This window comes from Doryrhamphus excisus, linkage group LG8 (assembly GCF_037039965.1).
Source record: "Doryrhamphus excisus strain RoL-2023G ecotype Guam linkage group LG8, RoL_Dexc_Guam_v1.1, whole genome shotgun sequence".
In the NCBI taxonomy this organism is placed as follows: domain Eukaryota; kingdom Metazoa; phylum Chordata; class Actinopteri; order Syngnathiformes; family Syngnathidae; genus Doryrhamphus; species Doryrhamphus excisus.
The window spans coordinates 12146707-12218795 of NC_136364.1; the positions used below are offsets into that span (position 1 = coordinate 12146707).

At 40.6% G+C, this 72089-nt stretch overlaps 3 protein-coding genes and 2 long non-coding RNA genes across 9 annotated transcripts in view; 3 read left to right on the forward strand and 2 right to left on the reverse strand.

Moving 5' to 3' along the window:
• Nucleotides 1-1171: 1171 nt before the first annotated feature.
• Nucleotides 1172-4895, reverse strand: rbm7 (RNA binding motif protein 7). The gene is made up of 5 exons (XM_058080684.2): nucleotides 4673-4895; nucleotides 4300-4462; nucleotides 3432-3498; nucleotides 3259-3352; nucleotides 1172-1862 (listed from the first exon to the last, which is right to left on the reverse strand). The coding sequence occupies exons 1-5, from the start codon at nucleotides 4763-4765 to the stop codon at nucleotides 1569-1571; spliced, it is 711 nt and encodes a 236-aa protein (XP_057936667.2). The 5' UTR covers nucleotides 4766-4895; the 3' UTR covers nucleotides 1172-1568.
• Nucleotides 4896-6811: 1916 nt separating this feature from the next.
• Nucleotides 6812-32652, reverse strand: LOC131135058 (uncharacterized). Of its 3 annotated transcripts, XR_013627913.1 has the most exons (5): nucleotides 32530-32652; nucleotides 31818-31942; nucleotides 31653-31738; nucleotides 9416-9546; nucleotides 6812-6924 (listed from the first exon to the last, which is right to left on the reverse strand). It is a non-coding gene; the product is annotated as an uncharacterized LOC131135058 (long non-coding RNA). The 3 variants fall into 3 exon arrangements; XR_013627912.1 differs by lacking the exons at nucleotides 6812-6924; nucleotides 9416-9546 and adding an exon at nucleotides 24194-24411; XR_013627911.1 differs by lacking the exons at nucleotides 6812-6924; nucleotides 9416-9546 and having other exon boundaries at nucleotides 31372-31738.
• A 4109-nt stretch (nucleotides 32653-36761) lies between these two features.
• clmpb (CXADR like membrane protein b) overlaps nucleotides 36762-72089 on the forward strand; it is a 122471-nt gene continuing 87143 nt past the window's right edge. Inside the window, exons 1-3 of one of the 3 annotated variants that reach the window (XM_058079244.2) lie at nucleotides 36763-36798; nucleotides 37478-37585; nucleotides 65103-65172. Coding sequence is in view for 1 of the 3 variants with exons in the window: in XM_058079243.2 (XP_057935226.1) it covers nucleotides 72048-72081 (34 nt within the window). In the remaining 2 variants the exon portion in view is untranslated. Of the gene's footprint in view, nucleotides 36799-37477; nucleotides 37586-65102; nucleotides 65173-71683; nucleotides 72082-72089 lie in introns of those variants that run through there. The other 2 variants (XM_058079245.2, XM_058079243.2) reach the window with 2 other exon arrangements.
• Nucleotides 56749-59149, forward strand: LOC144899627 (uncharacterized). The gene is made up of 3 exons (XR_013627914.1): nucleotides 56749-56812; nucleotides 57804-57852; nucleotides 58443-59149. It is a non-coding gene; the product is annotated as an uncharacterized LOC144899627 (long non-coding RNA).
• On the forward strand, nucleotides 59215-62833 carry LOC144899628 (uncharacterized). Its single transcript, XM_078792577.1, has 4 exons — nucleotides 59215-59534; nucleotides 59728-59883; nucleotides 60748-60840; nucleotides 61735-62833. Exons 1-4 carry the CDS (start codon nucleotides 59394-59396, stop codon nucleotides 62041-62043), a joined length of 699 nt encoding a protein of 232 aa, XP_078648703.1. The 5' UTR covers nucleotides 59215-59393; the 3' UTR covers nucleotides 62044-62833.

Sequence of the window (72089 nt, forward strand, 5' to 3'; positions counted from 1 at the left end):
TAGCATTGTTAACCGAAATGAAGGGTCGGGACAAAAAATGCTATGAAAATGTCATGTATTGTAATATACGTATAGTGAGTGGACACTCCATTGGTCAAGCTAATGATAGCCACTGCAAATTACAACAAACATTAAATCTATGTACTGTAACTGATTGTTTAAGCCTTACATTGTGAATTACTTTTACGGCATGTGAAATGGTGTCATGAGAGGTGTCATGAAATTTTGGCTGTGTGCATGCAGTGCGGGGTGGGGTGGTGGGGGTATTCGGGTCATTGGGGGTAGGGTTGAGGGTGTGCGTGGAAGTGGATCCAGCAGCTACCGAGTGAGCAGGCTGTCTAATCTGGCTGCTCCAGAGCAGGAGACGCCAGGCAGATCAAGCAATTAAGAGTAATGCCACCACATGCACAAGAAGAGAACCTTCCTTCTGACACCCTGCAGGGGATAGAATTGATCAAGAACTGGCTCAAGCTTGTGTGCACTTCTGAAAGCATACAGGAATACCCCCCCCCCCAAAACAAACACAAATTCTCATAATACATAAAAACTGATGTAGTTCTGAAAGTACCAGATACCCACCGCTAATGCAGTTTAATTGTTCCGATTGGTGTTTTTAATCACTTCCGGAAGGCTACAGATTATGACCTCATAGAGTTGGACATTAGGGGTTTGGATCATCACTTTGTTGTAAGTGATCCCTCACAAAGACACCTGGGCAGGGATGCTGAGGGAATGGGGGCAACATGAGATGCTGTGTGGATCAAAGTCATTCCTATTCTGGGACTCCTCCCAGAATAGGAAGATGGTGCAGCGGTGGGGGGGCTTAACTGCATCCATGTTTGGGTAACAAGAAACACCTTCGCATAATTGCATCGCGTCAAAGTGAAAAGAGTGGGTGACAAATCCACGTCAAGCCTTGAAAACATCCTAAATAGAAAGGTCACATGTAGGAGCTGATCATGTGGCGGGGATATTATATTACCGTGGTAATTGGGCTTCATTGAAAGGATATGCGTGGCGCCACCTGTAGATTACTTCCTAACCCGCAGCACAAGCGTATTAGTTACACAGCGGGCCATTTATAGGTGCACACGAGGACATGTGTCGCACGCTTCCCGGACTGCTGTACAATGGTGTGACGTTTGCGCTGTGATGAAAGAGGATGCAAGTGTTAAAGCAAGAGATCATTTATGTTCATGATGATCAGTTAAAACATTCCCAGTTGGCCATACAAAAATCAAGATTTTTTTTTTTAAAAAAGAGGAACGTTTGTGGGAAAAAAAGTGGTGCTGGTAGATTTTTTTTTTGCTAATTACCTGAACATTGTATAGCTGCTCTGAGCACCGTTTACATATTTCATATTATATAATATAAAAGCAGACAAAAAGGCTCAAGCCATGTCTTTTTTTCTGTTCTTGGCTTGCTTAAGTACAAATTTAAAAACAATGTAAATACAAACTTTAAAAAAAATTAAGACACTAAACCTTAGGTGAGGTGGAAAGCGACCTGAGAGTATGCTATAAAATGCCCACACAATGATGAGTCTTTTAAAGATGCTTTTCCCAGCATCAGTACCGTCTCCACCTACTATCTTGGTAACCACGGTTACCGTCCCTGTCATCGTGATGCCTGCCGCCACCGTGACGGTTGCCGCTCCTCCAGGCATTCTGCTGCTGGTAGTTGCTCCTGTGCTGCTGATGGTGGTGGCCCATGTCATCCGGGTAGCGCTGGTTTCCTCTGCAGCCGTCTGCTTGGGATGAGAAGTTCCGGTAAGAGTTGCCGTCCTGCTGCCTGAAGTTGCCGCCGCACCCTGCGGATGGATGCCTCTGCTTGGAGAAGTCGTCATCCATCATGCTGTTCATCTTGGAATTGAAATAAGATATTTGTGTTGTGTTGTAATAATGTTTCATGCATATTTAAAATGGTTTCCTGCAATGCAAAATTGACTTTACCGGTGTAAAATTATCGTGCGTCTGCGCCTATTTATGTTTACAAAGTGTGACAATAATCAATCATCGCGCTCACTTGTGTGCTCCACTTAAGAGGCGCTCAAATTCTCTCCTGAATTTGTAACTTTCTGTGACTACCTCAATAGGAAAAACCTCTGACTCTTCCCCTGGCGAGATGAGTGAGCCCGCCCGGTGTATCCGCCCATCACTACCACAGAAATAGAAAGACGTAGAAAGCTCATATCCGGACACAACAAACAGAGCGCGGTGTCGCCGCCGTGCAGTGCTTCGGTGCACACACCGCCATCTTGTGTTGCATAACTTGGCAGCTCAGCATGCGCAATGTATAGGCATATAAGTAGCCCTGTGAAACCGAGTTTGCCTATATTCTGCCAAATTGGTTCTCAATTAAGTGCTGATGATACTCATTCATGTTCATATTGTCCCATTACTTCCCTTGACAATTTTTAAACATCTCCTTTTTTATACTGGAGACGAAATAGATATGCCTTTCAAATGAAAGACTGCCCAACCCCCCCGCCGGAAAGTTTCAGCGGCAGTGCTACACAAGATGGCGGACTTGTGGCGACATAAACGTACGGCTCATGGGTTTTCTACGTAATGTAGTTCTGTGATCACTACACGACAAAGGGGAGCTGTAAGTTTGGATTATTTTGTTTTTCTTTAGCAAAATAGCTAACCTAGCATGACATTTCTGTTAAAACGTGTGCATTGAATGTAGCCTGACATACCTGTGCTAGAGTTACTAACATCTGTGTACTCCTGTCCAACCCCTTAATGTTTAGTCAATGGATGTGACACTGTATGGCATCTACATGTACTACAGTGCAAAGTAACCGCATACATGTAAAAAGTGGATAAAGATCACAATATTGCTTGGTGGAGACACCCAATCTGTCAGAGACAGGTGTGGGCAAACGCAAGGTGTCACTACACCACTAATGCGGTTCTGTGGCGTGACATGCATGGCATATATACATAAATGGAGCGTTGTTGCCAGTTTTGGGAGGTTTTGTCCGAAGGCATAGGCGGAATAGGTGCTTCCCATTACATGCATTCTTTGCCCGCTTTTTCCTTTTACCTGTTTTTATATATTGACAATACACAGAAGAGAGAAAGAGATATATATTCATGTCTCACATAAGGATTGCAGTTGATGGGCAAAAATCCCCCAAATCCTTTATAACTACAGAAACACAAAATGGTGCATTCCTTCCAATACACTATTGTATAACCTCTGGCACTTCAAATTGTTTAAAAATAATATAATATCGGACAATGGGGTTACCATGGAATGCTTCTGCATGTTGTCTGAGGACGAAAATGACCTTTGCATTAAGGCTGGAGGAGTGTATGGAGGAGAGGTGAACTGGGGTGGCATCCTGGAAGAGGAAAAACAGTCATATCCAGCACAAGAAAGATGATATTAATAAACAAGCTGTGGTGAATGAATGATCTCACCTCAGGCCGTGGGGATTAGGGATAGTCGTCTGATTTAAGTTCCCGGCACTCTTGCTATGGCTGCTACCTGAGATGAGGAAAAAATAAATCAAACACAGACTTGCATTAATAACCATGACAATACTAGTTTGATTCCTGTATTTCTTCAAATACATGCCGTGCCTGTTTTAAAGTGACCACTTGAAAAATATTCAATACCAATTGTACACTGGGAAAATAAAAATAACTGCTAACTACTCAGAGTGTCACAAGACAATATTTGAGGAAAAATAAAAGCACTAATTCACAGTTCCAGCACTAATCCAACCCAATTCCTACCTGAATTTGGATACCTGGCGATAGGGGTACAATTCCCATACCAGACCTCAGTCTGCTTTAATATACAACCACGCCAGAACATCAGGAAATGTAGCTACAAGAATATCAGCAAACATAGCTGCACACACAAGCCTGACCTGTTCACAGCTTTGCGGTCAGAACAAAAAATATCTTCTGTATAGCAACCCAGGCGTTTTGTGTACAATGCTGGGTGAAAGTGTAACAGCTATAAAGTCATACAATTATGTATAAAAAGGTTCATTTATCCTGTACTTTCAACGTTAAACTGTAGTCTCTAGTGACCTGTCATTGTGATGCGTTCAAGGCACAGCTGAGAAATAGTTCCGTTCCTTCATCAGCCTCTTAATAAGTCTCACCTGTCAAGTAGATAGCGTTCCTAATAAGTGTACACTATTACAACTTTTCAACAAAATTGGAGAGAACAGTTGTATGCTTAGCAAAAGCGCACTTAGCAACTGTGTTTAGTGGGTCAATTTAGCTAAATTAAAGTATCAAATTCAAATATTAACAGCTAGTTTAGATGTCTTACCCGATTGGAACTGCACATGTATTGATCTCCCGAACAAAGACGTCCCGTCGAGCAGCTGCATGGCATAAGGAACCGATACTTCGTGTTTGTACACGGCAAAACCGAAAGTCCTCTGTTTGCCATCCACATCTTTGGGGATTTTTGTTTTGATCAAGGGTCCTGCCTGTTGAGAGAATCTGGTTAAAGATTGACGACTGCTAATTGCTTGTTAGCATTGTACAAATAGAACACACGTTGCCACTGAGTCTCACAGCTTAACGTGAAAAAATTTTACTGCTTGGGAGCGATTATTATATCTTTAGATACACTCCCATAATACGTGCGGCTAGCACTTGCTACTGCCGTAATATGCTAGCTTGAGCGATAACGTCACCTGCAAGAACAGTTCGAATAAAAGCTCCTCTGTCACTCTTGCATCCAAGTTTCGAATAAAAAGCGTTCGATCAAGTTCCTCTTTGTTCCCCATTATATTATTTTGTCACGTCCAGCCTCTCTCTTCCTTGGCGATGCTAACACTAGCTTTCCACAGACTCTGATAAAAAAACAAAGCTAGGCCCGTGACGTCATGGCTAAATGTCGTATTGCTTCAATAGAAACGAAACAAGAGAGCGGGGTCTGTGTTGCTTTACGGGAGCATCCGTTTTGTCATAGCGCCACCCAGTGTTTCGGAGTAGAAATTGTTTTATTGGGAAAACACGGCACATTCAAGACACTTCACTATTTATGGAAAATTCTGTAAAAATGAACATTTTTGAAACAGCTGTTGAATTCCAAGAGGGGAGGATACATATTTTTACATTATAGAGTAATTATTTATTCATTATAACATTTGATGCAGAAGGACCAAGAGCTATAAGCATTGTACAATCCAATCCAATATTATACAGAAATAAATGCAATATTTAATATATAACATTATTACATCATGAATAATAATGGCACAGGCAACACACTGTGTGGATGTTTTGCCAAATTTTCACTTTTTGTACAGCCATTCAGGAGTAGAAGCATTACAAAAAAATGCAGTCTGCATATTAGTTAAATCTACTCATGTATTAACTACTTTAAAAACATTTAGCAAGCCCACTATTCCTTTTCCTCCTCCTTATCATTTTTCATTTCCAATTACTGAGATGGCCTGGCTGGGGCTCACTGACAAGGCCCCCCCTTTAAACACGGTGGCTGATTTTTGTCAGGCTCAAGTGCCTGGAACCAAGTGCTCCCGGTGTTTATGACGTGGCTTACAGCGGGGGTCAGCTAAGCGGCATGAGAGGCTTAGCTTCTTCCACCATAATTAGATGGGCTTTGGTGTCTTCGCTCCATATTCTTTTAATCCTTTCAAACTGTAATGATTTTTCCCATTCTTCATGCCTGGAGGACTGCTGCGATTTGGCCGTGATGAAGCTCGAGTAAGAAAGATATGGGTTGCATATTGCAAATATTTGAACATTTTAAGCTTAACCGATGAATTATCCCACTAAATTGCAATAAAAAGCATCTTAAATGTTTTTTTTTTTCCTGTAAAACTACGGTGCTGACAAAGTGTTTCAACTGTGGTACATGGATGCAATGCAGTCTGTTGTAAAACCCACAGGAAGCACATGGTGAGGAAGTGCTTCAATTTGTTGGTGGTCTCCCCAGCCTATAAAACTCCCTGATGTAATTTCCTCTCCTTTTTTAATCCTAATTTGTGGGACATGATTAATTTTCAAAATATATGATGATAACGTGATATAAATGATAACATTCAGGGTGGAAAACTAGACAAGATTTCTTGTTTGGAGAACCGGAAGCCAATCAGACTGTGAACTATGGCATAGCGACTATGAATGATAATACAGTAATTATTGGAAGCGCACATTAAGTGCTTTAGGCACTTTGCAATGCAACCTACCTTGGTGGTCACAGTATCAGCATCAACGAGCGACTTTTGGCATTTATTTCCTCATCAGAGTTGAACAGCTGCTTGCTTTTTGTTGATGTCCAAGCAGAAGATGTAATTCTACATTTGATCAATTTTACTAAAGATTTGTCAGATCGAACTGATTGTCTGCAGCCTCTTCACCGAGCGTTTCTATTGACGCTCATTGCTTTTGGCTGAGCTACAACTTTTCAAGTACCGGCGATCATCTGCTTCAAAACATACACGACCGCTCAAAAGTTTGGGATCATTTGCAAATTTCTTTGTTTTCCAAAGAAAAAACGATTTTCATGCATTTCACGAACATTTTTATCCATTTCACAACCAATTAAAATAATTTTTCAAAGAAGGATGTACATTTTTGCATAGAGGCCTACTATCAACAACTGTCAGTCCTCTGCATCAATCTCCTGGTATGGCTGCTAATCCAAGTTCATCATTTTATAAGGCTAATAGATGATTAGAAAAACCATCTAAAAATCTAAACCAAAACTAAAATCTCTTACCATGCTGTTAACTACTCCCTTCGGAGAACAGCACAAACTGGGTCTAACAAGAACAGAAAAACGCTGCACAACTGTGCAAGAGAGTGTGTAGTTTAAGACAAAAATGCCTCACAGCTGCACTAAATAGTAGCCATCAAACACCAGTGTCAGTATCAACAGTGAAGCGGCGACTTCAGGATGCTGGACTTCATAGCAGGACTGCCAAGAAAAAGCCATATCTCAGACTGGACAAAAACATTTCCAAGTCATCCCAAACTTTGGAGCGGTAGTGTACCTCATACATTAATGAGATCCGTGTTAACAATTTAGCGGCATGGGCAGCATATATTTAGCAAGTAAAGGTGCACATTTACGTGTATATTGTATCATGCATTTATTCAGTAATTAAATATAAGCAAGCAGCAAAGGCAAAGTGTCCGCAGAGGAGGTGAAGTGAGTGAGCTCCACTTCCATTTGTATTTTCTAAAACATTTTTAAGTAATTACATATCCATCAATTTTCTATGCCGCTTATCCTCATTAGGGTCAAAGGTATGTATGTAGGAGCCTATCCCAGCTGTCTTCAGGCGAGAGGCGGGGTACACCCTGGACTGGTGGCCAGCCAATCACAGGGCACATATAGACAAACAACCATTCACACTCACATTCATACCTATGGACATTTTTGAGTCGCCAATTAACCTAGTATATTTTTGCAATGGGGGAGGAAAACCTACACACGGGGGAGAACATGCAAACTCTACACAGAGATGCTCAAGCGGAGAATGGAACCCAGGACTTCCCGATCTCCTGACCTACATGCTAACCACTTGACCACCTTGCATTTTTATTCCTTATATAATTCATTTATTTATGCACTAATACACTTACCATATGTGGTATAAGAATCGATAATGTCTGAAAGGAGCAATGCACATTTTAATTGCTAGCTCCTAAGACAGTGTATGAATATTATTAAAAAACAGTAGATGGCAGCATTGGTCCACTGCTAATTCTGATAGCATGTGAGGGTCTTGGACTGTTTGGAGATGCTCAGCTCTGGGAAGAAAAGCCATGATCTCTTCTCCTTTTCTCATATGTAGAAATATAAACATAAAATACGGGCAAAGCCAGAAATGTTTCATTGGGGTGGCCAAGATGTGACCATGGATCACATGAGGAGGGGGGGTTCATACCTGAAATGTAGCTGTCTGTCAATACCAATGAATTAGAAGCCCTGTCAGCAGGAAAGAGTGTGCAAAATGTGCCAAATCCTAACTGCCTCTGCCAGGTGACTGATCCCCGTCGCCGAGGTGCATCACTAGGTTTTGAGGACAGGGGGGGCTTAGCCCCCTGGAAATGCACAGGATATGAATGAATGTAATAGACATTCAAAAAAATCCAAAACATCAATAAATCCAAAAAACTAATAAGGAACCGGGATATAACTTTCCCACTTTTGGACAGATACTTGTAGAGATACTTAATTGTTTTAAGCCACCATTAAATTTACACAATCTACACTGCAAAACCGCTGCTCAAGCTCTGCAACCATTCTGTCCAGTGGACAGTGATCAATGATATAATAATCATTATTATATTATTAATTAGCCTATTATTATTACTATCATACTATCATCATTATTTTTCTTCTGATTATTACTAGGCTATTAGTAGGCTAGTATTAGCCTATTATATGAAATTTGTCAGATTTGTTTGTGTAAAAAAATTAAAAAAGTCAATCAAAAAAATTTATTAAAAATATCAAATTATTTAGGGGGTTTTAAGAACATTTTAGGGGGATGAATCCCCCCTAGAATGTTGTTTTCTCACGTTAAAATTGTCATGTGCAACTTTTTCATTTTAAACTGGACCTATTATTAAAAAAAAAAATCAATAAAAAATATCAAATTGTTTAGGGGAGCTTAAGAACATTTTAGGGGGGCTGAAGACCCCCTAAAATAGGCCTTACGTCAATGAAGGGGACATTTTCCACTTTTCTGACCTATAATGCATGCAAATTTCCCTACTGAGGGACGAATACAGGCATATCTTATAAATGTAGTTAGAATGTTGTTATCTTGTGTTCAAATTTTTAAATGTTTTAAAATATTTTGCAGCATCCCCAATACTGAGGAAGATTCCACACTACTTAACTGTGAGTCTTTGCAAGGTTGCAGAATCTTCTTGTCTCGATATCGCTCTAATTTGAGATGGATGACAAGCTTTGTTTTTTCATGATGGAGCTGTCGCTTCACACCATCGTACTGCCTCCTCCACAAGGTGTTGGTCCAACAACGTAATGTATGCTCTCCACGCTCAAATAAGATTCAACTGCAAGAGCAGCATAAGAAATGTGCCCTCACCATATTGACAATCTGATAAAGGCCCTATTATTGCGTTCAATCTGCGGAAAATAGTAGTGGTCAAGCAGAATAACATTGCACTAATTGATAGCATTCGCACAAAGAAAAAAAGCCCAAGCTAGATCAGGAACATCATTAAACCACGAGCGAATCTATTTCTGTTTACAGGAGCTCGTATACTGTATGATTCCATTTGGGTCCATTGCTTTAATTACCAGTGGATGAAAACATGATCAAATTGGGGCAATGCTTAAGGGCTAGTTGGTGCACATTCAAAGAGAAAAGGCCGATGTATTGTAAATAGGTTACACACACACACACACATTGAACAATTACAGTTCTGACCTCTGGCCTGGAGTTGATCCTGTGAAATGATTGAATGGTGGCAAGAGAGACACTTCCTTCTCCTTGACCGACACCCACCCTTGCTCTTGGCTTGCACATGCAACAACTCTGATGCCGGCCTTCCTTGATTCCTGTCCATGGCATGAGGTCAGATGAATATTTGTTAGGGTTGGCATCACTCAGACTTGGAAGTTGTTCTGGCTGACTTATTCATTCCTGGATATGTGCAGGAACTATGTGCATATGCCAATACGACAACGTGCATAATTGTGAGGCGAGCGCTGATTTTTCTGCATATTTTCAAACACCAAGCTGCATTAACCATATTTAAGCATATCTGGTGATGTTTATTTGTGTCATGATGGATGGTGTGGCCCAAGGATATCAACCCACTATGCAGGTGTCAAGGTGTGCAGCTCCTCTGAGACAGTTCCTTTCCTGAGGCTAAACAACTGGTCTTCCAAAGAGATGCGGTAATCTTGACAGTAGCCACGTATACATGGACCCAAATATTGCAATTGCATTCGGATTATTTGCTCAAACGGACAGAATGTAACCTTTGTGTCATGTTTCGGCTGGTACGTTGTTGCGTTGTGACCCCAGGATGCAGAGATGAGGACCCAGATACAGATAAAACTTGTTTTAATGGATAGCACAATGTAGAAAGACGACGAGCATGTACAATCATCTCAATGACAATGATCCAACAACCAAAGGAGTGCGCACCTGAACTAAATAGGCATCACTGAAAATGGGAAACAAGTGCGGGAGATAATGCAAGCAACGGAAAACAGAACAGAGAACACAGGAAGTGATTACAAAATAAGGGCATGAACCAGGAACTAAAGCAGGAAAAGAAAATTAGTGAACTGTCACGGGGGCTGTAACTGTTTTGATATGGTTTGACTAATAATCAGTGTTGGGCATGTTACTAAAAAAGTAATTAGTTACAGTTACTAGTTACTTCTCAAAAAAAGTAACTGAGTTACTAACTGATTTACTTTTTTTACGGAGACATGTACATTTTACCTTTGACATCAACGAGGTTAAAATAGTGTCTGTACTTCCATTTGGAAAACGCTGTTTGGACGTGATTTAAACACCCGCCCACCCAAGTTCTGTGATTGGCTGAAGACGCAATCTTAGCCAATCCTCATTGCTTATGTGCTCTAAACACCCGCCTATTTAAATTCTCTGATTGGCTGAAGACGCAATCTTACTAACCCTTAGCCAACCCTCGTTGCTTATGTGCTCTAAACACCTGCCCACTGCAGTTCTCTGATTGGCTGAAGACGCAATCTTACTAAACCTTAGCCAATCCTCATTACTTATGTGGTTATCTCCCCCCTCCCTTGTCACTCTGCAACACTCTCATTGCGCTGCAGATTAGTTATGAATTCGGCGATATATTTTTAGGCGGCTTCAGTAACGTGCAGTAACGGGTGTTGAAAATGGTAACAGCGTTATGCTGAGTAAGTAAGTAATTAGTTAGATTACCCGTTACTGAAAAAAGTAACGGTGTTAGTAACGCCGTTATTTTAAACGCCGTTATTCCCATCACTGTGATCACATCACAGTGATACAGCGAGATAATCAAACCACAATATTGCTAGGGATGATTGTAATTGGATTTAAATGATGTTTATGGGAGAAATTGATTCAGTTAACATCTGTTTTGGTCGGACATTCTGGAACAAATTAATGACACTTCCTAAGGTTCCACTGTGTTACACTGGGCTTGACATCCTTGACACAGTTTGGACAGAAAGTGCTTGTTATCGGGTTCTCCACATTGAAGATTTGGACAGTTAATGTGTGACTAGCTCTTACAGACATGAGTAGATCACTGGCAGCACGCCACAGCGATCTCTGCAGGCAGGGATCACGCCATATCCTTGTTATCTCGATATCCGGGCCGCATGTTTTGCAGCGATGTTGACGTGTGCTGACTTTGTATTCCTTTCCAGCTCTGCTCGCACGTTTTGCATCAACACATAAGGAGAAATCTGCCGTGTGCTGCAGTGCTGAGTATAAGACCCAGTTTTTTTTGTCTTCCAGCATACAAAGTGTGGAGAGGTATAAGCACAGCAATAAAAGAAGTGTCCCTACACCACTTCCGATATTACCTCAACCCTGTCAAGTGCCTCCAAAAGCTCGGTGTCAGCACATTTCAGATGACCACATAAGGATCAAGACATGGAGGTTGTTTTATGGGAATAGAAGGGAAATGACTGTCCCTGAGAAACAATTAAGAAATGGTTCCCCGTACCACAATGCACCATTGCAAATCTTCAATCTCTTATGAATGTTCCTGCTCAAAATCTTTTTCATTATCGACTGCCCTCTTTCTTTTGGCCGTTTCTTAAACAGCCCAAACACCTCCAGAGAAGATAATGAGCTCTGTCAAAACACACTGCCTTGCCTTTTTTTCCACAGCTAGAAAGAAAGTAAGCCCCCCCCCCAATCCTCACACACACACACGCTTCGTTATAATCAACAGTGGAGTGTCCCATATTCCTGCTGCTGAGCAGGAACAGGCCCGCAGAGACAGCCAATGCTGCAGCTCATAACCTATAACTCGGAGCTCAACTCTAGAAGAAGAAGAACGTGCTTGCTTTTGAAGCTTCTCATCACTATGGTAATCAGCAACATCACAGGATGTTGTGCCAATTCCTCCAGATGCAAATATTTGCTTCATATGCAAAGTTGCCAGTTTAGAACCCTCACTTCTCTGACCACCACAATGAAAAAAAAAACCACACTATTCTGTACACCATTAAAATTGATGAATTTTAATGCAAATTTGTATTCAAAACAGCGTCGATTCAAATACAGGTCGTCAGGTTATGAACAAGTTTCCGAGACTGGGATGTAAAATGAGTTTTAGTGTAATTTAGAATTGATGCCGAGATTCGCTATTAAGGCACTCACACTTCTCTTCTCCTCTCAGTGCTCCTTGTAGCAGCACACAGAATCCATGAATGCAACTGATGCCAGTGAGGCTGTGCGAATGGTGAACCTCTCTCCCTGAAAATCTGCATCTAGTCGACAGTCCGGCGTGTTAACCGGACGCAAAGCTCCTAACTCTTGGTTCCACGGGACTGGCTGAACCAGATGGGTTACACGAGCATTCATCATGATCTGGGGTGCTCTTTCCTTCAATGGAACAGTGGAGCTTCAGGTTGTGCAGGGGCGTCAAATGGCAGATCTCTCTGTAGCGGTGCTGCATGGGGCTTTGCTTATGACTTAAGGCCCTCGTCTGTGTTGTAATGAGTGTGATTTCCAACAGAACAAGACTGCAGTTCACATTGCTGGCCTGACAAAGGACTTTATACGGCACACAGAAATAAATTTTGTCGAATCCATCAAATCTATAAACAGTCCAGAATTTTGTGGTCTGATGTCGAGAAATATGGCGTACGGTGAACTGGAGGGGCCTAAAAAAAGCACCTCAGAGTAACTTATAAACACATTTGTCCAGTTTGCGTGTATTGTTCCATTGCACCGTGGCTAGGGTCCCGCTTTATTTAACTTGATGTTTATAAATGAGTGGAATTTAACAAGTTAACCATTACCTATTGAAAGCTTTAAGTCTCGTCTTGAAACCCAATTTTATTCTCTGGCCTATAACTCGGCGTGAGTCGTATGGTCCAGTGTCTTTTAGTTATTTCTTTTTGTTTTGATTGGTTTTATTTTTTATACTTTTATTGCTTTGCTTCTTGTTTTTAATCTTTATTGATTAAAGTAGTCTTTCTTATTATTATTTGATCTTTTAATTCTTGATTCAATTCAATTTGTAATTTTATTTATTTTATTTTTACTTTTTATTTTACTAGTCTGTGCAGCACTTTGGAAACTCTGTTTATAAAATATGCTATATAAATATCTGAAATAATAAAAAAAAAATATATATATATTAAAAATATAAAAATATTATATTCTCATTTTAAACTATGTCAAAAAAAAATAAAATAAAAAATCTATCATGATTCACCATACTACCCTTGTCTTGTTGAACGCAGCACTCAAACACCTTCATGCTGTTGCAGTGGCATAAAAATGGACCATATTCAATCCAATGAAGGTTGCGCAACAGGTTTATATGGCATAGGATACGGGTACACGTGATCTTCTCCTTTTCATCCCCGAGAACCACACTCCTATACGCTACAGTTGGCTGCCCCGCCAAATTAAAGCACCACCGAATCGTCCAAAAATAGCGCTTGTATCAACACGGTCTATACCAGCTGCTTCACGCTGCACCCGGGGACATCATATTTCATCAATCTTTCCACCATTTATTGGCAGGATGTCTACATAAATTTGACTGACGGATGTTGAAGCCCGATGAAATATTCATTTTATATTCTCTGTCTAGTGATGGAGAAGTGGAGGAGGAGGGTGGGGGGGGGGGGCAGGGTTCATGTCCCCATGGCTAACAAAAAGTTGAGGTTCATATATTATCCAGGAGATAGTGTCGATGGAATACTGAGCAGAAGGGAGCGTATTGATGTCATTGACGTATAACCCACAGTTGGCACGGAATACAGTGAGGACAAATGGCAAGAAAGTCACATTGAAGCAGAGTTATCCAAAATAAAAGTGTTTGAGCAAAACATGCATATATATATCTGTATACATATAACAAATGTAACAACCAGCCATTACATTTTCATACCGATCATATTTCACAATGATATTGTTAATAAAAACATTGCACTCTTAACCGCGACTTACGCGCCGGAGTGAGAAAAGGTGATAAATTAGCAAATTCCCACCCTGTTTTCCCTCAAAGTGACAGCGCCATAACTGCACTTGGATGATTCACCAAGGTTACTTTGTGCTTTGATGCTTTCTATTTAAAATATGTCAGAAAGTAAGTAAATTATGGACATCAGCCCGTGCGGCATGCCCAAGGTACAAGTGAAAACGCTGTTGCTTGTAATTATGCAAGCGGATATACATAGCAATTGGAGCGGCGGTGGCGGTGGCGGCGGCGTTCCATAAATCATATCTGTGTACAAAGCATGTGGCTCTAATAACACATGCTTCCGTTTTATGCATTCTGCTCCTCGACTTTCTGCAGCAGTATATGCAAAATGAAAAGGTGATTGATTGTTTAGTATATTGTGATTTATAAAGAGTGGCCACTAAGTCATAGAGTGCAAGATGAGTGTATATCATCAGGCGGGGAAGGCAAACAAAACATACCAATGGCAGGGAGTGATTGAAATTCAGCAGATTCAACGACAAGCTGCAGATTTTAATGATGAAAGGCTAATCCCAAATCAATTCTTTATTCATCAGGCGGGTCAAGAGAGTGTCAAGCGCAGCGTTTGATGGAAATACAGTGGCCCGCTAGAGCAAAAGTAGAAGGATAAGAAGTTTTTATAATGATGTATGACTTCATTAATAGACCATATCTGAACAGGCTAAAGCTTCCCCCCCCCTAAACTATCACATCCTCTTCTTTCATTGTTTTAATTCCATTATGATGATGGACAGAGATAAGCACGCTGCCCGTCCAGGAGACCGCCAACAAGCAGATCAATATTGCCATTTACCCCACAGCAGCCCAGCGACTGGACACACAACAGGAGCACCTAATCACCATTTAGTGATCGATACTCTTTCAATTAAAATGACCTTCAAAAGCATCATATAGTTGTGAAAACCTGTTTTCATATTTTCTACAGGACAATAAGACAAATTCATCTTCTTTCTCTTTCTGCTTTTCCATTCAGGGTTTAGTCTCCATCCAACCCTGTCATCTGTCACTCTCATACCAACTACCGTCATGTCCTCCATTACTCTGACTTTATCTCCAATGCATCTAACATGTTATGTTCCTCTGATGGATTCATTCCTGATCCTATCAATCCTGGTCACTCCCAATGAGAACCTCAGCATCCTCATCTCTGCTACCTCCAGTTCTACTTTCTGGTTTTTCCTCACTGGCACTGTCTCTAGACCAAACAACATGGCTGGTCTCAGGACAAATTATAATAGGACAAATTCATCAAAAACCTTGATTGTGATCGATGCATGGATTTTATCCGGGTACTCCAGTTTCCTCCCACATTCCAAAAACATGCTAGGTTAATTGGCGACTCCAATTTGTCCATAGGTATGAATGTGAGTGTGAATGGTTGTTTGTCTATATGTGCCCTGTGATTGGCTGGCCACCAGTCCAGGGTGTACCCCACCTCTCGCCCGAAGACAGCTGGGGTAGGCTCCAGCACCTCCGCGACCCTCGTGAGGATAAGCGGTACAAAATGAATGAATGAATGAATGTTTGTGACGTTTTTGCTTGATGGCAGCCATGTCTTTCAACCAATCTTGTTCAGATTTTACACACATGCTTGTCAGACCTCAAATTTGGTGATGATTTGGCGAAACACTCTAAACACACAGTGGGTGTTTCGCATTGAGCAATGTGAAAATTCTGAAGTTAAAGATTTCATTTCATTAAAACTGCACATCCGTGTCCTTTTATTGTGGCTAGTCACACCAGTGCACATTTTTCTATACATAAGTTTGCACTAATTTCTTATGAAAGCAGACTCTTCCATATTTTTGTCTTTGGTTTAATCCTATAAATATCCTCTGACTTTTCCACCCTGCAGGGCGAATTTCACATTATTTTATTATTCACTTCAGTTTTACTAATGAGGGCCTATTTTATACTATGCCCAAAGGCATACTTGTTAGGATAGTTTCATTTCATCACTTGGTTAAATAGTAATTAGGTTTTTTTTTGTACATGTTGATGTCTATCTGACAGAATTCTTTTTTTTTTTTGCAAAGTGTCTTCTTAATGGTCCCAGGAGGAGTAATTTTGCTTTGAGTTATCTGTTGTGTTTGGATATGGCTGTGTATAATGACCACAGCAAAGTTGATATCATGTTACGATATCGTCCCTGCATTATAAGACGTTTGTGGAATGTGGGATTTTACAATTGCACCCTGCTGCTGTTGCTTTTACCATCATCAGTTCATTCCATCCATTCATTGAACCCCTCTGTCCCCTCTGCCCCTCTGAACCCCCTCCACCTAATAATAATGCTAATAATAATGTGTGCATGCACGTACACTATGCCCATGAAGCTAACTCAACTGGAACCCTAACTTCTAATCTGATCACCCCAAGCAGAAAGTGGAATAATCTCATCAGCAGTGTTCAAAAACTTATTTTGAAAATAAAATACAACACATTTTTCGCCTAGATGTCCCCTTGGATAAAAATGTTTGGACTCCCCTACCCATTAAAAAAATAATATATATTTTGCAGGAAAATATGTACCGTAACTTCTAGAGTAAAAACTGCTACTTTTTCCCTAAACTTTGAACTCTGCAAGTTACAGAGGTGCAGCCTAATTTCTTGTGACATATCCTTTAAGTGGACTTAAAACAAGCTTGTCAACTGAATATCGCAGGAGGTAATTCCTGTTACAGTTTAACTGACGGTGTCATCTTACAAAGAATGCTAAAATCATCACACAGCCTCTTAAGACTTAAAACCTAGCTAAGAAATGTACAAGGCAAGTGCCAATATGAGTTAAAAATGAAAAACAAACAATGAAAAATTCTCAGGTGCGACTTTTTCATTTTAAATGGGACCTATTATGCTTTGTCCACTTTTTTTTTTTTTACCTCCAAATGTAGTTAGAATATTATATTCTCATTTTAAACAATGCCAAAGTTTCAGACAATGAGGATTGCACATTTGGAAGTGGACCCTGAAAGAAGTTTGGGCGGACTTCCTTATATGGTTCATAGTTAGGAAGCACTTTGGGTGTGTGACCAATCACAGTGGAGTGGGCGTGCCCGGAGGCAGGCCATGAGGGGAGTAAATTAATAATAATAATAATAATAATAATAATAATAATAATAATAATAATAATAATAATAATACATTTTATTTGTATATCACTTTTCAGAGTACTCAAAGACACTTTACAGTGAAGAAATAAGAAATAAATAGAAATAGAGTTGAGTAAAAATCAGAGTAAAAGATGCATTCAAAAAACATCCATACATTAATTCAGAGCTAAAAACAAGGCTAAAAACAAGGCTAAAAGCGGGGCGGGCAGACCGTTTTGGCACGTTATTGTGTGTAGCTGCTCTATAGTAGACCACAACTCAATACAAAGGGTCTAAAAATGAGCATAATAGGTCCCCTTTAAACTCATATTGGTACTCGTCTTTAAATTTAAGTTGTTGTGAAATGATTTCAGCCTTCTATCTGGGATGACGCCGCTTAAACACCAATGCATCATATATTCATGTTATTCATGAACTCGATTACCTATAATAATAACAATATATTATAATTGACATTGCCGCTATAAATAATGGCCCATGTGGAACCACATTCATATAATATTTAATAAGGAGAGCCATTAAGGGGTCCGCTGTGGACCACATTTATTAGAAGTACTGAGATGGACCACTGACAGCCCAGATCTTAATGAGTGACTTGGCGGCAACTGTGGGTAATTGTCACTTTATCAGCAACATGCCCGCCGTGTTGTCCATGTCATTAGCTAGGCATCCTCTCACAGTGGGGAGGCATCATTATCATCATCCTCTACCTTTATTCCCATTCATTATACATCTCCGATAAGAGGCGGGAATACGGGACTATCTCTGCAAGTTGAATGTGCTTTGAATTTCCCGTGTGTATCTACAGCACACAGAGATAGACCTGATATATACACAAGTGTTACAATTTAGTCCATTGGTTTGGATGAATTAATGATGCTCCGTTCCTCCCTGAGCTGGGTTGCTAATACAGCAGTGAACAAGTTAAAAGCGGCCTTACAGAGGTATTTTTAAAGCCGTTCGCTCTCTCTCGCTCGAGCTTCTACTCCCCCGTTGCACTGCATGCTCCGTAGCGGAGCGGCAAGAAGGAAGCAACCCCCTTTTGCTTTCCACTGTGAAGGCACGCTGGAAAGTTTTGCTCCAACAACAAGACCTCCCCAAGGAGCTTTCTCCAGGGAGGGAGGAGAAGGGAGGAACACTGTCGTGTTACCTGAAATGGTCGCAGAGCCCCAAGCAAACATCTTACAGCAAAGCAACAGCAGCGCTAACCAATGACACATGAATAAAAAGAGAAATGTAAATGTGTGGGAGCATGCATATGCACGTGCTTACCCACGCATGGCCACACAAACATAAATGCTCAAGCCCAGGGATAAAGGTATTTTGCAAACACAAAAACTAAAAAATGTTTGGAGTATTTGCACATGACTGCATATTTGCTCCAAAGTACGACCAAAGTACAGTAAGGGCCGACTGCTGCATTTTGTCTGCACCTTAAGAAAGACTTAATCAACCCCACCTTGACAAATTAAGTACAAATGAAAGCACCTGATCGTGCACAAACACATCTCTAAATGAGATGAGAACGTCAATCTGACTCATTAAGAACTCCCTCTGTGTGTTGCGGAAGTGAGAGAGAAAGAGTGTGGTTCTCTCTTCGTCATACCTCTCTACCTGGCATAAATCATCTTTATCCAATTATGTATAAAGTCTGCAGCCTAGATTATAAGATCTTTTTTCTGTGGGTAAAATTCATTCTTAAAGACGTATCGCACAATGAATGGGAGCGAGATTTCATTTGAGCATCACCAGGGCATATCCTTTTAATTAATGGGGCTTGCTTGAGTAAGAGATTGGTGCAGCTATTTAAAATGTTAAATGGTTTTTCTGATTTTTTTTCCCCCCCACTCTCTCATTTTGCACACTCGCAGCACCGCTGACATGCACACTCATTATCTTTGTGTGTGTGTGTGTGTGTGTGTGCTGTCATTCTGTGTGACGTGTGATTAATTCGGCCTGTGCTGAAAGCAGGGATTGAAGTGTGAATGTAATATGTGGGCACGGCCGAGACGAGACTGAAGTGTGATGATAAACTGATGCCTAATGTCATCTGCTGTATAATCTGTCATATGTCCATATTTGAACTTTGTGGCGACGCCAAATCGCAGGCCACAACATTAGGTACACCTGTCCAGTCTAATGAGACCCAGGCCAAGCTGCCTTAGCAACGATAATAATGCACAGTGGTTGACTGGTTGAATTTTCCATTAGCGCGTACGTGTCTGTAAAATGGTTGTAATACTTTTAGTTCAGATGTGCCCCCATGTCAATCTTTTTTTTTTTTAATAAAGACAGCAAGGAAGCAAATTCAATGAAAAAAACAAAATAAACCAAAAGGAGATATACTGTGTATATTTAGGATGAATAATTTCCCATCCTTCACATAGAAACTCATAAAGTCAACGGAAAGGCGCAATGAAGCCTTCCTGGCAGCTTTACTCCTTTTGCCAAATTTATAGGTACACCCAGATAACGCCATGGCAGTATAACAACAACATCCCTGCAATAAATTAACCTTTTATTGGAACACTCAGGGCCTGTGTAATCTGTTTTGGGAGGTGTTGATTTATGACATTGGTCATTTTGGGGTCTTTGGTTCCTCTGATTAATGCCAGATGTGCTCAGGTATTCGTTTTTACCCATTTTAGGGACAAAAAACCCCATCCATCCATCTTCTTCTGCTCGTCTGAGGTCGGGTTGCAGGGGCATCAGCCTAAGCAGGGGAAGCCCAGACTTCCCTCTCCCCAGCTATCCAACTTTATCCAAGGCATTCTCAGGACAATTGAGAGATATTGTCTCTGGTTCCTCTCAATGCGGAGGAGCGACTGTTCTACTCAAGAGTTTCTCCTGGTTTACTTTGCTTCTCACCTCATCTCAATGGGAGAGTCGAGTCCCCCAACAGTGTCAACAAGTCATTGTGGCTGCTTGTACACGAAATCTTGTCCTTTCGGTCACTATACCCAAAGCTCATCACCAATGGTAGGAACGCAGATGGACAGGTGAATTGACAACAATGGACCGATGCTGAGTCCGCCGCAACAATCTGGCTGTCCACCACACGTTTCATCTGACCCAGAAATGACACCCTTTTCCAGGTGAGAATCATTGACTTGAATTTAGGGGTGCTGATTCTCATCCCAGCTGAGCATGGACTCTGACTTTGGATATGACTTTGGGCATTGGATATCTTGTCAGGATGCCTCCAGCCGACTGATAGGACGCCTCAGGGAAGACCCAGGACATCGAGAAGACTCTGTCCGACGAGACAGAACCAACAAGGGAGAGGGACGAGGGGACCCCATGACCCGACCTTGTCTAGGGGCGATGTGAGGAAGATGACAGATTTTTCTCCCATTTGGTGTTCATGAATACGCATTACTGTTATACATTAAAAACATTAAAAAGTGATGTTTGCCTTTAGCCATTATTGCATCCTTACACAAGGTGCTTTTATAAGCGCAAGTCCATCAGCCATCCTGCACTGAAAAAAAATGATGCTTTGGATCAACTTTAAAAAATTACTGTATTTTGTTACACCTAAATTTATTAGTTTTTCTCAAATTAAATTCATGATGTGGTTGAACCCATAAATTTTGATTTTTCAAATTCTTAAAACAAAGAAAAAACTGCATTCATACAAAGTAAAGATATAATTAATAACAAACACTGTAAAATGTTTATCCTTTGTTACAACTTAATTTTTCAAAACTAATTTTGACTATTACCTATAAGTATAGATTTTACTTTGTTATAAACTAATTGAATTGCTGTAATTGTAATGCATTTTTTTTAGTTTTCTCAAATTAAATTTCTGATTCAGTATAAAGTATAATTTTAATTATACCTTCATGAGACATGTTTGAAGGTCAAAAATGTATTTCCAGTAAATCAAAATTTATGGTTCCAACCACATCATAAATTAAATTTGAGAAAAAGTAATAAATTTAGGTGTAACAAATTACAGTAATTTTTTAAAGTTGATCCAAAGTATCATTTTTTTCAGTGTATATATATATGTATACATACACACACACATATTTAGTCCAAAGCCAAAGTGTTACTTAATGTAGGTCAATATTATTTTTTTTGCCTTTTACAACTTAAAATATCACCACAGACAAAATCTAAATTCCCTATGAGTGTCAACTAATGTGGCAAAGTGTTTCAGGAAGGAGTATTTTAGAACGGACCCACAGGAATTGGCCTTACAGTGAACCCTGAACATTACGATCTGCAATGATAGCGTCATAAAAAAACAGCAACATCTAGAGTGTAAAGCCATTTCCATAGCAGTGTCTCATATAGAAACCAAATGCTAAAATGACCATTAATGTGATTTAAACGTGGCAAACAAAAAAACAACCGTAGAGAGAATGAGACACGGGCACACCGCATGTAGTTTACCCTCACGACCCATTCCCAGCGTGCACCACATTGCCCACTCTGCACCTCCTCACCCCTCCCTCAAAGCCAATGGTCCCTTGGGCTACCATTTGTGAAATCATCTTTGCCCTCACAGCTCTGCTCAGCTGTCACATCGCATCTCCCACACGCAGACAGTCAACGATAACAGTGTTAGGGCCCCCCCCCCCATATTCTGCACAGCCAATCTCTGCCTCCCATTGTGCACACATGCAACCTCATTCCACTCTTTGCATATTGTACCATGAAATATTGTACACTTCAACAATGACACATCTCCCTGACGGTTACCATCTTCTATGTTTTTAGTATTGCAGTATATTCTGCACAGGTCGTAAATATTGCACATTATCACTTACTCTTTATATTTCTGCAAAAATCTTACTATACCGTATTTTCTGGACTATAAGTCGCTCCGGAGTATAAGTCGCAAAAGGCCAAAAATGCATTATTAGGACCCGTTTGTGTTACAAGGTCTTAGGTGTGAATCGGGAGCAAGTTTGTTAAATTTAGTGTTATCATTCTCACACATATTGGGTCAGTGGAAGTTAAATGGTTGACGGTTGAAGGAACTTTCGTAGGATCTGAAAAAAGAATTGTTGCTCTTCATGAAGATATTGGGCCAAGACCATACTCCTCTTTAACAGGACAGATTCCACTCAGAACAGGCCTCCTCAACTGATCATATCGGCCATCTAATACCCTCCCGGCATTCACTATGGCCACCCCACCCCAGGATAAGTACATTTCATATACTGTATGTTTCGACATTAGTGTCATTCAGCCTAAATGTGAAATCCCATTTCACTAGTGAGTCATAAATAATTTTCTATCCAATTTTGCCGACAAAAAGGCATAAAGCAAAGAGAAGCTCTGAAACATTTAATCATAAACCTTGGGGATCTGTCTTTTAATGGAAGGTAAAATTTAGGGCAGCAAAAGAGAAGAATGAGCCTAGCTAGGGGAAAGAAGAGTGTTTCATAAGAGCTGGCCAAATGCATTGTGAGTGCAGTGCAGGGACAAGAGGCCTGGTGGGATAAGGCAAAGTGGAAGATGACGGATAGCGGGGATGGAAAGAAGAACAATAGATAAGACAAGGAGGAAAAAAATATTGAGCCTAGAAACTTTAAAAACTCTCCACTTTGTCCGATTGGCGCACCAATTTCACGAGGACTTTATCTGACAAGCAAATCTCCAGGTGAGAAACAGAAGAAGAATGCCTTTTGGCGGTAGAAATCCCCCCATTATGGCAGCACAGCGACAACACAAGATGACAGTGGGATGGAGAGACTTCAAACACAAGCTGAGGGCTGGAGTCTGTCAAATCAATAACACCTCAGTGTGCATCTCTGCCATCTCCACTCCAATGAGCGCGTGCATGAAAGACCTCTTGCAGACAGCACAAGAAACTTTAGCCAAAGTTATGTGAGCAGAGATGACACACACACACACACACCTGGACACACACTTCAGTAAGTAGCGGCACCTGAGATCCAATATAAGTTCTGCTTTTACAGAAATAATAATGCTCAGTTTGAGTGACACTGGGTTACTAGCCAGTATAGTTATTATTGTTTGCATTGGAGAACTGCAGTGCATCATACTGACAAATAAACAGTTATTATTACCTCCATGCAAGGGTGAGCGGTATCATTATTATGGCTGTTGCTCTGTGGGACAATAGACATTTCAAAACACCTGCATTGTCCATCCATCCATCCATTTTCTACCGCTTATCTTCACGAGGGTCGCAGGTATGGCGGAGCCTATGCCAGCTGACTTCGGGCGAGAGGCGGGGTACAAACCTGGACTGGTCGCACCTACATTTTTTTTGACTAAATAAAATTACATTTTAAAAAGTTAGTTTGTCCAGTCATATATTTATTTTTTTGTATTTTTCTTAAAATGAATGTTAAAATCTGGTCTTGTCTCAGTTTGGAACCAAACTCATGCATGGTCTCATCTCATGAGTTAGGTCAACAACATCCATCTAGTGGGTCTGCAAGGATGATCTACACTGCATGTCACTAACCCTTTTCAAAGAAAAAAATCTTTTTCAAGGATGTAAACAAATAAGACGCTCACCATAAACCTTATAAAGAACACAAGTCTAATAGGATAGTTTTAATCTAAGACAATCATGATCAGATCTTCATGATCGGAGCTCCAGGACAGCCAGGAGCTCCATCTTATTTATTACGTAAAGTAATAAGTATATGTATAATACACATTTTAAAACACTATGCAAGTAAATACTATGCAAGTATAGTCAACCTATTCAAATGATCCTTAAATGCCCAAATGTGTGTGTGTGTGTGTGTATATATATATATATATATATATATATATATATATTTTAAAACTGATTTCAGGTGGATGGGGGAATGGATGAATGGCTACTTTAAACTTGCGACTGGGAAACGTTGGTTCTTTATTCCATACTGGCTTGGACTTCTTCCACTGATTGGACATTTAATGGTCGTAATGTCTCCTAGTAGTATGCCCAGTTGCTTCCCTGCCATCTAGCATGGCTCTCTGCTTTTCTTTGTTTTAATTGTAAGATTTCATGGTGCCTTTTGCCAGGTCAAGATAAAGCTCAGCTGGCGCCTGCTGCTCCCTCCTTTGTTGACTTTGTTGTATGAGTCTCATTAAAAAGACTATAACAGTTTTTCAGCCTCACGCCTCTGCATCTGGAGTACAGACACACACAGCACAAAATAAATACACTAAATACCATAATAAAAATATGCTGGTATTTCGAATAAGGTCACAATGGGGTTGTTGCTGTCCATACAAATGTAACCACAGCAAATAAGTACCAGGACCTAGTGGAGGCATTGAAGCGTAGCACGGATTTTGGCCTCTGTTGCTGATACAAATATTTGCTGACAGCCCTTTCCCAAAAAACCCTTGTCACAGATTGTTCCGGACGTATTTTTGTACCACGTCAGGGGAATGTCCACTACCCTTCAATCACAGGGATTCAACCTACGAAATACAAACCTGCACATGTTCAGGTGTCAAGTAAGTTTTTTTTCAACACTCGTCTGCCCTGCTGCGAAAAGGAAATGGGAATAAAAGTTAAACAAGGGCATAGCATCACTTGTTCACTCGTTATTGAACTTAGCCAAGCAGACAAATAAAAAAGGACAGGAGAACACAACTGGTCAGTTCTGCAATTTCACGCCAGGGTGCTTTGCATTATTGTGGTGTAGGCCAAGATTCGGGATTATTGTTCCTTATTTAGTGTACCGCATTGTTGCTCATCAAAGCATTCTTTGCAACACTGGTCGTGATATGAGCTACAGTTGCAGAAACACAAGTCGGGCAGGTTTTTACTGATGGCGAGTTGTAAACAATATGGTAAAGATGCTGACTGTGCCGGATCTACTGGGACACCTGTCACATTCGCAGCCCCCTCGGGTCCTGCCCCACGGTGAGGACAAGAGAGAAATGAGGCCAACAAGGACACTTGTCAAACTCGCCGGCAGGCTGCCCAACATTTTACTGCAGCCCTGAAAGTGATCAATATTGGACAGACTTCATGGACAACCACACACATGAACACAAACACACCTTTAATTCCTTGCTTAGCTTAACTCACTGATTCGCACGTTCATGCCAGGAAGAAAAATGTCCCGCATCAGCATTATGCCCCCGGACTGTGTTTGCCATTAAGCTTTTGATTGCATTATGGGACATAAGCATGATTGATGCCAGTGGGCGGAGGGAATGTGAATGCTGCCGACAGTGCAAGTCCTCTGATAACAGCTCCATTTTCATATTGACCATTTTGATCATTGCATGAAACACTAATCCGATTTACAGTGAAATATGCAGTATATCTGTGAATATACAGTATATACAAACAATAGTACAGTCATCCCTCGCTACATCGCACTTTCAACATCGCTCCCTTGATCTATTGCATTTTTTCAAAAATGAATGAATTAATAATTACTTTTTTGTGGTTGACTATGGCCTATGATTAGTCAGAAGATATGGAAAAACAAGTCATATGTAGTAATGGTAAATTGATTACAGTCCCGCGCAAAAGTTTGGGATGACTTGGAAATTTTTTGGGCCAGTCTGAGATATGGCTTTTTCTTGGCAGTCCTGCCATGAAGTCTGAAGTCCTGAAGTCTTCACTGTTGATACTGACACTGGTGTTTGACGGGACCTGTGAGGCGTCTTTGTCTTAAACTACTACACACTCTCAGATATTTGTCTTCTTGCACAGTTGTGCATTGTTTTTCTGTCCTTGTTAGACCCAGTTTGTGCTGCTCTCTGAAGGGAGTAGTTAACAGCATGGTAAGCATGGTAAGAGATTTTAGTTTTTTAGATGGGGTTTCTAATAATCTATTAGCCTTATAAAATGATACTTGGATTAGCAGCCATACCAGGAGATTGATGCAGAGGACTGACAGTTGGTGATAGTAGGTCTCTATGCAAAAATGTACATCCTTCTTTGAAAATCATCTGATTCATTTTAATTGTTTGTGAAATGGATAAAAATGTTTGTGAAATGGAAAAAAATGTTTGTGAAATGCATGAAAATTTATTTTTCTTTGGAAAACAAAAAAATTTGCAAGTGATCCCAAACTTTTGAGCGTTAGTGTACATTACCTTAACTTGCTGCCAGTCCAACGTGACACAGTGAACAAAGTTCTCCATCAATTCAAATTGCCAGTAGAAGCATTAAACTAGAGATGACTGTAGTTACAGTGTCTAGGATATGAACTTCAAATACGAAGTATGAAGTACATTACATAAGCACCATCGGTATTCATGAGGAAGGGCATCAGGAATATAAAGGGCTCAAGCCAAAAATCAGTATGTGGCGACTCCGTACGAAAAAAGCCAAAAGAAACCAAAAACATTTTAGTTTGAATCTGAACAAGTGAACCCACATACTTGCATAGTGTGTCCCAGTTTTTGTCGAGTCTTGATTAGCTCTTTTTCCAGCCATAAAAGATATATATACTTCTGAGCTTCTAAGCAAGTGCCAAAACGACTAGGGCTATGAGTGTGCAATATTATTAAATATTGTTAAAATGTTCATGAAATAATTTACAGTGACACATGAAGAAAATGATAGATTAAGACAACATTTGCCCTTACTGGCAGTGACATCGAGGTGCTCTAGGATATGGCATAAAAACGTCCCTCAGTTACCATCCAGTAAAATCATTAATTCATATCCTGTTCATCTGAGTCATTTACTTTTATAATAGGGCATTTGCCCTTTAAATTATGCCTGGATGCTGTGTAGGAGCGTGATTTTATATTATCATTACCTAGGCACGCTCCTGTGGGCAAGGTTACAGGGTGACCGTGACAGATGACTCGGTTGCCATCTTATATTTTAAAGGATGCTTCCTTGTCCAGATTAAAGCGGAAACATGCCCGTTGGTTAGCTGTACTTTTTTTTTTTAGCTGTACTTTCTTTGTCACGACAGCCCTGTCAAATCACCCATTGCGGTCATTTAATGCCTGAACTTGACCCGACAGATCAAGGGTTTTGTTCTCACAGCTATTTTGTTCTTAGTTATTTATCTGCTACTCAGTTAAGAAGAGAAAATTGCAATACTCTCCAGTGCATAAAGAAAGAAATAATTGCTCCTATGGATGGTATCACGGATGACAACTGCAGGATGGTCAATGCTAAACACTGGTTCCTTAAGTGTTCTTCTACACTAATGAGCCAGACACAGAGTACATTCTCCAATTGAATCTAATCCAAAGTGGATACCCTTGCTGAGAAGCTTGCCTGCTTTAGTTTTCCATCACTGCCACCACTACTTGACGACGTGAGGTTTTAAAATAGCTGGATATGCTTGTGCCAAGGCTTCAGGGAACCAGTGTGCCCATGAATAATTCATGGTCTGATAATCAGAGTAAGACAGGTTGTCAGTCACTGCATTTTTCACATTTTTTTCCGTGTGAAGACGGAGAACTGCAAGAATGGGGAACTCCGCATCACTTTTGACTGATACCTTCACCCTAACCTCCACTGTTCTTAAAAACATCCTACTTACTGTAACCCAGACTCTCTCCAGGCATACCAGCCGGAAATCGCACCCAATCACTATGGAAAAGACTCTCAATATCGGTTCTATCATGCTGTATTCCGTGCAAGCAGATGACGGCTGGCACTTCTGCTGACAAGCAGAGACAACCCCACCCTCCCTGAAAGGCCTTGTTCTGACAACATTCTCAAAACATAAGTTTTGAGCTCCTAACTCCAATGCGACTTGGAGGGTGGTAGTGAGACGGGACGGTGAGAGACGGGGACCAGCTCTTCATCATCTGTACTTTGATATTCATGAGAGAGTGGATAAAAGAGTAAATAACCGTGGAAAGTAATCGGTTGGAAAGAGTCTAGAAGGTCAGCAGTCCTTCTTCAGGGTTCACGTCAAAGAGTTTTTCCCTCTTTAGGGCTCCTCTGCTAAGGTCAATATTTGCAAGACAAGTGCTTCATTCATCAGATACCCTCCATTCTAGTGACTATCAAAGCCGTCAGGCTGATGGTACAGGCTCTCAATGACGATACAGGAAAGCACCATTCCCAAAAAGGGATTTGTAATGGTGGCCATTCACAAGTGCATTTAACCTGTGAGAAATGCTGGTCCTTTTCGCACTTGTATGAGAGCTAAACAGGAAGAGTCACCCTTTCCCCCGAGGGAGTAGTGGTGCAAATGGATAGTGCAATAGTTGCAATGTGCTCTGGAACTGCCTGGTGGCCGAATGAAATGGAGACTTTCTGTTAAGGGAAACCACTGATCTTCTACTTATCCCACTGACGCCTCACTAAATGTAAAGGGGCAGGAATCCTATCTGAGAGAGGCATGAAGCGTAACAGTGTGTGATCTGTGTGCCTACCAGCCCAACATGAGTGTCTACTCTAATTATGGGCTTTGCTTCACTTGGCTATCTAGAATGTGTTGGGTTGCTGGACTTTACGCCTTTCTTTTTGGCAGCGGCGGCCTCGTGAAACTGGCTCAATTAAAGCATCCACTGGCTACGCTGACATGCACAGCAATAACCCAACCGCTGACCTTAATCAAAATTCTAAATCACATATGCAAAGTCACAGACTAGGATGGCCAAGTTCTCAGGCAAATAGAGCACTGGGTGATGGATAAATTAGCCAAGGACAGGTAATGGAGGTTATTAGTTGTCTTGTTCAGGGTCATGGGGAAGCTGGAGTCAAACTTATTTGAAAACCATTCGCAGGGCTGACTCAGAAGCTGTGTCCCCACTTACCTGACCTGAACCACTACTCATTACTTCTTCATGAATTTCTAAGTAACTGTTGTAAATGTATGCGCCTTAGTCATTAGTTCATTCAGTTCATTAGTTCCTAAATTTTAAGGATGACAATATACCCCCAAGGAAACCCCCGATCCTCTGCAGCCTCCCATGTCCCAAGATCCTTGCACATTTTTGAGGCCTGCTTAATAACTTTCAGAATATCGACTCCGCTGATGCTAAATGGAATGCTTACTGAGATTGTCATTATGTTTTTTGTTGACTTCTGGGGATGGACCATGCAAGCTCCAAGTGTTCCTACTACTTTCCACCAGTCGGGATTACAGCATTAAACTTTCTGGGACCTTAAATCCTTAAAATTTTAGTTAAGTCTATCATGTAGCAACCTAGCATCACATCATAAGGGTACCAGCATATACAGACAAGGGTTGACTCAACTGTCAAATGTGACTGTGAAGGTGTCCCCAACATTAGGACACTTATAAAGACAGATAACCATTCAACCTATCATTTACAGCAATGGACAGTTTGGAGCCTTGAGTTAATCAGGTGATCGAGCAGATGTGTTTGGTGCAACTTTGGTCGAAGGGGAACAATGTTGCAATGTTCTGAGGTTGGACATCTAATTGGTCAGACACAACTGCTTCTATGGTCCATGGCTTGGATGATCTATCCACAGTATCAAACTGTCTCATCTTGTTTTAATTCAAGCAGAGCATGTACTGATGAATATTGATTTGTTTGCTCTGAAGTATTATCTGGTAATTAATGTCCGGGACATGCAGTCTCCAGAAAAAAAGAGGAAACTAGACACACTAATAGAACAGATACAGTGGAACCTTGGTGAGTGTACTGCTCGGTTTATATCAAAAATAAATGCAAAAATGTTGTCTCAGTTCATATACGCTGTCTTTGTTATCATGTCATGTAATGTATGAGTCTGCGTGAGTCTAACTGTCTTCGTAATGTATCTTTATAAAAAAAAAAAAAGGCCTGTTAGCTTGCTCTCAACTAGAAACCGGAACAGGAAGTCATTGTCTCCCAACTCTGTTGCCCGTGTATGACATCATCAGTGGTTGACTGTAGTTCTTTGCTTTTTTTATTGATCATGCAAAATAACCCAAAGTGTCAAAATGTTGATAGGGGAGGTGACACACACTAAAGAAACCACTCATAGCACTCACGTCTTCATTCAAGGTAAAAGTGACGTTCAATGTTCATGTAGCCCAGTGATTCAGTTAGAGTACGATTCAGTTAGAGTACGATGAATGATGCTAACTGAGGTTCCACTATACTCTAATTATAAATGTTGTGTAGTCTCTCCTACTCTGCTCCTTATCCTAATTCTAATTCATCACCTGTCTACTGCCCACCACCTCAACCTTTGCCTTTTGTCTCATGGGTGACGTTATCGGGATGAACTTATTTCCATATAGTTTTAAATCCCATGCGGCATTTTAGCGGATTAGTTCTCCCGGCAGAATGTGCATCTCGTCTCAAAATCATTCAGAGCTCCTCAAACGCTAGGGCTACTTACATCCAAATCAATACTGTAAAGCGTCCAAAGGAATAATTAGTTAATGGTCAAATGGATCGAGGGGGATTTCTCAAAGTGCTATGTTGGTGAAATTCGCAACACACACACACACTTTATTTCACCAACATAATCTGCCAAGGTCTCATCAAATGTTGTGAAACCTTTAGTCATTCACAGGACAAAGGGGGGGTCAGAATATAATTAATTTGAGGGTATTCAAGCAAACAACATATTGGTCTGGCTCCATTGTAAATGTGTAACTTAGCCGGGAACTGCAAGTAAACAAGAAAATAACTACCACTGTAAGGGAGGTTCAAATCAATGTTAATAGACTTCGGGAAATGTTGACAGGGTTAATCTTTAGGTTGCAAAGATTATTATTGCACAAATGTGATTTGCTACACATTACTGGTTATCTGATGACAGACATAATTACTGCCGTCATCATCGCTCAGAAAGGTCAAATTGACTGAATGCGTGGTGTTAAGTCATTTGTTGCTCGCAGTTGTCAGTGCCATAAAAAGAATGTCATGTGGATTGTTAAACAATTATAAATGACTTTTCTTTATAAATATAATATTCTTTATACATACTGTACACACTGACATTGTGTAGCGGCTTGTCGGATATTAAAAAATATAAATCCGGTACAACGAGAGCTTAGCATGACATTCAACACTAAACTGAAAGTTATAAACAGGAGAGTTCCTGTAGCCTGGCCTACATTGAGACACTGATCTGCACCTGAAGTTTTGGTTTGTGTCCTATCACTTGTCATGAGGGAGGGGGGGGGGGGGGGGGGGTTGGTGTCATAATATGACAAAGAACAGTACATCCTGATAGTATTTATAGCATGTTTCAGTGCGTCAGTGAATCACTGTGCAAGGCAGAGAAGGCAAGAGGACATATAGTGCCACTGCAAACTACAACCATTATAAGAAACATGCAGTATTGTTAAATTCATGTCTCTGACAGAGTCAAAGTATTTGGCATGTCAACGGGGGCCAATGAAGTATGCTTCGTGGGGTACTTTCATTACTACTTATCTTTGATACCAGCTTTATCCCTGTCTTCACAAATTGTTGCCATCATTATGTCAGTGACAAAAATAAATGACCATACTTTCCTCTCCACAGGCACATCTTGGAGGACTCCTCCCTGACAGATGTCCAGGGATTACCCCGTCCCGACGGAGAAAAGCAAAGGCTCTGTTTTTGTTTTGGAGTTTGCATTACTCACTGGAAAATGTCAGGTATTTTTAGACGAACAGAACGTGAATCAACACACTTGAGGTCCCGTGTTCTGACAGCAGGTGACGCCTCGCTCATGCCTCCCCCCAGGTCTTTCTGCTGCAGTCTGGCACGACTCGATCCATTCGACCCCCTTGGGGTTTATTCTATTGGAATGGGAATCTGTGGAAAAGCAGTCCATCATTAAACTTTTCTTGTCAAATACAATCATTGGTCATTTATTTTCCCATTTTTCATGAGCTGAACTCTAAGATTAAGAAGGCCAATCTCAAATTGTATTCTCATAAATCTGCATTAGTGAGCATTCATATTCAACAGGCTGATTAGACAGCATGATTTTTACACAGGTGTGCTCTAGGTTGGCCACAACAAAAGGCCATTTTTGTGTATGTGCATTTTAACTATACTGGGTGTCACAGCAGATATTGACTGGTTTTCAATGCCCTCCAATACAGTTGCAGCGCATGTTAGAGTGGCCTTTTATTGTGGCCAACCTATTGCAATGCAATGCAATTATCATCCTGTGTAATCAGCATCTTGAGATGCCACATCGATGAGGATGAAGAATTATGAATACTCACTAAAACAGATTTAGACAGATTTGTGAACACATTTTGTGTGTGTGAAAAATGGGAGCAAAAACTAAAGTGTTTATAAGTGTTTTTGAGTGTATATTGGATATTTTATTATAGCATATAGCATAATTATGGCCCATATTGCAGTACTACTACTGTCAATAACCGTATTACCTTGAAGCATTGATCTTTTGAAACCCTGCAGCAAACATCATCTTTACAGATGCCACGTCTGCTCTGCAGGCGGTGTGCGTTGCGGGAATGATGACACACGGTAGTCACCTGTAAGGAATTTGAGGTGTGGTGTTTACTTATTCAAGCATTATGGAGAATCTAATATAGAGGAGTGTTTTTTGTGTTTAATTGCATTGTGTACAAAAATACTTACATACTGCATGGACATCTCATTGCACATTATTTGTTTGTTTTTTTTTCAAAATTATTTAACAAATAGAATTCATTATTCAATGTTATTTTTTTCTCCATGCTATTTTCCCTCCAGCCGCCCTAGAAGCTCTTCTGCCTGCCAGTTTATTGTATTCCCACAGTGACGATGTGCCATCTGGCTTACCTGATGTATTGATACAGATTAGCTCTGGAGTGGTATGCATTAGGTGGCGAGAGAAAATGTAGTTAAGCCCTTCTCCCACGTGAGAATCCATCTCCACCCGCAGCTTCCTTTTGCAAAGTATTTATGTTGGCCTCATGCACACCTATTAACCTTTTGTTTCACTCAATTGCATTTGCGAGTGATTCTCTTGCAAAGGTAAAGCCAGAGATAAATTCACCATGTGGGCTGGGTTAATTGTCTATCGATGAAGATGTAGCAGCAAGTGTTTGAGTGTGCAGAGCTGTAAAAAAGGGATGTTGGAGAATGTGGGATAATGGATGTTCCACACAATCCATGAGACGTTCACGTAAATCATTTTGGAGATACTGTTGTAGATAGGTGGAAGCTAATGTACTGTGGGAGATGGCTGTGGTGACGAAGCAGGAGGTGCTTGAGCATAGGACTCCACTGGCCTGTTGTTAATGTGCTGTGAAGACAAGCAAAAGGCATAATTTACCTTCCTTATTTGTAATTAAGGAACCCATCTATTGGGACCGCAAAACAAACCACATCCATTCTGATAAGCAGCCAAATGAGACTCTCTTCTTGAACCTCATAGGTCAGAAGGCTAAACACCCAACTCCTACAAGGGAGCAGCCACAACCAACGAGAATCATCTGTCCTATATTTGGTCCTGACAGAGAGATGAGAATATCCTCAATGAACCAACACCTTAGGGTCAATATTACCAGCATATTTGTCCTTGAAATGACAGTGGCGGGACATTTCATTGTCTAAGATGTATCCCTTTTTCTCCACGCTCTGACACCAGCTGCTCTCTCTTGCAACCCACCGGCTCCTTCCTGCAGTTTCTTTGAGGCGACTAATTACAATAAATACACCTGCGGGATTCAGCTTTTGGGTTTGACATGTTGGGCAATAGAGAGAAGTGATTAACTGCTGTGATTCATTGTTTGCTTCAAGTCAGTCACTATCTCACTGACCACTTTGATTATATTTTTCATTCATAAAAAATCACTTTTTATATACAGTCGTCTCTCAGTTAATTGGTTCCAGACCTGACCACGATAAATGCAACGTAGGTGATTAATTGAATTTTTTTTCCAAGTATGTTTTTTTTTTATTTGTAAACATTATTAGAGCCCTGTAAAAAAGAAATAACACCCCTATAGTCACCTTTATACACCTATAATTCATTGTTTACAACACATTGAGCAACGAGGCCAGCTAATTAGCAGCGAGCTAATCAACTTGTCTCAAATTTATTTCTTGACAAGACGAAAACCTTCCACTTCCACACTGAATGGGAGGAAAACATGCCACGGCTGATTTCATGCAATGTTAAGGTATGGTAATGTAAAGTCTAAATATTTTGACTAATAATAGACCGTAGCCTGCCACAAAACTGCAATGTGTCGAAAGAGTGATAGCCAAACCTGTAGTCTGATATCATGCTCCAATTAACCAGTCTCCTATAGTTGTTTGTGTTTGGGCTACCAAAGCAAATAGCCACCAGGGGTTCTATTGAAGACGGGGTCCAGAAAATGCATTAACAGCTGTGGCTGCAGGCAAGCTTCTTATGTGTTTTTTTTTTATTAGATTCACAAGATGGCAGTAGCTACATTCATAATAAGTGGTCAGCATCTAGCAGCTATATCAACCTCTGTGTGCACTTTAAAGTGTTTATTGCAATTACCTGCTGTTGGGGTGGAACTCGTGCATGTCACACTTGCCGCACTGTTGTTTACATTGAATTAAATGAACTGAATCAATGCCGGTTGAGCAGTTTGCTCCTTACCGCTATTCCAACAGTGGTTCTGTTGCTGCTGTGTTGTGTAATACAAAGAAAGCTGCCATCTCACACAAAATTATACTAAAATGTTGATAATAATTCCAAGATTTACGCAATCAAATACGATACCCTAAAGTCGAATGGCCTTCTGCAATCGGAGGCTGAGTACAACCAATTTTACACTCTTGTATGCAAGGTTGTGTGTTTAAAAGCCCCAATATGACTGGTTCCAATGACTGACACCAGCCTGCGGACACAGCATTTTACTGTGTTTTTGTCCTTTAAAAAAAAAAAAATCAATGCTGCCTCCTGCAACATTAAGATGATGGCTACCTTGAAGAAAGGAAGCATCATCTGATGAAGGCCTGGCAACGCTTTAGCAGAGATCAATACATGCGGTGAAAACACTAATACAGTATATTTTCCGGTGTTATCCTCTGTTAAAAAGCGTACCTTTTCATTATTGGTACATATGGACTGGACATATGCCAATTTAAGCAGTACTAGCTTTCCCAAATAAAGTGAGAGGATGTTTGATTGCTCAAAGAAAGCACTACAGTCTCCATTTTCCCACACAGTCCATCTACACTTTACTACTCCTGTAACATTGAAGGAATTTGATTTGGCCGGTCCATCGTCATTCAGAGAGCTCTCTGAGATTTATAGGGACAGAGGAGAAGGCCTGGGTAAGTAATTGGCAGCGAGAGAGAGAAAAGAGGAGGTAAACAACATACTGTAGGTAGAAGGTATGCTGTAGTGGTTTAGTTCACTTGATATCGCCGCTTCTTTTTAAGATCAAGCAGCCAAAGTCAATACCGACGCTGTAGTCCAATCAATTGTACTCTGATACGGTGAAGGGCAATGTCAGTTTGATTGGCATTTCATTTATAACCGAGAGGCATGAGCCTGCAGGCACAATGCAAATAGGCCCTCCTGCACAGGCGTTTATTGACTTGCATAAATATATACCAGGACTACTAACTGCCTTCCATGCTCTCCCAGCATCTTGAGATAAATGGGCTGCATTTATGTACATTACTACCTTGAAGCTACTCAAAACAGGTTGTCTCTGATGATGCAGCAAGAAGCAAGCATGTGACCAAACCATTCTCCAATTTGATAGCACCAGAAGTACTGAGTAATACACCTGACGAACAAACATCACATATATACACGTGAATTCGATGATTTACTTACTTATGTCCAGTTTCCAAAAGCTACAGGTGATTCGGCAGCAAAAGAGAGAGAGGCTAAGATACAAAAAAAAAGCCATGCTGTGGAAGCCATGTTTCCTCACTTAATTCACATAGAACAATCCATCTGACAATATTGTGTTCAATAGTCAAAATGGCTGCCAGGTACATGCTGTAACTGATTAGCTTGTGTGGCTAGCACAGTTACAGAGGTAGCAACAGATGGCTAAGCAATCTATGACATATACAATTACGTATGTCTATATTGGATGATTTAATGATATGTGTCCAGTAGCTAAAGCTAAAGCTAAAAGTAATCAGCTTACTGTTGTAATGTGGTGTCTGAAGGCCGAAAAAATTTAAGGAGGCAGACTTACAGTTCACCCAGGCTTCACACATTTATCAACCAAGTAAAATTCAAACTTATGAAAAACACTAAAACCATAAAAATTGAATTGATAGTGTCAAAATATTACTTGAATCACCCGCCCCCCCCAAAAAACCCAGCCACACATCACTCTGCCCTCCTCAAAGAAGCCCCAGCAACTCCTTAATAGATTTCTCAATCTGCCCAGAATGTCCCACTATAGCCCATAGGTTGGTCTTCCAAACACATCTAATAATTTAACTCTTCACAAACTGGATTTCAACAATGTCATTTTATGTGACCCCAATGCTGCTACAACTCTTCATAAAACATTCACGCATAAACATATTTCCCTCCCCTAACCCAAGATTAAATCCTCATGAAACCTACCACCCCTCCCTCATCCCCAGTACATGGTATGGTCTGATGATGACATCACCAAACCAATAAAACTCAGTGACCCCTTGGCGGCTCCTCCCCAAACATTCCTGCAGGTGACTCCATTGGTAAATGTCCACAGGTAAGATGAATTCTCTACACCTGTTCCTAATAAATGAATTGAGCCAGTACTATTATAAATGACGTAAATTTCAATAAACAATGAAATCATGAATATAATAATATAATAAGGGACAAGTGATGAGTTCTAATTAATTCACTTTGTCACACTAACCTATTAAGCTAGTTAGCAGCAGGAAAGAACCGGTGTGGCAACGGATTATTGGTGGATAGAATGGACATGTGACCTGAAGAAAACAGGAAGAGCTCTCAGGATCGGATTTCTGCCTAACAATTCTACAACTATGCTAAAGCTAAAGCTAGTTCAGACACCCTTTAATGGGTTGGTAAGACTAATACTATGATAGATGAATCCAGCAGCAAATTACAGTATTTAACAGGAGAACACTTGAAGTACCTTAAAGTTTCAGAAATGTACCTTGTTTTAGCAATGTAATTTTAGCAGCGACACCAAATTACTACCTGCCGTCGAGTAGGTGTGTAGATAGCATCAGCTTGTGTGTATGCAAATAGCTCACAATTACCTGTAATCATGAAGAGTGAGATTTTGATTACAGCAACCGGTTTACCATTACAGTGTTTGGATGCAGGACTCCTGCTTCGAGAATCAGCATTTCTGAAATAAATTAACCTGGAGTATGTCGTAGTCACTTTATATTCTCCAAGTGTTTTCCTTGCAGTGCCCGAGGACATTATCTGCCTGCCCGGTTAGAAGTATCCATCTGTGTATGCAGTATCCCATCTGTGATGAAACAATCATTTACTTTCCTCCTTGACCGCTAATCAAGGTAGGTGGCCACCTGCATTGTGGCTTTGTCTGACAATGAAATGATGCAACCTTAAACACATGAAGAAAAATCTGTTTTTGAATCAGTCAAGAATGAATATATTGTTCCACAAGATTTTGCAGATAAAAACTGCTTTGTGTGGGGAGTGATAGATGCTAATCTTTGTCCAATAGTACAGGCATTTATTGTATTTATGGAGATTCTTCTGCTTCTGTATTAGGAGTTATGCTGAGATGACAAAAATGTTTTAAGGGCAGTTCTTTGAATGTCAGCAGCGTGCCAACATGGAGAGGGCACACTTAATCAAATTTTCGTCCTAAAGTCATAGTTCCACAGACTGAGCATTATGACCTTTTCTTAAATTGAACTGACTAATCCAGCCGCGCTGCTGCATCATTCAGCACTTTCAGACAAGACAACTCGTGCACTGCAGGAGGAAGCGGCCTGGCTATACATTATTGACGAGTCCCAAACACAGCATTGTCTTATACTTTTAAGTTCCTCCCGGCTTTAGGTCCCATTTAACAATCATAACAAGCGATCCAAGCAAGCACCCCTGTTCCTTTGCTGCTTCATCCATACTCCATCGATGGACAGTAGACAATGCAAATATGATTAATTTGCTGGGACGTCATTAGAATGCACAAGTGTACCTAATGTTGTGGCCAGTGAGTTCAGGATGCTTCGCAAAGTCATCAAACAATTCACTTTTTGCTACATAAGTAGCCGCTACTAGGAATGGACAACTTTTGTTATACACTACCGCTCAAAAGTTTGGGATCACTTGCAAATGTATTTTTCAACTTTAAGGTCTAAAAAAACACATTTTCATGCATTTCACAAACATTTTTTTCCATTTCACAAGCATTTTTATCCATGTCAAACAATTAAAATTAATCAGATGATTTTCAAAGCACGAGCTACATTTTTGCATAGAGGCCTACTATCAACAACTGTGGTCCTCTGCATCAATCTCCTAGTATGGCTGCTAATCCAAGTTCATCATTTTATAAGGCTAATAGATTATTAGAAAAGCCATCTAAAAATCTAAACTAAAACAAAACTAAAATCTCTTACCATGCTGTTAACTACTCCCTTCAGAGAGCAGCATAAACCGGGTCTAACAAGGACAGAAAAATGATGCACAACTGTGCAAGAAGACAAATATCTTCGTCACCTGGCAGCTGCACTAAATAGTACCCATCAAACACCAGTGTCAATATCAACAGTCAAGCAGCGACTTCAGGACTTCTGACTTATGGCAAGATTGCCAAGAAAAAGCCATATCTCAGACTGGCCAAAAAAATTTCCAAGTGATCCCAAACTTTTGAGCGGTAGTGTACGCAGTATAGGGATCTTACCTCTAAGTTAGTTTATCTTTAATCAGCATAATGAAGATGAAAGTTGCATCATGTGTAGCTTGAGATGTCGATTCACCACTTAATCTTTGCCGCAGGGAACAGTGAATCAGGAACGGAGCTTAATTTCAGGTGATTGATGTCATATGACATCTACAAAATGATGTTTCTGCCATGGACCCAAGCTACCATTACGATCGACCGGTAGCTTGTGATCTGGGTCATGGGCACACTTGCTTTAACCTATGAACCAGCAACATGATTTTATTTGTTTATGCTTTCATGGTTCACCACGTTTGTTGCATTTTTCTGCATTTTTACTTCATTGCAAAATATGTTGAGAAGGTTGCCTGAAAAGTAAAACAGGAACTTTATTCTTGTGCATTCTGGGTCTTAATCAGTAAAAAATGGTAAAATTCAATTTTGTTTTTGGAGGTGATTTTAATGATGCATAGCAATCTTACAAAGTTGAAGTTAATAGGGCCACAAGTACCCACAGCATATTGTATGTACAGTAAATTTTACAGTTAAGACAAATAAATTGAGGTTAGCATTATCCTCTGAATGTCACTTAGCATCGTTTGCCATTCATTGCTGTTCGTTTCCCATAATGAACCGCAGCTCCCCAGTACCTGCAGCACTCTTGTAGCCCCAGAATATCATGCAACCTTTAACTAAAGTATATCCAGGTTTCTTCCAACTACCAGCTACTTCATTAAGTACTGCGGTAGAAAAAAAATTAATGCGAAGTCTACATTAATGATAAAAACAAACCTACCTTAAGAGTTCAGTGTTGATGTTGAGGCGCATCTGTTCATAGTTCTATCCCTGTTGGGAACCCATGTCCTGCCTGAGAAAAAGTAACGAGATGTTGTCATGCAAGCTTGTATTTTCCTCTCACCAGTACACCACAGATAAACTCACGAAATCAACAGTGCGTCGTCTGACATGTTTGTACACCTGCACGTGACCAACTAGCAACCAGCCAGTGTGTAGTCCTGAAAGTGGATTCTGTTTGTCGGGAAGTGAAGTTCTAAGCCCTGTGGAGGGACCAGACCGGAGCCTTGTGGCGGTTCCACAAAAGGGGAGCTTTATTTTTAGCGGTCGAACAACAGGAAGGAGAAAAGGAGGCCAATTCTACCTGGCAAGATATGCAAGAGTGATGACATCGGCTCAGTGGAGTGTAAACCGAGCATGGTGAGGGGTTGTTATGGTTTGATACGTTGTATGCCATCAGGGAGGCGGGGCGGAGGCGGTTTAAGAGTATATAGTATGTGAAGGAAGGAGGCACTGAAGGACGCAGGAAGCTCAGTTTGCAGTTCGGATATGGGCATTCCATATTGTTGTGAAGCATTGTTAATTGTGAAAAGGAGGAACATAAAATGTCCATTGACAGTTTGAAGTACACAGTTCATGTTTAGTCCACATGTTCTACCTCGAAGATCACATTTTAATATTTCTAAACACAGGTGACTCCCTCAGATAAACCAATCAGAGTAAAGTAGTATAGTCAACAAAAGCCAGCGGTAAACAGCAAAGATTTACATTTATATGCCTCGCATCCTGCATTACGCCATCATGTCTCACCATTATGTTTGAATGTGTAATAAGAATATGACCTTTTCCTGACTTGGCACTCGCATGCACAAGATTGTTGTGCGGAATACTTGCATATCAAAGAACATTAATATACAATAGGCAGCCTGTTCAAAGCTGGTGGCGAGTGTATGGGGACTACATTGTGCATGAGCTGAGTTTACATGTACAGCATGTTGTCAAACCGAGCAGCGTTGTTACATGGAAACCAATGGCGTCAATACATGAATATTGCTCCTACACACATACATAACTCATTAACAATTGATATGACACCATCAAAGAGGTATTAATTTAACATTAGGTGTGTTTCTATGCAGTAAAACATATTACAGTGTGAATGTAGTTTTCCTTTTTCCAAACTCCTCTATTTTGTTTACCTTTTGATTTCATATCCACCCTGCAAGGCTTTTTTTGATATGAGTGTCCGAGGCCGGAAGCTCTCATTAGCAAGTGACCCGCTTACTGAAATCTCTTAAGTTTGGCTCGGCATGTGGTTGGGGGTACTGCAAAGTGAAGATACGGCTCATGCTTCTCAGCAATTCGTTCAGGTATCCGAAAGCGTCTCATGACAGGCGGCATATATTGCCCCTGCGGGGGGTTTTGTGGCTTTGTTGTGTTTTTTTTTCATCTGTCTCTTTTTTTCGGTGACTGCTTGTAAGAAATCTCTGCATTCACTTGCATGTGAAATACCGTATGTGCTTTTTCATTTATCATCCACAGTATCACCACATTGACACTGCCATGCACACACATTTGTCACAATTCTGTTCATATTAGATGCAGCAACTCACAAGGAATCAACACACTGAACATGCTACACTATCACAGAGGACATGCATCACGTTTGTTGGCGGAGGAATGTAACGGTACACCATAATCATGGTTTGGTACATACGTACCTCAATTTGTTCACTTTGTGTATCATAAGAGAAGCTTCCACAAGCTTTTGTGTCAACGTAATGATGAAACATAAAAACTGCCCAGGTAATTTAAAAGTAAAATTAAAAACATTAAAAAGGACTAAATAAAAAAAACTTAAGTTTGTTTCCCAGTTTTCTCCCACATTCCAAAAACATGTTTGGTTCCTGTTGTCAAGGAAGGACATGCACAGCAGGAACTCCGACTTTGCTACCAGAGTTTTTGTTGGGAAACTTCACAACCATTACTCGTGTCAGCACCTCTAATTACTCTGCTGAGAACCCCATGACAACTTTCAAAACAAGCGAGGCTGCTCCTAGACTGACCTCCATAACATCTCGGAACCTTTGTGGGAACATCAAGTGGTGAGAGACAATATTCAATATAACAGCCAACATTAAATATCAAAGATGGTCGTAAAGGCAAGCGGACGAGCAAACAGATGGACTGTGTTGACACACGGCGTTGGCTCGCAACCGCAATGCCTCGATCAAAGGGGAAGGGTTCACCCCACGGACAAACTAGTGAACCTACCAGTCCAAATACTTCGGATCGAGGTCTACCTGTGCGCTCATGTAGCTCGGGCCGAAGCACTCCGGACACAATTCTAAACACGGAGAAAGCCATTCAAGATCCACCGCCGAATTCCGCTGAAAGCAATCCCAACCGACTGATGGTGCAGCAACTAACGGAGGAGATTAGCTCACAAGAGTTGCGATTGAGGCTGCTCTATGCTTCTACCATATCTAACTTATTGTGCGGATATATGGGGCAATAACTATAAAAGCTAAAAATAACCAATTGCCTAAAAATGTCATCCAACACTTCTTTACAAGAGAGGAGAAATATCTCATGGAAGAACTAAATTTGAAACACTTGTATGCTCGGACAACGTTAAAAAGCCATAGCATTTCAGTATGTGGAATCAAACCATGGAATGGATTGAGTAAGGACCTCAAACAATGCACAACGATGAGCTAATTCAAGAAACAATACAAGCAGTTGATGTTTGCTAAATACAAGGATGAAGAGTCTTGAACCAGTCATGATGTGCTATATATGTATATCACTATATTGACAGTTACTATGGTACCAATTATGTCATTGTGTAATAATATCACATATAAAATAAATCGAAATATCCGATTATTTTTCAATATATATTTATTATTTAATATTTCAGGTACCGTTTGCACCCAAACTTGATGTGTTCGCTCATTTTTCCGCGTTAGTTCTTGGCATTCACCATTCGAATCTAGTCTGTTTCTAGCCCCATTTTGTTGCCTGACCTGCAGTGACTGTAAAAAAAAATATATAAAAATCCATCCATGAAGACGTGAAGTAGCAGACCGTGGTAAACGTGGCGTCATGCATACAGTATGCTTGCTTATCCAAGGCAACGCTGCAGGGGAAGGCCATCGGCTCCTCATTAGAGCAGAGATTGTGATATGGATTGGGATCTGCATTAATTAGCATGCAGTGTTTCAATTCCTCACCTGTCAGGATTTTTTTCCACACAGGTATGTACTTATCGTAAATGAATGTCTGTGTATGACATTCATTAGCAGTTTAATGGTATTGGGTGTAATTACAGGAAATGACAGGGTGGTGATCGCATACTGTTCTGGTGACAAAGGCTACATCTGGTCTCTAATGAAGATCTTCTCAGGTAGAACAGCTTAGTCTGACAAAGGTGAAGCGTGGGACTTAAAAAAAAATCAAGAATTAAATGACACAAACAGTTTAGATTCATAGTATGATGAAAGTAGTTTCATAATGGCAGCATAAATCACAGACCACAATGAGCTAATTAAAACAATATCTGATACCAAGTCTTCCTTTTTCTTAAATAACGCTGCTGGCATCAGGGAGTGTGACTGAAATGCAAATCAGATTTGATTTCTAACTCCTGTGTTCCTGTTTTCGGGTCTTATAGAGGAGTTATTTTTGAGGCAAATATGGGTCACAAGTGTTATTTTTAAACATCAGCCCCCTTTAGCCAGCATCTGAGCCAACAAGAAAGCCAAGCAGCCTTTAAGGAGATTTGCTTTACTTTGCAATGTCTCTTAACCCGACTTCCTCCCTCAGATGTCAAACAAAATCCTAGATGGACACGAGTTATTGTGTCTGGCACAAAGTGCTTGATGATGCACGGCGTGACTAACCCTCCCTCGCGGCATATTGAGGGGAAAGTGTCTCACTCGGAAGCTCTCGTGGCACCACACATCGTCCAGGCGACAGGCTTTAATTAGTTTCAAGGTCCTGTGTTACAATCTTTAGTGTATCTATATTTGGAAGCCTGAAACACTTCTCATATTTGTTCCGGAGCTGAACTCGGTCATTAGTGTGGCTCTGGTGACTGACCGCATCTTAGCAAGGGGAGAAATGATATGCGAGTAATGGCTTTCAACGCGTGAATCAAGATGACTTTGCCACTTGACCCCTTTTCTATTATGAAGTTTGACACGGCCACTATTCAATATTCTCATACTTGGCCTTTCAAATATCCAATTACATATATATAATTATTTACTGAATTATGACATGGGCACTTGCGATTTAGATCTTTGCAGATTAACTATTGATATTCTAAGGGAGTGTTCCATCCATCCATCCAAACATCTTCTACTGTTTATTCGACGCAGAAAATCCCAGGCTTCCCTCTCCCTGATCACTTTGTCCAGTGTCCAGAGTCCAGCTCCTGCCAGCGGATCCCTAGGCATTCCCAGACATGGTCTTTCCAACATGTCCTGGGTCTCCCCCTTGGCCTTCTACTCTCCGGGCCATCTCAGGACTTCTGGTCAAATGCCCAAGCCACCTCATCTCACTCCTCCCAATGCAAAGGAGCAGCGGCTGTACTGGAAGTTTCTCCCAGAAATGGTGTTTCTCACCGTATCTCAGAGGGGATGGTACCCACAATCTTGTCCTTTCAGTCACTACCCAAAGCTCGTGAGGGTAGGACCGTAGATTGACTGGTAAATTCTCATCCGGGTTGCTTCACCCTTGGTTACAAACCAAACTCTGTTAGAGTTTCAGCAATTTATGTCCTTTTTCTGTGAAATATTACAGCCATTTTTCAACCCATGGACATCACCAAAATCTGAGTTTCCTAATTATGTGATGCTTTAACAGGCTTTCCCTGCAGCCACCTTCACTCTGCTTGTTTGTGGATCATTCATTCATTCATTTTCTACCGCTTATCCTCACGAGGGTCGCGGGGGGTGCTGGAGCCTATCCCAGCTGTCTTCGGGCGAGAGGCGGGGTACACCCTGGACTGGTGGCCAGCCAATCACAGGGCACATATAGACAAATATTGCCTTTTAAACTTGTCTTCAAGAAGTAAAAAGCATGTTCTATTAGCCTAAAGAGTGTTCCATCCAGTGTTACATAGTACATGTTATAAACTTTTTCCACGAATGTCGTCTATGTGGTGAGGCTATTGGGCCCGCTGGCTGCCAGTTGAATAACTGCCGTAAAGCATCTTTCCATTGCTAACTACCTTTTTGTGTAAAACTCAAGACGTAGTTGTAATTTTTCTGCAGGTCTCAGGAGACAGCATGTTGGTAATATGAGAATATAAAGGCTATACTTTTACAGTATTGTTGCTACATGATGCCACAATGACATAACAAGCCCTCCTGCTGTTGTTGTCACATCCAGTCATGCAATAGCGCTCCATGTTGGAGAGGCTTTGCAAAGGAAAAGGGTGTCCCACTTGTAAACACTCTGTTTCACTTTGCATCCAAATTACTCCTTCACAATGTTTTCTTTTGAAATGGCTTTTCCCATTGGCGAGGCAAACAGGAAATTAGAAACCGTATCACTGGCGGTATTTGTCTTCAATTGCGTTCCCCAAACTCATCTGTTGTGCTTGAATGATGCCCCCCACCCCCCGAACCCACTTGCATCTGAGAAGCCCATTTGTCTGAGTACCTCCCATTTTTTGCACTGGCAGAACTTCTCATCATTTTTTTTTCTTCTGTCACATTTTGAGTAATTTTGCTCGCTGAATCACAGGGGGAAAAAAAACCTCTCAGTTCAAGGAGCATCACTCAGGTCAGGCCAGAAAACATTGGTCCTCTTCAAGCACAGCTCTCATGTTTATCATGTTCTGATATTTTCCCCAGGACAAAAAAAACCCACACACTATTCATTCCAAACAGCAAGTGACAGAAGATATTCCGCCACAGCAGCCAGATATGTAAAAATCTCCTGGAATGGGTTTCCACATGCACGATGCCAGTGATCTGCAAGTATAATGACTCTGGCAAGCAAAGGGCTTATCCTAAGTAAGGGAAGTATTTAATGAATTCAAAAGTTCTACGTGCTATTGCACCATTGTGGCCACAATCATCCATCATTTATTGGATGTTTCCCTTCCTTGCAGAGACTTGATCTGCGATAGTGGTCACACTTTCATATTGGTGTACTGTAATTACAGAACAATGACGGCCGCATATTAAAAAGTTAAAGGATGTGGGGGGCCATTTTCAATTTTATAAAAAGGCTAATCTAGTTGGCATGTAAATTGCTGTATTTTGCAGATTATAAATCACACTTTTTTCATGGTTTGACTGGTCCTGCAACTTATACTCTGGTGCGATTTGTACAGTATACAGTGGGTCCCCCTCCCCCACACTGACAGCCACAAGAGGGCGCTCTGGCTTGTGTGCCACTATATGCTCCTTCTATCACACCTGTGCTACTGAAAATGTGACTTGTAATTCAGTTTGACTATTTGTTTTTTTTTCTTCATTTTGCATTTTTTGGCTAGTGTGACTTAAACTTGGGAGTGACTAGTCCGGAAAATACAGTACTCAGCATGGACAGTACAACAGTTGCACAAGTGCTAAGTGAGGCCCTGACATCGCAGATTTAGAGGAAAGGAAGGAATTTTCATGTTTAAAATTACCTACAAAGGCTAAAACCAATCCAAGATATGCTAATAAGTTATATGCTGTATAATACAGCTTCTTGGCAGAGATGTGGATACTGAGGTTCTCATTGGGAGTGACCAGGATGGATAGGATCAGGAAGGAGTACATCAGAGTGACATTACATGTTAGAGGCCTTGGAGATAAAGTCAGAGAGGCCAGATTGAGATGGTTGGGACATGTCCAGAAGAGAGATAGTGAATATATTGGTAGAAGGATGCTGCCAGGTAGGAGGCGTAGAGGAGGACCAAAGAGGATGTTTATGGATGTAGTGAAGGAGGGCATGAGGGTAGTTGGTGTGAGAGAGACTGGTGCAGAAGACAGGGTTGGATGGAGGAGATTGATTTGCTGTGGGGACCCCTGAAGGGGAAAAGCTCAAAGAGAAAGGAGTATCAACACTCAAAGCTTTTCTTGCTTTTTTCTTCTTTGTATTGATCATTACTGTTGTTTCTAGTAGTTGTGTTGTTTAATTGGTATATTATTATTTAGTGCTAGGGGGGCCAATAAAAAAAAAAAAGGCATCCAGGTTGTACTTTGGACACCCTTACCCTAAAGTCAACATCATGCCAAACCTCATTTCAGCAAGCATGGTAGGCTTAACTCGACCAATCTTTTGATGTTTTTTGTAACTTGTATTCCTGCGGAAGGACACTCTTCCACTGTGATTATTTTACACTGGTTACCTTATTAACACTTGCATGACAGTTATTGACAATCGACTACATTGTGTTGACCGCAGACGTTCCACTCTAATTATTCAGCCCAGCAATTAGAAGAGAATTAATTGCCAGATGCTTTCCTCTCAAATCCTCCCTTCGGTGACTTGCGTTCAACAAGGAGCTTTTTCTATCATGTCCGGAAAGGATTCTTGTTTGCTGTGTGGACAAGCGTGCAATATATCACCATGCCATCTTTTTGCCCGGCGCCTCCACACCATGTACTCCATTCCTGTCTGTTGGAGCTCATTAAACATGGCTAAGGGACTCGGTGAAGTGAGCGGCGTGTCCTGAGGAGGAAGCTTGTCTTCCATAAGAATTACCATAACCTAGCGCCAACTACCCTCCAGGCATGTTGCTGTGTGTGTCTCCCTCTTGCTCTCTGCGCAATGTTTGCAGTGGCCCTTAGGCATGTGTGTATGTGTGTATATTTGCTATTATTAGGAATGGAACTGCTGGAAGGTATAGAAAATGCCAGGAAGGGCAGCTATTTATAACAGCTGGTATTGGCCCTTGAGCCTTCATTTTGACTCCCTCTTTCTCTCCATTGACCAAGGGTTGTCTATGTTTATTCGTTGTTTTTGTTTGTTTTGCTTTTGTTTTTTGTGTGCCATGTCCTGTGAACATTTTTATTTTAACCTAGATTGTTTTATATGAAAAAGAAAATATTTAATTTGTAATTCATTATTAGTTAGTAGTAGTAGTTTTAGTCGAACAAAACACTGTGATGGCCATAGGTTTATAAGAGGGCTGAAAGTGAGTGGCATAGCAAATTTTTACCTTCTGCTGAATTTGTAGCAAAGATACTACCGCAATACTGCAGGAACAGAGTTCGCACAGAGTCCTCACAGATCAGGCTTTTATTTCCCTGTGTCTTTTAGACAGAACATGACAATGTCTTTCAACACAACAAGGCCGGGGGTGTCTGTCATTGTCTCGGGAATTGTGAAAAAAACATCCTTCTATGGCGCCATTTATGCAGAACAGGGTCTTTAAGTTGAGACCAACTGTAATCTTGCAAAACTCTGTTCATCCCCACACATTTTTAATTCTCCAGACCATAATTCTGGAGTATTGGCTGCACAGGTGTATAAGCAGCACATCATAAAATGACCTATTGTGGTGCACATGAGTCGGTGAGGACTTAGCAGCTTTTTGTTTGACAGAAGCAATGAAAAAAATCAAACCATTGAAAATTGCAGGAGGCCATTACTCACTGTAACAGGCTTACTCAAGCTTTCATCTTACGAACAGCATTAAACTCATCACACAGCAACTTAACATTTCAAAAGTACCTACAGGAATTATACATGTCATGTACCAATACGAGTTTAAAATAACAAACAGCTATTTCAGCATCTACCCATATTACTGCCAGAAGAGCAGTTCATTGCTCATCAAGCAACAAAGAGTAGATGCTGCGTATACCAGAGGGACCAAGAGGAGCCCAGAGGGAGGCTGACATCATTGCAGCGCCTAAATGTGTTGCTGAGAGACAATGCCTTCTCGGAAAAAGTATATATTTTTATTTTTTTACTTAAAATTTGTATTGGTACATGTTAATTTCTGAGATATACTTTTGCCATGTTAAGTTGCTGTGTGGTGAATTTAGTGTTTGTCTCATTAAGATGACATCTTGAGTCAAACTGTTATGTTGTTATACTGTTCTATATGATCTTCTGTGATTTCCAATGGGTTGACAAGCTCAAGCTTGTGATTGGCTCCTGCCAAAGAAAACTCTACCATCCAAATCAGTCTCTTATATCAGATGTGATGAAATGATTAGTATATTATCATGAAAATATATCTCGGTTGCATTGCCAGAAGAATAACACCCTTGTGTTTGTGTCAGCCATCAACAGAAAATAAATGGACTGCATAGCCGAGGCTGTCAAATAGTTTCTTGCATGAGCGATGCGAAGCTTCTTTCATACAGTCAGTGATGTAGTCCTTGCTGACATTGCGGTGCTAATGCAGATGAGAGAAGTGCATCCACCTCTCTTCCTCAATGCGAGTGCCACAAGCATTACAGGCAGTTGCCGCCCTCTCTCTCTCTCTCTCGCTCTCTCACCCTCCTTCCATTAAAAAAAATCAGTCTTGACGCGTTTCTCCTTTTTTTAGTCTTCGACCCCTGACTTTTCCTTCTGCAAAGGCTGATTATCTAGCGCTATCTCTTTAAAAAAATCACCTTATTAGAAAATATCTTGATTGCTTTGATGGGATTACTTGTAGGACATTTGACGAGAACAATGCGCCTTCATGATGGCAGCCTATTATCCAATAACCAATTTGGGAGCTGTCACTCTGCAAACAATGAAAACTGTTAGGGGGGGACTACTTATTCTGCTGCTGAAAATGGCAGGTTGGTGTTGTTTGTCTCATTTTTACCATGTTGTCAAGGCAACCGTGTGTTGCATGATGTGAGGCTGGTGCTGAATGTGTTATTAGTCACTTTATTTGTGGAACTATCACAGCCATACAGTACACACAGTACATGAAGTTGCCACTTTGACAATGTGCTATGTTTAGCACATTGTTTATACTATGTGTAAACATAATTGATGACTCCAAATTGTCCGTAGGTATGAATGTGGGTGTGAATGGTTGTTTGTCTATATGTGCCCTGTGATTGGCTGGCCACCAGTCCTGGGTGTACCCCGCCTCTCTCCCGAAGACAGTTGGTATAGACTCCAGCACCCCTGCGACCCTCGTGAGCATAAGCGGTAGGAAATGAATTGTTTGTTGTGTTTAGATTCCGTCTGTTGTTTATATGAAGTTTGGGGGCGAGTGCAGTTGCAGTAATGGTAAACAATGATATGGACTTTCCTGGGTGGAGAATTGAACCAGCAACCTTCAGGTTAGGACACAACATTTTAGAGAAACACCTCCACAACAAGAGATGTTCCCAACTGCTCATGACCTGTAGAGTCACCTTCACCTTGAACATTGAAGCAGTTGATGCACTCATGCACATAAAGTGCATTGGGGGGGGAAGCAGATAATTAGAACTACAGATGGAGAGCGAGAGAATGTGCAGCAGCTGGAATCAACCCAACAAATTCATTTAGCTAGCAAATCATCCAGTCGTATCTACAATATGTCACAACCAAAAGTTGTCTTTGCAGCAAAGCACTCACAGACTTGGAACAGGATCAAAGACTGCAGAAGCCACTTTTTTTTATTTTGTCTTTTTAATTCACTTAATTCCCTTGTTTAGCTTCTTTAATAAACACTTGTGTGAGAGTCGTCAGATGGAGCCCCCTGTTATCCACCTACAGCGTAGCAGCTGACTCTACATGGAGCGGACCGGTTCAGTCATGCATAAATGGCAACCGCCCCCACCAGGCATGTCATGTGCAAAAAAATAAATAAATAAATAAATGTGTTTAACCTTATCCTATCAGGGTACACTCACAAAACTGACTTTCAACATTTTAGAGAGGAGCACACCATAAAATGACATCTCCAATAACTGCATACTGTCAGTGATTACTGTATGGGTATCTCCACGGCACACGCTGCCGTATCAAAACCTTTACACATCCTTGAACGCAACATAAATACCCAATGGAGACCAGAATTATCTGCACTACATTAAATCTATTTATTTCATGTACAGCAGCTATGGCTCTCGACACAGTAACGAGCTGCTTGATATTTAGTGGGTGGCCCACCCGACTAAAACAAAGTGACAGCTGCATGCTAGCTTGTAATTTGTTTCCTACGAAAATGCACTTTGGTGTCCAAGCTCATTAAATGCGAGAATGTGTCACGAGCTGTATTTCATTGGTATAAGTAAACACTGGTGCTGGAGCACATAGCACCTCCGGTTTAATGCACAACATCATCATGTCCGCGGAAAGCCATTGTGTGATGGCATTGTCTGCCCTACAACATGATTGTGTGTATTTTTAAGTAAAATATAAGCAGTCATGACTGTTGTACTACCAACCAGAAATTGTAGATTTAAGTATAGTTTTTCCTGTTTATTGGCATAAGTCTTGGACAATTTTAGTCATAATCGGATGTTTCATTCGGTGCAATAGAGGTGTACACTGTCATGAATAAAAAGTGTCAACTACAGCATACATAAATATGGAGCAGCTTAGCCTATTTGATCATTTTATTTATAGGAGAATTACGTGACCTGTTTGCTGTTTTTTGTGTTTCATTTTAAAAAAATCATTCAAACTGTTTCCATTCAAGCAGTTATTTGTTTCGCATGTTGGTCTGCATCGAACATGAACTGAACCATGACAATAAAACTGGGGTAGATACCAAACCGAGAGATTCTAGGAAACCATCTGAAACCTCGGAGAGAGGATGGAGGTCTGCTGACCTCGACTGAATATATAATCTGGCAGCGTGAGGAATATTTTGAGATCCTTAATACTATTAAGTGGAGTACTAGGGTACTAAAGGGTGATAAGGGTGGTACTCAAAGAGTGCTTAGCGTGCAGACCTCACTGCGAGGAGACCGGAGTTCAATCCCACCCTCGGCCATCTCTGTGTGGAGTTTACATGTTCTCCCTGTGGCATGCGTGGGTTTTCTCCAGGTACTCCGGTTTCCTCCCACATTCCAAAAACATGCTAGGTTAATTGGTGACTCCAAATTGTCCATAGGTATGAATGTGAGTGTGAATGGTTGTTTGTCTATATGTGCCCTGTGATTGGCTGGCTACCAGTCCAGGGTGAAGACAGCTGGGCCAATCAGGGCCAAAGATCCTGGTCTGGATGAGTTCTGGATTGAATTCCCCCTCGACACGTGTCTTCAACATTGCGTTGGAAGTCAGGTACAGATCGGTGTGGTCCAGAAGTTTGACCAGAGGGTGTGTTACAACCACAGGCAGATCCCATTCCCTGGGAAAGTGAACTTTAGAATGCTCTCGGAGGTGCAATGTGGATTCCGTCCTGGGTGAGGAAGACTGATCCAGCTCTATACCCTTTCAAGGTTACTGGAAGGTGCATGGATGTTATTGTCATGTCCCTTGCAGTGTCCTGTGGGGTGGGGGTGTTCCAGGATTGTGGCACATGACTGTGTACCATTCGATTCTCGTACAACCGGAGCATGAGCATTCATATTGCCAGCATTAGGGTGAGCCTGTTTATGGTGATTGGTGGCTACGTCTTTTTGTGGTTGTTACTTATCAAAGTGAAGTGTGCAGTAAAACTCAATGACTACACAGTACTCAAAACGTGTCAGATCTGGGGACGGCTCAGTACTTTACTACCTTCAGGTCACCCAACAGCTTTTTAAATTTAGTAGCGATATCAGTTCTTGGTAATTGGTCCATCGTCCACCGCCTTGTTAATTGGCTTTCTTTTGTTTTTTCCTTGTCTGGTACACGTTGGCGCCTTAATTGCTTTGCCTTTTACTGTATATTTTTAAGATGATGATGTCTCAAAAATACAATAACTATTTTTCATGTTTTGTGGACTTTTTGACAATCAGGCTTTATGAGCCATGTTCCTTCACATTTCAAGTGATATTTGGAAAAAAAAAAATCTTATTCTATCCTCCTTCCCATATATCTGTTTTAGAGAACACAGAGATCTCAGAAAAAGGCGCGCTTCTGAAATAAATTGCATTCTAAGGCTTACACATTTGAATAAATGGAAATTGCCAACTATTTTTGTCACTGGAGGTTGAAGGCAATTTCTATTTAGAGTATCTGCAAGGCATCCCAGAGGATGCCGGGATTGGTAGCTGTGTTTGATTGTGTTTTATCAGTCCACCTCTCTGGAGTGTTTGCATCAGCTCAGTCACTTCCATAAGGTGCATGCAACATTTTACCTGATTCACACATGATTGACATATGAGACCCCCACACCTCTATCATCATATCCATTACCTGTGTGATTGGAAAGTGTGCATGGTGGTCAGGCTATCCAGATGCCTGCTCGGGAGACTAGCGTGCCTTTTTCCTCCAGCATAATGTTTAGTTTCATACCAAACTTCTCTCATCATGACTTACTCGGAAGCAAGCTGCGATTGGTTGTGCACGAGGCGAGAGCCCATCAGAACAAATTAAGAACACCATGAATAACGTCTTCAGAGAGGTAAGAGGCATAGAATGAAGGCGGACGTGAGAAAAGGACCTGCAAGGCCTTTAGCTGAAGTTGTAGTGATTTGCCTCAAATGGCCAGCAAGAATGAAACCTGTTTGTTCTTTCATCAAACAGGAGTGATCCGCAGAGATCTATTTCGAGCTTTGTTGATAAATGAAACCTGTTCTGAGTGCGAAAGGTACGGACTGAAGTGGAGATGTGTGTTTTTTGTAAGAAAGTTGACACGATTCAACAGTGTTACCTTTGTGCTTTTGTGCTTTTTCAATTTCCTTTTAGTTTTCTAGTCTTGTTCTAGTGATCATCATGGGAATGGCACTGTTCACATATTACCCCTGATGACAAATACAACAGTTCAGGTTGCGCCTGAAGTATATTGCCTACAAAACTAAACTAAAAAGTACTTTGTTTGTGTAAGAGCGTGATTAGGTTCAGATACTATGACATCATTACGTGTACTTTTAGAATTACAGGAAGATTTTGTACTAACTTTGACTACTTTGGGTATAATTTAATCTTGTCACTTTGGCGATGGAGGCAAGGAAAAACAATGAACACAACCAAGATTCAGTGTGTGGTGGTCGTCTGCCTCAGTGGATTGGGTTGAGATAGTCAGCTTTTTTTTTTTTTTAAAAGATGATACTAGTATCAGTGAAAGATGTTGTAAGTTGGTAACATACTTTTAGCTTTCAGGATCAATACACATTACTGCAATTATTTAACGATCATTATTATAAAATTTTTAATAATATCCTGCTTTTTGACTGATGTACTTTAAATATAATTTTTTAAAATAAATAAATATATAAATATTAATGTATCTTAAATCTCTTTATTTAACATAATTTTTCATGGGTTTATTTTTCCATGCTTATTTTTTCATCACTGCATTATAGCTGAGACGTGGATTAATAAGGATTACATTTCTTCATCTCTTTTTCGGGCCTATTGAATGCAAAGCATGTCCAAAACAACTAAAACCATGACCATTATCATATAGGACGACAAGTATAGTGTGTAGTATGAGTCCGCTATCGTGGTCCTTAACAGATGCAAGTTATTTGTTTAAGGTTTGATTTCAATCTCTCGGCAATCTTGAGTGTTATGCCTAATAGCGTTTTAAACATGAAATAATATTGTCACTGCTCTGACATTTCCTCCTATGATCTTTATTAAAAGGAAAAAAACAGCCCTACATAGCCAGATGTGCATGTGTCACATGCTCTGTAATACCCAATAGGGATGTCCTTCCTTTGTGCTGAATTTTTCATTTCTTGTCATTCTTTCTTGGTAGGACTTGTCAAAGAAATGATCATGCTTCACTGGCGGCCGCATTGGTCACGCCTCAGCACATAGTTGCTCTGGAAAATTGGCTGAGCTTTAGAATAGTCTCCAGCTTTGGGTGGAAAAAAAGTCTGTGACCAATACCCCCCCCCCCCCTCAAAGGATTTGCTTTACCATCTCATGAATTACCTGTTTAAACCCTGTTACCACCATCCAAAAAGAATCTTTCCACTTGAGAATGAAATTCATTATAGATAAACATGCTGTAGTGATGTTCATTTTGATATATTTCCACTTTTTAGCCCTCACCGGTACATAATTGTCTTTGCGAGACATTAGTCCCCTCTCCATAATAGATCATTTCATGCCTATAAATTGAAATAAAGTGATACGCTCAGTGCGAATAATAAATGCAATGACACGTTTGACCTTGCGGGCTCTGCAGCCTGCCTGAGAGATCCTCGGGGGACAAAGAAGCATCCTTCAGTCATTTAGCAGACAAATGAAAAACGGATTTGTTGAAGGACAAAATCAGCCAGTATCACTACTTAATACAATTCAGTGATATACACTAACTCAATTTCTCTATGCAATATCACAGTTGAAGTCATGCGATTCCTGGTTCGGAGTCTTCTTAAATATACAGTATCCGACAATGTGAGTACACAGCAGCCATTTTTATGCCAGTATATCTTCTCAAGGGACACAACTATAGTATGTCTCCTTCAGACCTGAACCCAATTGAGCCGATTTGGCGAATCCTCAAGCGGATGAAAGATGGAGTGCAAGGTCTAAAACCAATGTCGCTAACAATCGAAGGAACCACCACCACTATGTACAAAAAAACACAAGTTTTTTGTACGTGTGACTTGATGATACTTGGTTCGTCTTTGTGTGTCAGCCAAACAAATAATTTGTCCGGTTGTGACATAGGATTAACATCCATCACCTGAAGTAGAGGAAGTAGATTCCAACACCAACCTGTGCATCGCTGGTGAATTCCATACCCAAGTACAAAATAACAATTATGCTCACAATAAATGTTAATACTTCAGACAGAATTTGGCCAAAATTAGGTGTACTGCCTTGTTTGCACATATTTAGACACCAGTAACTCTTTTTTTTATGGAGAGTAAATCTATATAAGTGTACAGTTTATACACTGATTACTCACTTTCTTTCTAGTTCTTTCTAACTAATTTGAGTTCCTTTGTCACCTCTATAAAACGTCCAATGAGTGTGACCCTTAACGGACTGGATGTTCTTTACCATTTAGCCATCCGTTTTGCCACCTCACTACTCACTTTTATGAGATACGCCAAGTCCTTTATTAGCAAATTGTTCCCTTTCTTTGAGTGATGATTAGATTGTTAGCATCCCTACAGCAGCTGCCTCCGCCTGTCATACGGTATGATGCAAAGCGCTGGCTGATTTATGCTATTGCTCCACCAACATATGGCTCACATCAGACCACTTCATCAAGGAAAGAGCAGTAGTAGTAACACTGGATAGAACGGATTCCAAAACCAAAGTTAGCCTCTTCGGTCTATTTGCCAGTCAAGTCGGTACTTCCTACCAGGCAGCATCCCAAGCTCCTCATCAGTCTGTCAATAATCCCAAGGAGGAAGAGAAATCAATACATAAGGAGGCATTCAATTTGCGTTTTAAATCAAAGACAAATCAGCTAATTTGCTTGCTTCTGTGGTGTGGTATAACCCTAGATCCCTTAGCCCACTGGTTCCTGGAAGCTGGAGACAGATTTTTAATCTCACAGATCAATCTTGGCATGCTTCTAACTTGCATTTTCCGACACTTGCTCTGCCGGTGCTGGAGGAGAAGCATTCAGATGAAGCATGCAAGGTGCTTGGAAATTGCATTGCAAACATGATTGATTTGTTTATCCCACACACTCAAAAAAACGACTCAAGCCCATCTTAAAGGTAACACATTTTTATATTATTAGTCCAGTGAAAATATATTACCTACAGTAAAAACTAAAAAAAAATTAATAAGTCTGACTGGAGTAAATCTCATTTGGACCTGTAACACAAAAACAATGGGTCACACAAAAGAACAGACTCAAGCCCTTCTTAGAGGTAACACATTATTATATTGTTAGTCCAGTGAAAATGTATTACCTCAAATAAAATTCAATAAAAATTAAGAAGTGTGACTGAAGAGAATCTCATTTGGACCTGTAACACCATAATATTGTGTCGGGGCAAGACCACGCCCCTAAACACCTTGGCCATTCTCTCCCTACTTGTGCGAGCACCCGCGTCCGCCATTTTGGGACTCAGCAATTTTACAAAGTCAGCGTCGTTGGATCAGGGAAAACAACATTGTGTTTTGGGTAAGTATATTTTAGTATTGTGAAATGTTCTGGAGGTTAGTTGTTGAGCAGGACAGTAAGTTAGAGTTGCCACCGCCATTGTTCTGACTATACTGTGTGCATGCTTGCTTCTTTTGGTTCGCTTTACAAACGTATTCAACCATTATTTAATTTCGAAGCGAAGTTCGTTGTCCAATAACTTTAATAAAAGGCAGTTATCCCTTCATTTTAACACTAGCATTGCTACTTTGCTGCAAGTACTTTGCTCTCGCTTTCACGCCACGGCGACAAGCTACGGCAGGGCCTGTGGGCGCGCTTATAGACTGACGTATTGTGTATATTCAAACAACATGGCGTTGCAGTTTCGTGTACGGTGGACATGTTTTTGTTATTAGCGGATCTAGTCCGCTAAGAAGACTATGTGCATTCATTCATGCATGTCGTGTGCATGTCATTGCTTACAGGCTTGCTGTGAACTTGCCCAGGCATATTTAGCCTGAGCCGACAAGTGTGTAGCGATGCTAAAATCTGACAATGCAAGCGAGTCCGTGCAGGGGACATCGGTAAAAATGCATTTCTTTCACAGGAAAAGATATATAGATGTTCGTTTGGTAAAGCTTCAATTTAAAATATACTGTGTGTTGGACCACATAATCTGAAAAGAATACTTTGAATATTAAGTCCATTACATTAAGCCTTTGAAACTAATGAATCAGAGCTTCAGGACAAGATAAAAAGTGTGTAGGATATAAATTGACGTCAATATCTATCTGCAGATGAAATTTCAGTAAAATCTGATGGTGCAAAATGTTTTTGACCTGGATTTAGTACTGCACGTCACTATTTCATTGTCCTATTTTCAATATGGATGCTCAATGTTCAATATGGTTTGCTGTGTTACCAAGCTCTCTTTTTGCAGCCTCTCACAGTTTGTAAGTATTTAGGTATATAGTTTTTTAATTTATCTACACTATTAATTTACTGTGTGTGATTTGTTGTTTTTGTTTTATAGGTTCATAAATGTGGACTTGCAAAGAGTGCAGTTTGGAAGCGGATACCAGGTACTTGGTGTTGAAACATTTTAGGCAGGTGCATGGGCATCTTCGAGGTAGTTATCGATATCCATGTCCCTACACCGATTGCCCTTGGAGTAAGCTATCTTCATCAAGCACTGGAGAGGCTGACCTGATCCCCTTGTTGAGTATATGGTTGGGGGTTTGCGGATGTTGATATTGAAAAGATTAATCATTGTCAGAGGTTAGTACCATTTTTAATAATCAGCCACTGATCAACTTATAATGCTGCTTTTTTCATCCTCATTTAGTATTATAGTCTAGGAGTAGCCCTAATGTTGACTGTAGGAGGCAACATGGCTCAGGAGGTAGAGTGGTTGTCTCTCAACCTGAAGGTTGTGGGTTTGATCCTCCATCCTCCCATGTCTCTAAATATCCTTTGGGCAAGATATTAAACCCCCGTTTGCTCCTGATGCATCAGTAGGTAAATGTGCTAACAGTATCAAAGAGCCTTGGAGGTGGAAAAGCACTATACAAGTGAAAGGAGGTAGTCCTAGCTTATTTGCAGTGATAGATGTGCTAAAATTACAACATATATTTTTTTTTATCTAAAACACATTTGTTTGTTTTTTTCACAGAGTAAGAAGTGTTTGAAAATGACATGTCCTGCTGTTCTGCGAATCATCTTCGGTGATGACTCCGACTCAAGAAGACTACCCCTGGTGTCTGGACTTCCAGCAACTGTGGAAGAGCTCCAAACAACGTTAAAGACATTTTTTCAGCTGGCAGAAGATTTCCGCCTCCAGTATATGGATTCTGACTTCAATGCTTTCATGAACCTAACAGATATGTCAGATGTTCAAGATAAAGGCACAGTGAAGGTAATATGCACGACAACCATGCTGCCTGAAGAACCTACCATTATGCTGTATCCAGTGGACCCAGGGCAGTTGAATCCACACCCAACCTCACCTCCTGAAACATCTCCCGACTCCCTGCTACCCCAAACCACTTCATTGGCTTCATCCAGCAGTGATGATACAGTCCACACATCAACACCACATTCATCACCTCAAGTACAGCTCTCCAAGTGCTCCTGCTGGCCTAAGATTTTTGTGGTCCCAAAGTTTTCATATGAGGCTGAGTTGGAGTTGCAGTTGAAAAATGATGAGTTTGAGAGAGATGGCGCATATTTCTACCCAGGACCAAAACTTAAAGGACAAATTCTTGATGGACTGGCTCAAGAAATAATGAAATACACAAAGTATCCCAAAGATTATCAGTGTGAAGAGGTGGCTGAAGCCTTAACTAGAGCCCATCCTTGTCTGGGGCAGTTGGGGAACAGGACAGGGGTTTGGGGTTGGAAACAATCACTGAAATACAAGCTGCAGAACTATCGGACAAAACTGGGGCGGCTAGGTGATCCTGAAATTCATGTGAACTCCTTAAAACACAAGAGGAAGGGACAAGGAAAAGCAGCAGCCAGTATAAAGAAGCCAAGGAAGGCAGAAGTTCACTACATTCCTTTGCACCCAAAAGGCGAGACTGCAGAAAGTCTGGAGGAGGAGCGAATCAGTATACTATCAGAAATGAAGAAACGCTTCAATGAGGTGGTGATAAAGACAAAAATGGAAAAGACTTTTTCCCACAGACGACTGGAAATTGTGGATGAGAGACCAATGATCGAAGACTTCAAAGACCGATGGCCAGCCTTGTTTCAGGAGAGTGGTGTAAGTATACACCACGGTGGACTATTGCATTTTGATATGGTTTAGAACTGGGTTGTTGACAGCTGTTCAGCTGTTGTTGTTATTTCTCCTAGCTTTAGGTCCGGTCGTCCGGTCCTGGTTCCACACACTTGCTGTATGTGATTGTATTTACATTTAATTAGTTTTTTTTTTTTTTTTTTTTTTTCCCCCACAGGTGAATGATGAGTTCATGAGAATCACCACAAAACCACTACTGTCAAAGTTTTTCGGCCAGCTTGACCACTTTACTCCAAAGCTCAACTCCCTTTTCAAGTCCAAAGGAGGAGCGAAGGGACAGAAGATGAAGAATATCCTGGCAGTCTATGATGAGGTGGGTTTTAATTACATTGATGTTATCAAATTCATTCATTCGTTCATTTTCTACAGCCCTTACCCTCACGTGGGCATGCTGGAGCCTATCCCAGCTGTTCCGGTATGAAATTTAATTTTTAATGCCAAGTGGCAAATTATCATACAGGAATTGGTTAATTGGTGACTCCAAATTGTCCATAGGTATGAATGTGAGTGTGAATGGTTGTTTGTCTATATGTGCCCTGTGATTGGCTGGCGACCAGTCCAGGGTGTACCCCGCCTCTCGCCCGAAGACAGCTGGGATAGGCTCCAGCACCCCCGTGACCCTCGTGAGGAAAAAGCGGTAGAAAATGAATGAATGAATGAATGAATGAATTGATTTGAAGTGAATTCACTACTCTGTGCATTATTTTTTGTCAAAGTCAAAACATGTTTTTCAATTGTAAATTTTTTGGCTTTTTGATCATTTTGGTGTAATTATGGTTGATCCCCAGCACACGATAATTATTAACTTGAACTTTTTATCTCAGTCTGCAGAAGTATTTCCATTTCTCTTAAATTGAAATGAGCTTTGAAAACTGGAAGATGACTGATGTATTCATAGTTGAAATAGCTGTATCCCAATGACAGCATTGTAAGCTAGCTCATTCTAACTTGTTTTCTCGTGTTATAATGCACAGAAAAGGGAAAGAAATATGTTAATTTTTCACATAAAGATTGAGAATGATGGGCAAAATTCCAAAAACTGCAGTTACCCTTTAAAAACTGCAATGTTCTATGTAATTGATAAAAACAAGAAAAAGTCATTATCTCCACAACTGGCTTTTTACGTTGTTTACCATGTCCCCCTTATTAAAGCCAAATACATGTACATGTGTTTCAGTGTGATGAAATAGATGCGAAGAGGGAGTGTGTTCTGAAGAGCCTGATTATCTACCTCAACGAGGATCCAGCTTCCCTCGTCAAGGAGTACCTGGTAAATTTCACTTTTAACAAAAGAGCATGTCTTAGCACTGGTAGTATGTTCCAGTGTTTAATCTTTGTTTTCTTTAATTAATAGCAGAACATTGGGTAGTGTCTGCCAGTGTTAGTGTTAATTTTTTTTTTTTTGGGGGGGGGGGGGATTAGTCAAAAATCTATGTACAATTTTTCCTTGAATTGCATGCATGTTTTGGTTATCATACAATGGTCATGGTTTAATTAATTTAAACACGCATCACCTTACTTATTGTACCCTACCCTTCCATCTATTAGTTTTACAGTCTGTTACATTTGTTCACTTCCTTGACATACAGTACATTGTTGTATTGTTAATGCATTGTTGCCCATCTTTGTTCTTGATGTATGTTTATCAGAAAACATCAATTTTATTAGAATTCCTATTAGCTAACTAAACAAAATGGCTGGCAAACTGAACTACATTACATTGACCATCTATGGTTGACTCTCAAAAATGTTAACCCCATGTTAACATTATGTTACATGTGTAAAACAATTGTAAATGCGTAATATAAACTACAATGAAAGGAATAAATTCATAATGTAAGGTTACTTCTGCCTTAATTGAAGACGTGACTGTTGTCAATGTGGGATCAAATATCACCACCTTCAGTTTTACAGTGAAGGTAAAAGTAACCTCAAATGTTCATTTATTTCTTCCATTCATCATTCATAAACATTTCCAATTGTTTTCCACATTTAAAACTATAAAAAACATGTTTTGTCTTAACATTTTTGGAACGGATTAATTGGATTTACATTGTAGAGAAATGTATTTAGGTTAGGAAGGAATTCATCCATCAACATGAAATATTCAAAACTAGCATTTTCCTGAGCTTATTCTTTCTGTATATCTGTTTCTGTTTTTCAGGCAACTGCTATTGAGGATGCAGAAAATGATCTTGCAACAACTGTTATGTGCATTTTTGTTGTCAGAGGTGGTGAGCGTGACTTTCCTGATAACATATGGGTTGTCATTGAAGGAGTTAAAGTCCTCTCCAATGTCAGAAGTGTCATTGTGGCCTTTGCCTTGCTCTTTGGGCTTATCTATGCCTTGGATCTCAGCTATCCAGACAACCTAAAATACACATTTGAGTTTGTCCAGAAGATTCTCATGAATATGGATGGACACAAACTCAATGTGAAAATACAGCAGTTGAAAATGAAGATGTTCATCTAAATGGAGGTATGAACTTTGGCCTATTGTTTGTTCTGTTGCCTGTTGTCTAACATGTTTAAACATTTGAAATTGCACTACTTTTCTAAACCTGTTTACCTCAAGAAACCAAGTGTGGAGGACCAAATGGGACAGAATGAAATAGATAAATGCATCTTTAAATAATTACATGTCGGTAGTTAAATTTTACAAATCTTTAAATTAGTCATTACATAATACACCATTAAGTAATCAAATGCGTCAATAACTGTCTTTAAGTCAAATATCAGCTCATTTACTGTAGAAACATAAGTATTTCAAATTATTTCACTATTTAATTATTATTAGTTATTTTAATAATGTAGTTAATTTTTTCACTATAATTGTTTTGTGGAGTTGTGGTTGCATGTTTATGAATTGTGTGGAAATAACTCCCAACTCCCTGACTTATGTGATCTCTAGATCAGCAGATCCTGCTTCCACATACTCTGTAAGGTTTAAAATACCTTTCACCAACTCCCGGGAAAGTTAGGAGTTTGTATAACTTCTGGACTTCAGACCATTCGACCAGATTGACGTTAGTCACACCCACAGATTTTGATGGGTGTTTGTGATACATAATTCATGACGCTGCACCCCAGAGCCGTGAAATAATAAAATTTAACTATTAACTATTTGACACATTTAGTTCTTTAGAGATTGATTTATTTAATTTTGTCCCATTTGGTCCACCGCACATAAGTAGAAATGTAAAGGTACCATATTAGTAGTGACGCCAATATTAACAATATACCTCAGCCCATCATGAGCAGACAGTGTGACGTTTGACATATTAGCACTTTGTAACTCACAAATGATAGCGGTTGCACTTTCAGTGGTTGATCTGGTTAAATTATATTTTCGGATTGTTATTTCTAATAATGACAATTTTGGAAGGAAAGCTGTAGTGCATCTCTAACATGTTTATTGTAAAAAGCTGAAGTTTTGGCTATGTTGTACAGAAATGTGGCTTTATCCCTTGTTTTAAATAAATTCTTGTCAGGTGTAGTTCCTTGTACTGTATATTCTTCAGGAGTTTGGGATTAATTTGACTAATTGTATTAATCACACATTTTTAGTTAAAATGAAGTAAAAACTATTCATTAGTTTAATTAAATTACTGTGTGTTAACTGTACTTTGTAGAAATTGATAGAACTGTCTCAATTACAGTTTGTTACCTCAATTGCTATAATTTGAGTTGGATGAACAGAAAAAAAGATAAACTAACACAAATATATTACAATGTGCTAACATAGTTTTTTTGAGTTGGGTCTAAACATATTTATTGGATGGAAATTCTGCCTACTATTTAATTGAGTTAGTCCAATTCGTTATTTTTTGGAGGGTTTAATGAAATTAATTTGTGTTACCTGTAGAGTTGGATAGACCCATCTCAATTATATTTTTTTACCTCATTTAGATTAATTTGAGTTGGATTAACAGGAAAAGAACAAGATCAACTAACACAAATATATTACAATGTACAAACATACTTTTTGTGACTTGGGGCTAAACATTTTAATTGGATGGAAATTCTGCCAACAATTTAATTTCGTTAGTCCAATGAGTTATTTTTTTCAGTGCACTGGGCTAGGCTACAATTTAGCGGCATCACCTTTCCCAAAGACAGTCATGCAATTTAAGGTAAACAACAATCAGTCATAGAGAGCATCACGCGTATGTTTTGGTGTAGTCAGATGAATTCATTCACTTGCTGAGCCGCTCGATCATTCCTGCTCAGCTCATCATTTGCCAACTCACTGCAGACGCACATGTAAGAGGAGGAGTCGGTGCTCTGCTGGGTTCCTGAATGCAGTTCAGTCGCCTCTCATTAGAGTGAGATAACATATTTTTAAAACTCTTATCCTCCCCTACCTTGTGTTCCCGGAGAAGCGCTCATGAATAAATTGGTGGGGGGGGAAACATCCACTTTTGAACTTGCTGGGCTTTGCAGTACAAGGAGACAAGTGCTGCGCTCACTGGATCATGTAGAACAGGACATGACAGGAAGTTGTCTAAAATGTGCATAAGCTCTTTTTCTTTTTATCTGAGGTTATAACTAATGTGCGGAGCAGCAAAACAAAGATCGTAAAAAAACATTTTTAAGTGTCATTGTAACCAACAAAGTATGAAAGCTGAATTTTTTCCCATAGGAAATAACATAAATCCAATGAAAACGGGTGGAGCATATTGTTTATTCAGACTTTCCATACATCCTGTTGATGGAAGTGACTGTTTTTCACCTTCTTCATCAAAGGGCTGGCACTCTGGAACTTTCATTGGCCCCATGGTGGGTTATTTAGCAGGCAGTCGCACAGAATTAAAAGAGAAAAAATGCATAACCCTAAGTCACACTTTTTTTCATAGGTTGGCTGTTCCTGCGACTTATACTCCAGAGCGACTGATAAATGAAAAAAACTGTTTATGTTACATAAACACTGGACATCTTTTCTGTTCATGTTTATTTTTTGTGTAGCTGAATAACTATTGTGTTAGCATATCTTGCACATATTCAGCCTGTTCTCTATTCTTTAATTGTTAGAATTTGCCTTCCAAGAGGATATAATGTCTGTTTTGGTCAAGTCGTTTGTAAAATAAATTACCTGCAAAAAATGCAACTTATACGCCACTGTGACTTATGTATGTTCTTTTCCACCTAATTATGCATTTTTGGCCTTGTGTGACTTGTATATATATTTTTTCTACCTAACTATGCATTTTTGGCCTTATGCGACTTATACTCTGGAGCGACTTATAGTCCAGAAAATATGGTATTTGCTGGAGACTAGAGGGCTCCTTTCTCCGTGCATGCCTCGACATGTGAGTCTGCCCTTCATCATCACTGTCCCTCCTCTCATGTATGTTGTCTCCTATATTAACATCTTAGCATGAAGTTAGACATATTCTCTCAAAGCGGTCCATTCAGGTTGAATTGATTTGTCTCCTTGCATACAATTGGACCTCTTAAAGAACTTCTCTGATTGCTCATCTATTTTGGAGCTGGCAGAAGATTTTCCCTTGACAGAAGGTGTTTTTTTCATAGGGCCAGGAATTCCCGGTGGTGCCCCTGCTCGTGACTGACAATCTGAACTCTCCTGTGGTGGGGCTGAATGGTACAAGAGAGAGGGTGGTTGGAGAAACGTCTTAACTGGCCCATAAACAAACGTCCAATTTGAATCTATAAGCCAAGTGGTCAATGCAGCCTCAAGATGCCTGCCGTAAATCTCTGGAGGGGCGGCCGCCCTCTCCCTCATCAAATTATAAAGGATCTGTGAGCCGTGAAACACTGCATCACGCTGCAGCCTAAAAATAGTCAGGCCTAAACAAAACCGATTGTCTTCCAACATCCATACTGTTACTCAAGAATCCTTTTAACTATCCATTTTTCATTCCCTGAGGTCAGCATGGAGAGGTGGCCTGGAACAGGCGTCCTAATGTGCTTTGCGTGTGTTTGCAGGCCGTATCGGCAAAACGCTAACACATCCCTGTGATGTCATCATGTGGCAGATACAACCGCTCTGCATCGTTGCAACACTCAGGATGAAGTGCTCGGAGGTGTGTCTCTTGGCTCCGGATCCAATCACAAATCCACTTAAAAGTATATAAATCCAGAGAGCTAAAATGCACAACATGTTGGTATTGGAAGTGGTTTTTTTTTGGGTTTTTTTTTTAATCATTGAACTTAAACTCAGGGATTATGTAATTTGTTACAGAGGGAGGGTAAACAAAATGACACAACACTTGATTATTTACAATATTTAAAATTGTCTATTAAAAAAGATTTTTGTTTTTGTTTTATTTTACATTTTAAATGGAAAAACTAAAAAGAGTCAAGATTACAAAATTTGGTGGTACATGCTTTTTATGGGACAGTTGCAAACTCTATTTGAAAATATCCAAAACAGATATTTAAAATGAAAGTGGTACAGTGTCTCTGTCCATTCATATTCTGTGCTGCTTATCCTCACAAGGGTGACCCTTGTGAGGATATGCTGGAGCCTATCCCAGCTGTCTTCCGGCGAGAGGCGGGCGGGGTACACCCTGGACTGGTGGCCAGCCAATCACAGGGCACATATAGACAAACAACCATTCACACTCACATTCATACCTATGGACAATTTGGAGTCGCCAATTAACCTAGCATGTTTTTGGAATGTGGGAGGAAACCCAGAGAAAACCCATGCATGCACGGGAGATGCCTGAGCGGGGAATCGGACCCAGGTCTCCTAGCTGTGTGGCCTCTGTGCTAACCACTCCAACACTGTGCAGCCTTTTAAAATGTCATACAAAATTAATTTTAAAAAATCATATGTGATACAATATCATAAACAAGTATAAAGGTGTTCACCATGATACTCACTCCTTTAAAACCATCAAAATGACTGATATGCTATTATTTTTGGATGGAATAACTGCATATCATTGCGTTCATGTGTCATAATAACATTCATAAATGAACATATGTTTCCAGTGCCCACTGAATTGGGTGTGTTGTGTAGGCAGAAAGAGCAGTTTCCACACTGGTGACTTTGCAAGGCCCAGTGGTATAAATATCAGCCATCTGTGAGGCCATCTGCATTGGGATGCTACATCATCCACTAAGGCCAAGCCACCAAACACAGACAGGATGCCTCTCATGGCACCAACTGGACTACATGCGATCAACAATGCGCCCGGGTCTTATATTTCATGTCCACCTGCCGTCTATTCTTTTTTTTACTAAAGTGAGGTCATCTTTTAAAAGAGCCATGTCGGGATTGAACAACTGAACGATGATTCCCATTCATGGTACTCATGAACCCGACATGTTGAACACAATCTGTGTTGGTTGACATCCAAATTGTTCAACTGGACCAATTGCTGGCCTCTATGCAAAAATGTAGATCGTTCTTTGAAAATCATCTGATTAATTTTCATTGTTTGTGAAATGGATAAAAATTGTTTGTGAAATACATGAAAATGTGTTTTTCTTTGGAAAACAAAGACATTTGCAAGTGATCTCAAACTTTTGAGCGGTAGTGTATATAAAACGTATATGTACTATATGGTCCCTAAGTATTACCGGAACTTCCTTGCAGGGCTCAGTGATTTCATATAAACATACATGTCATAAGCTGACTCTCTTTTAATGTGTTTTTATATCTTAAACACACAGAAAAGAGACACGTGTTCATGTCTCACATAAGGATTATAGATAATGGGCAACCCCCCCCCCCCAGAAAAGTGCAGTTTTCCTTGAAGTAAAATGCCAGTGTTTGTGATTTGTATTGGACCATGTCATCACAAAAAACAAGCACACAAGGATTACCAAGTATTTCTGGGAGGTGAGTCTCTTCACAGAAACACTGAATGATTTATAGTATTTTTTAGTATTCATTCTGTTCATCTTTTCTCACATATTTTTTGTCTCTTTATCGCCCTGACAGAAACGCTGCTATGTCATCATACTGTATGTGTTATGATTCTGTAGTCATCATCACACTCTTCTTTCCTTTTTGAGGTGGCATCACCGAAAATACTCACATCTGACGTCTGAAGGGAGATCTTAGTCAGTTTCCAAATTTGGAGGTTCCACTGTACCTCACCACAAGTGTCCCTCTGCTGCTTTTTTTTGGCAGCATGTTTTCATTACATGGTGTTTTTAATCTCGACTTCCTTTGCGATGCAAACATGTCTTTTTAAAACGAGCCATCCATCATCTCTTGACATCAGCTTAGAGTAGTACCACACGGCTTTGCGGCTGACGTCGATTCGGATTTTTCCAGCTGCATCGCAGCACCGACCTTTTTAGATTCAGGGGAAATATAAATAAGGATCTGTACCAAAAAAAAAAAAAAAGATTAGTGTTGTCATCGGTACACAAGACTGCCAACACCACTTTGCTTCATCTTATCTCCCCTTGCTCCGACACCTTGAATGATGTTGCGTATTTGTTGCTCTGTCTCCCATCATGTTGCTTTGTGTGCTCTGGGAGCGAATGCACGCGAGACGTTGTTTCAAGCCATCTAGTTATTGGAACGGAAAGAAAGAGGGAGGAAGGCTGGTGCCGAGGCTGAGGAGCAGGCAGGCCACTTGAGGGAAGGCGAGAGAGAGAGAGAGAGAGAGAGAGAAAGAGAGAGAGAGAGAGGAAAGAGAGACAGGCCACTAGGGAGTGTGAAGCCTTTTGTTATTTCTGTAGATTGTTGGGAAACTGAAGAGGGGGATTAATTTGTCTCAAGTTCTGAGAGCAGACAGTTCTCTATACCTGACTTAGGCCGTGCAGCTTTTGTGAAAATCCCTAACCAAGAGCTGATGGAAACGAGAAAAAAAAAGTGGCTTTTTTGTTGTTGTTGCTGTGGGAAAAGACGGACGGAATAATCCCAAGATTGAACTGGATGCTGGTGGACACATTTAGAAAAAAAAAAAAACATAAATAAAATTCCTCCTGGTTCCAAACGGATGCGTTAAACTGCCTTTGATCACAAACATGCGTCATCTCAGCCTGAAAACTATAAATAGCCCTGGAGAATAGATGGTGCCTTTTGAAATTAGAACATGCAGCATTTCTTGTTTCATCTTGACTGACTTAATATGACTCTAAAAACACACACATTGAATAACTTTGCATAAGTAAGGAATTGCAACAGCAACACAACATGACATGGGACATCTGGCTATTCTGTAGATGTACAAGATAATGTAGCAACAGTGTATGCACTTACGAGCTGCACGGTGTACTGAGATCTAATCCAAAAGCTGCATAAAAAAACTGTGTAAAAAAAAAAAAAAAAAGATAACTGATCGTCCTGCAAGCACAGCCCTCTGACCCAGGTTTTCAACCCCACTGATCAGTGCAGCTCTTGAGGTGTCGGGGAGTGACCTTTACTTAATGTTATGGTGCACAGCAAAGCCACCAGGCATCTGTTCCATTCACTCAGTCATCATGTATTACTCCCCAGCTGTGACTTGGGCTTCTGTTTAAGTCCCGCCTTCCTCTGCCGTGATTGGTTAATGCATTATTTGGAGATAATCCATTCAGCCATACATCTTCTTCTGCTTATCTGAGGTCTGAGGTGTCCCTCTCCTCAGCTATTTCATCCAGGTCCTCGTGACAGATGCCAATGCGTTCCCATTCCAGTTGAGAGACACGGTCTCTCCAACCTCCCCCAGGTTTTCCCGAAGCCTCCTACCTCCACAGTGAGGCATCTTGACCAGATTCCCGAGCCACTCAATAGACGAAACTAATTTATGCTCGCAATCGTGTCCCAAAGCTCATGACCATAAACAAAGCAACATCAGTCAATATACCAGCACTGGTCCTGTTGTTTATAGAATTAAGCTAATTTGGACAAATATCTTCTGCAAGTAGGCCATGTAGAATCATTTATCTTAAAGCAGCAAACGTTCATACATTTTTAAAAGCTATGTAGTTAATTTTTGATTTTTGTGAAAAAAATGAAATGAAATATGTTTGGTGACCCAAATTGTGGATTTTTTTTTCTTGGGTCTATTGAAAGGGCAACACAACATGTGCTACACCAGTGAGGCGGTGTCCTGTCTTTATGCTGAGCATTTCTTCAGCAGATATTGGCTGCAGTGTTCTGGCCATGAGGCATCGGTGATATTCCCACACTCAGTGTGGAAGTGGTCGTTTTTTGGTTGCATTGTCTTTGCAAAACAGTTGAGCAATGAGGTGTAAACAAAGAATAATAGGTGTAGACGGGTGTTAATAGGGTTCTAAAGGGGTGTTGTTTCATATCTACAGGGCTCTAATAATGGTAAAGATAGTATTTACAAAGTGATAAAAAATATGGAAATATTCCATTTATTAATATTAATTCCTACTTATTGCAGGTCAGGTTTGGAATCAATTAACAGCGATAAACGAAGGATGACTGTACCACCAAGCCAAACTAAGTGTAAGATACCAGCAGGTCTCCTATTGAGCAGCTACACACGATAATCCGCACAGAAAGCTTGCTAGATCTTCCAGAATCTGCACCAAATCCAGTTGCATTTCTTGGGATTTCGTGCTTCTTGCAAAAACGGCCTGTTTTCATTTATTCTACCTCCGGCCTGCTTTCAGGCACGCCCACTCCACTGTGGTTGGGCACATTCCCAAGCACAGGTAGCTTTAGCATTTAGTGTTAGGACTACAAGTGTTCTAAAAAACTCAGGTTGACCCACCGCTTATGGTGGCAAATGGCTATTAGCAACTCCAGACTCTGTAAGCTTGTAATTTGCACCCCGCATCCTGTAATGCTACACAGACAACTGTTGATGACTTACACAAAATAAACAGTTAGGACACCGATGAATTGTTATTTACTGCTTCCTCTTTGGGCTCTTCTACACCACCAAGTAACGTTGGAGAGGCATCGGGCTTCAACTTATCGGCAAGTCCAGCTGCACAACGGCCCATGTTCACAAAACAATCCAGTGTGAAATGTCATTGATACATTCAAATAAATGTATTTTGCTGGTAGAGAATCGGACTGCACAGCCTATAAGTGGTTAGCGCGCAGGCCTCACAGCTAGGAAAGCAGAATTCAATTCCTCTGTCTTTGTGTGGAGTTTGCATGTTCTCCCCGTGCATGCGCGGGTTTTCTCCGGGTACTCCGGTTTCCTCCTACATTCCAAAAACATGCTAGGTTAATTAGCGACTCCAAATTGTCCATAGGTATGAATGTGAGTGTGAATGGTTGTTTGTCTATATGTGCCCTGTGATTGGCTGGCCACCAGTCCAGGGTGTACCCCGCCTCTTGCCCGAAGACAGCTGGGATAGGTTCCAGCACTGCCCGCAAACCTCGTGAGGATAAGCGGTAGAGAATGAATGAATTAATGAATGCTAGGGAACCAGGAACTCCAACCACTTTTGCCTGATGTTTCTTTTTGACCCGAATATACACTTCCTAGGAGACATTGCTAACACCATAAAATGAGAAACTGAGCTTGGGGGAGGGCAGAGAGATCTGGCAGGAAAGAAGCTCATCACTCATCATCCCAAACGTCTTTCAGAGCTCACTTCCAAATGTGTAAAGCTAATTATCTGAAACTTTGGCATTGTTTAACACAAGAATACAACATTTCAACTACATTTATGGGTCAGAAAAGTGGAAAAAGCACAACAGGTATATTTTACGAGCTGTACCGGAAGTTGCTAACTTGGGCTTTTAGCTCATTGCTGGCAATGCGCAGCGTAACTCCCATTTTTTGGGACAAGGGTTTTGCCCCAGGCAAGAAGCAGGGCAAGCAGATGGGCTACTAATTACCCATAAGTCATTGACCATTTGCCTAATAATGATAAAACCTCACATATGTGTTCCATGTATGCTAGCATGTCACCCAAAGAGCATTTTGAGCACAACTGTCATTATAGTTTTGCATGAAATGTGGCTTACATAATTTGATTGTTATAATTAGTTTATGTAAATCAATACCTAATAGCAGCTTTAATTATAACTGAGCACGTCTTATGTTGTAGTAAAGTACATTCTATTAAAAACACACACACCCAATAGTGTGTAAGAGAAGTTCAGACTCTAGAGGTCTCCATCCTTCAGCATCATCATGCACCTATTCGCCCTCCTCCTTCCTCCTCCCCTCCTCTTCCTCCTCCTCTCTGGCATTTTGTGCAGCGGAGGATCCAAAGGAGGGGAACCTCATGTGAGGAGCCGGACACGACACGTCCCACGCCACAACCTCCACGCTGTTTTTCCTAGCGCGTGTGTGTGTGGAAGGTGTTGGAGGAAGGGGACAACTTTGATCCGAGGCCAAGTGTGTGTGTGAGTGTGTGTGCGTGTGCGTGCGTGTGTGAGTGTGAGTGTCCTCCCGCCTTGAGAACGATGACGGTGAAGGCTGGCGAAGACACATGATGTCCCTTTTGTCCTTTTCTGCTCTTTTTCTCACATTCCCTCTCTCGCAATTTGCCATTCGCGTCTGAATGTGACGAAGCGCATTGTTGTTTCCACCTCCTCTTTTTTTTTTGTATGTGGGATTTCCAGTCGCGATGTCTGCTGCAACATTTGGTTATTTGTTCCTGGGTAAGTGC

Excerpts from the sequence above, each read along its gene's own strand:
- rbm7 (XM_058080684.2), bottom strand. The coding sequence starts at position 4,765 with ATGGGGAACAAAGAGGAACTTGATCGAACGCTTTTTATTCGAAACTTG. Across the intron at positions 4,463-4,672 it reads TATTCGAACTGTTCTTGCAG|GCAGGACCCTTGATCAAAAC; the intron begins GTGACGTTATCG and ends TTCTCTCAACAG. Across the intron at positions 3,499-4,299 it reads ACATGTGCAGTTCCAATCGG|GTAGCAGCCATAGCAAGAGT; the intron begins GTAAGACATCTA and ends TCCTCATCTCAG.
- LOC144899628 (XM_078792577.1), top strand. The coding sequence starts at position 59,394 with ATGAAGAAACGCTTCAATGAGGTGGTGATAAAGACAAAAATGGAAAAG. Across the intron at positions 59,884-60,747 it reads TCCTGGCAGTCTATGATGAG|TGTGATGAAATAGATGCGAA; the intron begins GTGGGTTTTAAT and ends CATGTGTTTCAG. Across the intron at positions 60,841-61,734 it reads CCCTCGTCAAGGAGTACCTG|GCAACTGCTATTGAGGATGC; the intron begins GTAAATTTCACT and ends TCTGTTTTTCAG.